This window comes from Ostrinia furnacalis, unplaced genomic scaffold, assembly GCF_004193835.3.
Source record: "Ostrinia furnacalis isolate ACB-3 unplaced genomic scaffold, ASM419383v2 OfSCF7420, whole genome shotgun sequence".
Lineage (NCBI taxonomy): Eukaryota > Metazoa > Arthropoda > Insecta > Lepidoptera > Crambidae > Ostrinia > Ostrinia furnacalis.
The window spans coordinates 68541-140629 of record NW_021137659.1 but is presented as its reverse complement, the minus strand read 5'-3'; the positions used below and the strand labels follow the sequence as shown (position 1 = coordinate 140629).

Sequence of the window (72089 nt, the reverse complement as noted above, 5' to 3'; positions counted from 1 at the left end):
CTTTTTATCATCTGAGCAGCGTTTATCATAGGAATTGACATCAGCAAGTCTATAAATGTATTTTTCGATTTGACCATCCGAAAACAAAGCCATTTTTACTCCAAAACCAATCATTTACTTTAGCAACACGAAAAAATAAAGTATACGTAAAAGGCAACAGGGGTGATGAGTCACCCCAGCAGTGTCAAAATATCAAAAACAGGAACCTAACGCTATATGTTGACGAATGCGATTGATAGCTTTCCCTCCAATTAGAGAACAGACCAAACGACAGAAAGACACAACATCAGCAACTACACGTATCAAGACTTTTTTGAACTGGTGGGGTGACCAGTCACCCCTGTTGCCTTCCGAAGGTTAAACGTTCGTCCGCTCGCTTCACGTCCTAACTTACGCCCGCCACACGTCAGCCAGCGAAAGTAGCGGACAGTGGGCCGCGTGTGGAAATCCCTGTTCATTATGTGTTGCTATTAATATCAATTTTGCCGCGACTTATTGTCCTAAGTTGGACATTTGTCCACTCGCTTCATGTCCTAACTTACGCCCGCCACACGTCAGCCAGCGAAAGTAGCGGACAGTGGGCCGCGTGAGGAAATCCCTGCTCATTATGGATAGCTATTAATATTTATCACTCGATTTAAGAATCCGTGCCAATGTGGCATTTTAGATTGAGGTATTTACCGCTTTGATGAGTTTGATCTGCATTATAAAGTAGATCGAAAATCGATTCGATTATGGTAATTAATATTGAATGGAGATTAAGTTTTAAGTTATTAATATTTTATGCTGATTAAAATCTGTCTGTCGAAGAATTCTGTGCTTTCATCGTCACTAGGTCATTAACGCCCGTATTCACAAAGGATGCTTGCTTAAGTGAAGCAGAAAATCGAACGCACAGCGTAGAATAGAGCTCTGTGACTGGTTCGTGCGTCACCCTGTGGCAACAAGATAAGGCAGGTATTTGACCGCAATCGCACCTGGTGTTAAGTCAGATGCAGCAGTCTAGGATGGTACATGACACAATAAATAGGTCCTTTAATAAAATAATTAACAGTATTTAAACGCTAATGGCCAAAATTATTACATAAATTGGGCCATAAAATTATTATCCGAAGATTCATTTTCATAAATATCCTACACAATCATGCTGAATAACGAATAACCCACTTAAGAGATGAAAAACAGGGCTAAGTAGGTAGGTACCTACTCTTTTAACTCGTTCCGTAGTCATGGTGACCGCCTGTATGATGTTTTCTAGTCATGGTGAATGGCATAAGCATAGATATGAACTTCGAACGTTTGCAAGACAACCGCGGACGCCGCGGTACATAAATTAACCCTTTTAATGGGAAAAAATAATTCTACATTCGTATGTGTATTTTTCCTTTGATGGAGATTTTTGCACGCGTGCGTATTAAATCAACTCGGAAAGGGATCAACACCGCCTTTCGCTCGCTATCAATTGCGAGGCGAGGCGTTTACGTTACGGTGCGGATAAGTGTGCTTTGCAGATGGTGTTTAAAAACTCATAAAACTCATTTATTTCTGTAAATAGGCTTAAAAAAGCACTTTTACACGTCCCAATATTAACCCTACCACTGCTTCAGGACAATAAATGGGCCAGTGCTGAGAAGAAGCAGCGCAAGAAACTCAGTCACTATTGTCAGCCTCTTTTTCAAAGGTTTACATGCTTTAAAATGTACAAAGCTATAAATATTTATGCGGGCTAGGCAGTAACGCATCCCAAACATTTTTATCTTTTAAATAATCATCGACTTTATAGTAGCCCTTTTTCATTAAGGTACTTTTAATATGTGCTTTGAATTTATGAATGGGTAGTTCTACAACAGTTTGTGGTAATTTATTAAAAAAATTAATACATTTTCCTATAAATGAATTATCAATCTTATGCAATCTGAAATTTGGAACGGCAAGTTTATTTTTGTCTCTTGTATTAACCCGCCGAGCGTAAGGTTGCAAAAAGTAACAAAAAGCGCTAGGTGGGTGTAGCACACCCAGATCGTGATTGTGTGGTTATTATACACTATTATTTTAAATATCTATTTTCTTTGATATTAAACTGATATATAGTTATATTTTGAACTTATTTAAGAAACAAATTACAGTAAATAATTTAGCAATGTTATTTATTTAAGAAATTAAGAAAATTAACAATTAGGACTTACAATTATTAGTATTCGCACATTTTTATGATTTTTTGTCAAAAATGTGAAAACAAAAACAATAAAGACTATTTTTTCTTTAAATAGACTCAACATAAGAACAAAATAACACTAAAAATGGATAATAAAACTAAAAAAAAAATACTTAATTAGTTTTGAGGTTTTGTGCAGTTTTTACAGACGAATTTTTGGTACTGTGAACCATTTTGTTCCATGTTTTCCCAACAAATAACTACCATTGCCTTCGCCATTATTCTCTATCAATCTTTCGTGCTGCCTCGTCATACATCTCCTACTCCTGTGTCACTTTCAAATTTTCTTTCGTTGACATTATCAATATTTTGGTCACTACCAGACTTGTCGGAAGAACTGACTTCAGTTTGTTTGAACAGACCTGATAATCTATTTGATTATCTTCGTAAGACATTCTAGATATTTAGCCTGAAGAAAAACCAAAAAAATCCATAAAATAATAAAAATAAAATAAAATGTGTTTGATCAAATTCGTTACAAGTAGCGTAACGCGGGTGTCACGCACCCGCGGACAGCTTCAACCTCGTCCTCAGCATACCCCGGGCAGCGGTCGCCGAAAACAGTGGCAAGGGACGCTTCCGTATGTCCCTCCGCGCAGCTACTCAAGCGCACGAAGCATAACAACAATTCGTTATTAAAATATTAATCGATTTTTCAAGGTCTGGGTGTACCACACCCAACCTTACGCTCGCCGGGAGTTATGCAAATCGCTCTTTTTCGTGAATTGCACTATATTTTTGCGAACATATAAAAGGTTTTCATAAATGAACTGTGAAGCTACTGTCAGTATGTTAATTTCCTTAAAAAAATATTTCACACAAAGAAAGAATAGGTACTGCTGACCGCTTTGGGTTGATACGGTTACGATCCCTTTCCGGGTTGATAAATTAGGGATGATCTTTTTTAGTCCTCATGCGGACTGCCCGCATTACATTATTTCATACATACATGTCAGTTCACTGTAACACATTTTTTATTAAAATCATCGCACTTGCGTGGAAACTTAAAAAGAGCTTCTATACTTTTTCCTTTCCCCAACTACAATTTATCAATTTCGATAAAAATATAGCAGAATCAAATGTTTTCCAAGATTTTGGATCAAAGCTTTTCAAAATACAAAATTATTTCCTTAAATAACATTTAGAAAATATTGAACAGTTCCTGGAAGTATATAACGAGAAAGGGGAAAAATGTAGAGATTTATTTTTTGTTATTTTCTTGATATTAATGAATGTTTATTTCTTTTTCAGGTAAGTAAAGAGAAACATCGATTAATGCAGACCAAATTACATAAACTACATGAATGTAAGTCTTCTTTCCACACAGAGTGTATATCATAGTTGCGACAAACAAAGGTGCTACAAAATAATGTAGTGGCGACAGTATGTTATGCCGACAATCAATGGCGCGACTGCACATTAGCTCGACGAACGTTAGCGCGACAGTACGATGCATGGGGCGACAAACGAAAGCACGACAGGACTTAGGAGCGACAAACCCTAGCGCGACATTGATTGTCGGCATAACGTACTGTCGCCACTACGTTTGTAGCACCTTTGTTTGTCGCAACTATGATATACACTCTGAACAACTATAGACTTAAGTATTTCATGCTATAAGCTAAAGTATGTTAACGAAAGTACTTAAGCTTCCTACGCCAAACTAGGATGCGCGCCGTGATATAATTTTATCGATGATTTTAGACGACAAACGTATGGGCTTATCGCGTGAGCTCTATAAAATGGCACGATGCTTATCGTAGTGCGCATCCTGGGCTTACAGGTTTGTTTTATTATTTAAACTTAAAAGAGTTGGCTGACCTCACTCTGACAACGACTATGCAGTACTGAAACTTAACGTTGCTAGGTTTTAGTTTGTACAGAGTACAGTTAGCGTCAAATAAGCCAAACATGCCACGATAGCCGAACGGTGAAGGGGTCGGACTGGCCCACTCGTGACCCGGGGAACGCGGGTTTGGTCCCCGCCGCCGCTCGACTATTGTGGTGAGCTCACTCGTGATACAAGCATATTTAGCTTAGTTCGAGGAGCTAACAAGACTATTAGTTTAAAGAAAAAAATTGTTCGTGACACCCAAAGTGGCCAAAAAGTTGACAACACAACCTTATTCCAAGTAACAAAGACGTGTTTCAAACTTATCGGCTACTTTGAGTGTCACGATATTGACACTGACTATACAGAGTACACAGTTCGAACCAAAACCATTAGCCTACCCGTCAAATTAAGCCTTAGACAAAGTACGGCCTCACATTCAAATGTTAATCAACCCAAAGCTACGACAGTATCTATAGCATTTCCTAACAATGGGCCAAGTATGCAGACATGTATTGTTGTGAAATCTCAGATTGTGTCGGCTGTACAGATAGTTGTGGCAATAGACGCCACATTAAATTTATCGTAATATGTGAATTCGTGAAACCACAAGGTGGACCGACGACCTCGTAAAGGTAGCAGAAAGGCGCTGGATGCAGGCCGCTACCAACCAGTCAAGGAAATCATTGGGCATCCCCCAATGATTAGCTCATGTTTCTCTTATGTTCAGCAGTAGACGTCCTGTGGCTGAAATGATGAACTGATTGATGCATCAAATATTAATTATAAAATGTTTTAAAAGTAATATTTACGCTCTTCATTAAAAAAAACATTTAAAGGAAAGTTTCTCCATATAATTCAAGCAAGTGATTAGTTTTATTTTTCAAAATCAAATTTTAATGATCATAGGCTTGAGTCTATTTAAGTTTCAATCTAGATTTAAGCCTCTTTCCTTATTATATTATGGTCAAGATTTAAACCTAACACATCAAGTTCAAGTGTCTCCAACCCGTCTGGCCAGCGAGGGGAGTGTAAGCCAAATCCTCTTGCCTCTGGTGGTCTAAATGACCTGATGGGGGATATCAAGTTTCTATTGTACCAAAATTGATCTAAAGCTATTTTGGAATGTTCCAAATATTTTCAGTGAATCTTATCAGAAGTTGTGGTGGCTCCTATTGGTCTGAAGTGGTCTATACAATCCAATAAATCAAACGGAGCCCCAATATCACCCATTGTCCTGCTTCAAAAGCGGTAAATGGTGGTCCTTGTATTGCAAATCCTTTGTAACACAAAATATTGCTATCATTTAATACACTAAGCTTTGATATTATTGTCATCGTTACTTGTAAATGGATGTTTATTTAACTCAATTTATCGATAGTCTCTATTGTCTAATAAAGCCCTAAATACAGATTTTGGTAACGCAATTCATCAATCTTATTAACAAGCTATGACAATAGCCATTGAAATTGGTTTGCTCAGGTATTTCAATTATAACATTTCTAATAAATATAGCTTTATGCGTTAAGTATCTAAATCAATTTGCAGATATTCTTGCTTCTTAGTCAGAGTAATTTTTAAGATTTTCTTGATTGACAAAATAATCAAGAAATTAAAAAAATCTAGTTCTAGGAGCCAGGGAAGTCCCCTTACGAAATCGAGCATCATTTTCAAAGTAATTTGGGCCATTTTACTTCTTTATGGAGAAAACTAGAAGTTTCTCAGTGACCAAGAAGACATGACGTGTGCAATTGCCATGTCACTGACTTGGTTAGCATTCGACTTCACAACTTTTTACGGATACGTAGTAGTGTACTTATTTATACTAATCTACCTTATCAATAAATATCAATTTGATTGAATACATAATTTGAGGTGGTCAAATTTTAATATACACTAAATCCAATTCACATGTAGGTACAATCAAGCAAAAATTTACACCTATCAAAAGCATCATGTGTTCGCATGAAACACCAAAAATACCCTTAACATTATACGTAATATTTCAAGCGACAAACTCGAGCTGACACAAAGAGGTATCCCAGATTGAAGTAGGGTCAGCATCTGACAACAAGACGCGAGTGGCGTGACATACCAATCGGCCGTACAGCTAAACTTATGTACCTTATTTAGCTGTGATAAGATCGATTTTGCAACAAATTGATGATCTGATGTGTAATTGTACCGTCAGCATTGATAAGGGGATGGAAACGGGCACGCTAAAGGGGCTCGAGAAATGATCCGTGCAGAAATGACGTCATTGTAACCAGGAACCATTGTACTATGGATCCTTTGAAAACCAAATGCTCTTCCTTTGGTAAACTAGGGGTGGATCGTACTTCTGCAGTGGAGACTAAATTAGATGATGATGATGATAGAGATATTAACTGCATCGATCCCTCAAAGAGCTCTCTCACCATTAGATGCCGCACTGGTATACATTTCATCATCATCATCATCATTTCAGCCATAGGACGTCCACTACTGAACATAGGCCTCCCCTAATGCTTTCCACGTTGATCGATTGATAGCGGCCTACGTCCAGCGCTTCCCTGCTACCTTTACGATGTCGTCGGTCCACCTTGTAGGTGAATACATTTATCTATTCTATAATATTCACAATCAATAGGAACGAAATGAGAATTTCATTCGCCTGAATCTAAATATCCAAATACACTTTATTACAAATGCTAAAAGAGCAAAATTAACATCTGCAATTCTTCGAAGAACCTCTCGGATTGGTAATCAAGTTTGAAGAAAGAATTTTCCTTTAAATGCTCACCTTATTTTCTGTCTCAATTTTATTCCAATTTCAAAGGAATTTTCTGTTTTACCCAAAACATCAATAAATACAAAACATTACACGTATCCCGATATAGTCACGTGCAAAAATATTTGTACATTTGCTTCGGAATTTAAACCTTTTTACATCGGAATAATTTATGTATCGTAAACATTTTTGTGCTCGTGACTGTTTGAAATGAAGACGGTACAAGATGTGTCAATTGTAAAGTTGGGGTGCTAGAGTCAGCGTGTAGTGACGTCACAGTTTAAATTCACTATGGGGTATAATATGCCCCAGATGTTGTAAAAGAAGGTTGCAGGCTATGGATGCGTGAGGAGCAAAAACAGTTGTTTGGAAAATTTTGATAGAGGCCCAAGTCCAGCAGTAGACGTACACGAAAGGAAAAGTCTAACAATATCGCAATTTTAAAACATATTAAACACGCCACGCTAAACTCAATGTAGTACAGTCGACAGAGCATTAACTTACCACAAAATGTCAAATATAAATTCTCAAAATACCTCATCATCGTCATCATCATCATTTCAGCCATAGGATGTCCAATGTTTTCCATAATGATCGATTGGTAGCCAAATCAAAAGATCAAAATACCTAAATTGAGTAAAATTGACATTTTGTGGAAGCACAGTGGAAGGTTCACTGTGTACTGTGTACAATCCGCGTCAATAGCTCGTGTAACCTAAAGTGACCAAAAATTTGATAAAACAATAGGTATTATTCCAATTTCCAATCGTAATAACGACGTGTTCTGAACTTTTTATCTACTTTATGCTATTACTAGTACAGCAGCTTAACTTTGACACTTTCCGCTACTTACACAGATGCAACTTAATTCCCTATAAGTAGATAAACGTGTTTCGCAACACATGGGCCGAATAAAAAGTTTCTACCGATCAACTTTGTCACATAAATTACTTTGTCAAAGTAGGTCGAATGTGCGTAGTGTAATAAGTATGTTCCTTTACGTTGGTATGGATATACCCTTTATAGTTTATCCATATTATGTTGTTTTACAAGTTGTGCACGCAATTTTATTATGCGGGTATATTTACGGTAAGTCAAGACTCAATTTTATGGGATTCTGACCATTGATGGACCAAGTTAAATTATAATAACTAAGACTAATGCCCATATTCAACCTTCAGCTTGGTGATTTCTCCATCAGGTGAGATGCTTCATAGCTGAGATATAAAAACAATTTGGTTAAAACATTATTCAATCAGTACAACAAACAAAAAGTTTTAAGAAAATCGATTTCATAAATTAATGTTCCTGTTTTATTGTTCACTGCAATGATTCTCATAATATTTTGTAATATTGAGAAGAGAGCAAAATGAAAACCATATTTTTCTGCGTTTGTTTGAAAGTGACGTCTTTATTCTTTTTTCTTATTTACTTTTAAATTCTGTCCTTGACATGGTAAGAGCACGATGGCTTCTTTTTTCTGGCCACATTGTTGTTATTTCACGTTAAAATCTTTTTTCATCTAATAAAAAAAAGACAGGTCAATATAAAAACCACTCCATCAAAATGTTTGTCTCGTCCATCGATTGGCCAAGTCAATATTTCGGGGCAGACGTTGTCCTTGACTTGCTTTTATTTTTAGGTTATTTTCCCGCCATTTCTTATCATTTGTCACAAATGTTTACTATTTTACGAGATGACACGTTTCGGCCCATGTGAGCAATATCTTCCGGGTTCCATGTGTTATTATTTGATTCGATATTTGTGACCGAAAATTCAACAGAATGAGTAGACATTTCTTGAATCGACTTAAAAAAAGAGGAGGTTCTCAATTCGGTTGGTATATATTTTTTGTTGTTAATACGTTTTGCTAAGTAAATTTTCAAGAAGTTAAAATAAATTGTTACTTAGATATTTTATTTTCATTTCATTTTTAAACGACTTAAAAAGGATGTTATCAATTTGATCCGTATATCCGGGCAGTGTGTCAAAATTGCACAGTTTTCTTGTGATTTCTCTTACCAGTGTAAGTAGTTTAGGTTTTTCCTATTTACACACCAGACTTACAAACGCAAAATTATTTTTTGTCGTTTTAGGGACTATTTATCAAATATGCTAATTCCATCAGAAAAGTCATAATCCCGCTCCCTAAAAGCGACCTCTTTTCCTTAGGGAATACTTATCTTGCTTATCCATTTATTTACTTATTTTTTTCATTCAATTAGAACGAGTATTTCCAGATTATCGAAGGTACTATAAGTAGAAACATAATTGTCCAATCAAACCTGTCTGCTGACCAGGTCAAACATCACTCACCCTTAAGGTGCATACAGACTAAGACTGAGTTACGAACGAACCGTTTATGCTTGCGAAAAAACTGTAAAATTTTTACAAGATTTTTAACACAATAGGTTAAAAAAGTACATTACAGCTACAGAATTATTTAACGTAGAGTACAATTTTTCATGGTTTTTATAGAAAGGAAAACTTTTTAGGACTGTAATAAAGTCTGCTGATGCATATTATTATGTGCATTCGAATCAAAAAAGCCCAACGAATAAACACAATATTAAATATCAATTTCTTTTAGTGAAAATTCTTGAGTCTCTATTCGGTGGTATCTGAAGAGTTATGTAGAGGCTGAGCATGCTCAAGCTTATGACCTTAATTCACAAACCGGCTGAATCGATTGGCACCTTAACACAAGTAACTCTCCATAAACGGAATACGGGACCAGTTTACGGAACCAGAAAAAAGGGCCAAGATGGATTCTTGGCCGTTATCCCTCACCAGAACTTTCTTTCTCATTCGGTTTAGTATTCACGCTATTGGACGTAACGAAGTGTTACTGCATCCTAATCCCCACGTCATTTTTCACAAGCTCTGGCAAATAAAGGGTCGTTCATCTGCAGTAGAGACTGTTTTTTGCAGGAATTAGTAGTTTAATAAGGCTGGGTACACCATCTTACTTTAACTTTGACAAACGTCAAAAATCTGTCAAACTCCATACAAAAAGCAGCGGTTATTGTTATGGTTAAAATAAGGTGGCGCTACTCAGCCTTACATTTGAATTTCAAACATGCAAGAATTCACACGACAGTCCAGTTTCATATTCAGAGAACCTGTTTCCTGCATTACTGGATCCCGCAAAACTTCATTGCGGTGGGAACAGGCCCGTAATTATGTTCGTTCGTTTCAGCCAAATGAATCTTTGAATGCAGTTCTCTTTCTTTTCAAAAACAAAGGAATGTTTTCTTTGAGTAAAATTTTCTACCTACAATATTAAGAGTACTTTCCCTCCAGTTGATATTACAAAATTCCATCCTGTATAACAAACACTGCTTGATCGAATCCTTAAACGACTTGCTTAATTCATATTGTTGACAACAGCCCATCATCAATCATCAAAGCCCTCAGTCTCGGGTTCTAATCCCGCTACAATCACAACCCATCATCAAGATAAAACCGGCTCAAGATAATAGTGTATTAAAAGCGTTTAGATACAAATTAGACGAAGATACAAATGCACAAGAGTCCCAACTCCCAAGTTCCGTCCTAACGGTAAGGACTTTGTCAAACTTTGTTCGCAATTTCCCCCATTATACACTCGGTCATTTGGACAAGATACAAAATTGCAGGACGTGACAACTAAAATTATCGTTCTAAATGAATTTTGATACTTAGGCTGAGTTGCACCACCTCACTTTGACCGTAACTATCACGATAACCGGTGTTTTTGTATGGAGTTCGACAGATATTTGACGTTTGTCAAAGTTAAAGTAAGATGGTGCAACCCTGCCTTAGCGTAAAATCTTTCGCTTATCAGCTGTATTGCCGAAATTATACCTACTTAATTGTTTTCATCATCATTTCAAGCACAAGACGGCGTCAAGACGACAAGGCATATGTCTCTCCCAATGATTTCAAGATTGACTTGATTGAATTGAGTTGATAGCGACCTGCATCTAGCGCCTTCTTTCGTTTCAGCCAAATGACTTCCACTGCTGGGCAAAGGCCTCCCCCAAGGCTTTCCATAACGACCGGTCCTGTGCTGCCCGCATCCAGGTTAATCCCCTGTTCTTCACCAGATCGTCGGTCCATTTAGTAGCTAGTACTGTCACTTAAATTAGTGCAATGACCAGTTATTATTTGGTACTATTCCCGTTCAAGAATCACGCATTGAAAACTCATTGTTCCATTCTTTCTTATGAATATCAAAACTAATAGTCGGTGAGATCGAAAGAAGAATCGATTAAGTGCTTGTATAAACTTTTATCACTAATCAAATTAAATCTGAACCTTAAACCTATTATCATAGAGTTTAAAATGCCAAGGTAAGTTGATTTACCACTTCCAGCTCTATACAACAACGTCGAAACTTCAAGGAAATGCTTTTAACTGAAGAACTATTAGCGCATTAAGCGCAATAAAACCTAACACCCGAGTCATTCCACAGGATTTAGACGTTTTATTTTATCGCCCACTTCTACTTTAAAAATGCTATTATACGTTCACTCTGAAAGCTTTATAAATATTTTTAAATTTATTACCCCAAACGGCTTTTAAATTTGCAACTTTTTACCTACAATATTGTTTTATGAGGAGCAAAACTTGCACTGAAAAGTACTGTTTTAACCTGAATGTGCCATAATACTTATAAATAACTAGGTATGTATGTATGTACTTCAAGGCAACAATAATTCAGTTGTATTATCCTCAGCGAAACTACCTATTTCTATTGCAAAATCACACCTAACCTATTATTACTTCGACATAAAATGCCACAATTATTTCTCATTGATGTGCCATTGTCTTAAAAAGTAACAAATTCCCAAAATTAATAACAAAAAGCTGTCTGCTTTCACAATTTATTAGATTCATCAAAATCGTTTGCCTCCTATCACATAAAAAAATCGAGAACCCAAAGAATATTCGTTAAAAGGTCTTATCAGAACGAATAATTTAATAAATCCAATAAAGGTTCTTTGTAATAAAATAATTAATATCTTATTTTATTCTTACAATTATTAAATACGGCCACAATTAATTTCTATTATTAAACTCCATTTATAATCAAAGCTTCGTTACCACAAAGAATTTTAATTAGTGTATTTAAGCTGAAATCCGTGTCCATCATTTCTAAGTATTATTACGATCATTAATAAAACAAGAAAATGAGAGATTATTAATTAATGTTAAAATAATAGACAACACCTTAGAATTAGATATTACAATAGTAGAGAATTATTACGTGGAAATAATTAATTTTTAATTAATAACACCTGCGAACGTTCTTCGTAGAAGCTCATTTACAAATTATTATACTTTGTAAGGCAAAATTCATTTTATGAATACATTTTAGAAATTGCTTGTGAAATTTTACGAAGTACATACCTCCTTCTTTAATGTTTTACTAGCTAACACGGTGAACTCCATACCACAAATACAAACTCTATAGCTTATGGTCATCATGAATAATGTAGGAATATTATTTTGAAAGAATTTTTCAAATCGGTCCATTAGTTTCGGAGTCTATTGAATACAAACACACAAGCAAAATCTTACCTCTTTATAATATTAGTGTAGAATAGTGTACATAATCTTACTTATTACATTTTAACACAGACAGATAATATATTGCAGCTTTAAATATAAAACAAAGTCACTTTCCTGTCTGTCTGCCCCTATGTATGCTTAGATCTTTAAAACTACGCAATGGATTTTGATGTGGTTTTTTTAATAGATAGAGTGATTCAAGAGGAAGGTTTTTAAGTAATACATTGTACCTGTGCGAAGCAGGGGTGGGTCGCTAGTATTACATACAACTGTAATCACAGAAATACAAGTACATTCAGATGATGTTATCACCAACAGAAGTTAAATTAACTTTGTTATTTCGCTTACTTGTGTCAATTTAAAATAAACTTCATTCAACTTTGTCTCGCACAACCCTTGCCGCTACATCATTCATAACTTTTAAACTAACCCAAACCTATAAGGGCGCTTTCCCATGAATACAATTTTTGCAGGAACTCTTTTAGTTCGTTCGTTCGTTCGTTCGTTTCAGCCAAATGACGTCCACTGCTGGACAAAGGCCTCCTCCAAGGTTTTCCACAATGCACGGTCCTGCGCTGCACTCTTTTAGTAGTCATCATCATTTCAGCTATAGGATGTCCTGTCCACTGCTGAACATAGGCCTCCCCCAATGATTTCCATAATGGCCGATTGGTAGCGACCTACTAATACAAGTATTGTTTAATAGAAGTGCACTAGCAGCTTCCTCAATATTTTTTTTTGCAATTACTCGTACCTTCAAAAACCGTACCTGCAAAAAACCGAATATTGCCTTGCAAACACACTAGTTCAGTTTTTCAGGATACAGTAGTTCAAAATGCCGTATGAAAAGGCCCTTATTTAGTTTTATTTGACACCCAAAACTCGGACAAGTGGGCGACATAGTGCTCTAATGAAATGCGTTCCGCGCCTAAAGGGACATCAGTCAGTCGTAAAGGCCATTCCATCGAACAAAAAGGCCCTGCTGTGTATCTCATTTAGACAACAAAGCCTTTGAAAGCACTTTAATTAACTCGCGTACAGTGTAAAGTATTGGGCCCAAAACTGTGCCCTGTGAGAGTCCGAATTTCATCAAAAGATCTGTGCTTATAACTTCTCTGTAGCCAAATGAAATACATTACCTACTCAGTCTGAATAATGTATCTTTTATTTTAATATTAAAATTAAATTTTCATTTTATTAAAGGCCTCTCCAAAATATGTAAATGAAGGAATTTCAATAGCGTCATCTAAAACAAAGCAATTTGCAGAAATGCCATTAAAATCCTCAAACAATGATTCTGAGCATACACGAGTAACCGTATGTAGGTATTATCTTGCCTTGCCTCTTCCGGCACGCATACATCAACACAATTATAGCCTTGTATTATTTGTGTAATATCGTTTCATTTACACCCTTAATGAAAACGTAGATAATCATAGCAATGCAAACAACAATCAACCTTAAAATAATGAGGATAGAAGCGAGTTGATGTTTGTCTGAAAATCAGTTAAATAAGCTTGTGGGGTGAAATTTGGTCCATGTGGTTATAGAGATGACTTGACAATAAGACGAGTGGAAATTTAATGCTTGGCACAAGTCGAAACTAACAGGAAACTTTACAGTACTTCAGTGACCTAGATAATGACATTGAAAGGAGGGCTATAATACTAGGTTATCAATTCCGAATTTTTCACGACGACTTGACGTTTCAGTGTCATTGAACTACTTTAAAGACAGAATCGCTAAAATCAAGTGACAGTCGGCGGGGCACATAGCTCGTAGAGCTGATGGCCGCTGGGGCAGGAAAGTTCTTGAGTGTCGACCACGAGCCGGAAGACGTAGCGTGGGCAGGCCTCCCACTAGACCGTGTACCGACGATCTGGTGAAGGTCGCGGGAGGTGCCTGGATGCGAGCGACGCAGAACCGGTCTTTGTGGAAATCCTTGAGGGAAGCCTTTGACCAGCAGTGGACGTCTTTCGGCTGAAACGAACGAATGAACGAACTTTAAAGACAACTCAAGAATATTATTAATTAATATGGACTGACAGGGCTATGTAAGTAGTGATTTAGTTACATTTTAGGTTAAATCAATTAAAACCTTTTTGATAGCTTTTTAAAGATATACTGGAGTATCTCAAAAATATCAATAGAATATACTACGGTCGGTTTTTCAATTTGTGTTATTTATGGTCTCTAGCGTCTAAAAAGTTGTAGCTAACATCATATAATAAACCTAAAAAGTCATATTATACAACGAATTTATTTCAATTCCAAAGTGAAAACGTAAAAACTTTACAAAAACTCTTAGCTAAACTTCTTTCAAGCCAACTCCAACTAAGATACACCAAAACTTTGGAAGAAAACATCTACATCGTTGTTAGAGTAAGAAGGAAAGTTGTTTAATAGAATACTTTTGAAATGTTAAATCTGATGCTAAACATGATTTCGTAATTACACAACTTGGCTTATAATGTATGTAAGATTGAGATTAATATTTTGAATGATGCGAGTTATACATTCAATGAGTCGTTTTTAGTTCTACAAAATAATGATAACTTTTGCTAATAAGTCGATTAAGTTGTTTACAAATGAGATCCAGTTGCTAGAGCGTTGAGCCCTTTCACCCTGATGGTTTTGGGTCTGGTTCCTATTAGTAATTGAAATGAAACCTAAATAAAATTATGTTTAGGTTATATTTCAATTACTAATAAATCCTTACCGGTGAATTAACTTTTATTGTATCAATAAAAGTTAATTGTGAAAAATAATGTAGTAATAGTAAAATGTGGCGGCTCATAATTAATGACGAACTTTAGAGTCGTGATTAACTCATGATGCCTTAATCACGCACTAAAGATGTCCTCTTACTTCCTAAACAACCTTACAAACTAACATGCCAATTTGGCAGATTGCGACCTCTTGACAATTTGCGAATTTGACAATTTGCGCATAAAGGACATCAGAAACGTCTCCAAAATTCACCCTCTTCACGCTAACATTGTTTTAATGCCGTGCAGCAACTAACAAGCACTAAACGTTAGCAAGTGGTTATACCAGAAGATACAGCCGAAGTTACGATTGGGCTTGGAACCGGGCCAGCTTCCACAAACAGCCGTAGATTTAACAATAGTGTTGCCAAATTGTGTGCAGTCTTAACGAGCTTGCTTTAAATTATGGCAACAGTTTTTGGTTCATTTATTTACACGTCACTTGGCGAGTGATGGATGCTTGGGATCTTGTTGCGGGATAAAAATTATGTGACGCGGTCATTGGGTAAACGAGAAACTTTTTTTTTATGCAAGACAAGGCAGGTATTTGACCGCAATAACACCTGGTGTTAAGTGAGATGCAGTCTAGGATGGTACATAATAATATCTGCCCTGTAAGTGCCTATTCACTCTCGCCTTGAAAAGGCCCGGATTATAGTGTTCAGGAATTACAGCAGCAGGCAGCGAGTTCCAGTCCCTAGCTGTTCATATTATAAAAGAGTCGTCGAAACGCTTAGTGCGAGCTGGTGGAATGTCGACAATGTAGGGATTGTACGCTAACCTGCGTCTGGTTCCCCGGTGATGGAAGGGGGCTGGTGGAATTAGGTCGTATAATTCCTTCGCACATTCTCCGAAGTGTAGCCTGTAGAAAACCGTTAGAGAAGCAACTTTACGGCGGTGTCAAGTTCCTGGAGCGACTCTTCAACAAGGGTCGGGCTGTCGATTAGTCTCCTGGCACGCCTTTCCACCGAATCCAAAGCAGCCAAATGTTTCTTGGCTAAAGTTGACCAATGTGTTAAAAAATGTGGCAAAATAAAGTAGCAGTTGGCCGACCATAATGTGTCGGAGAACTAGCAAATGGCGGAGAATGAAGCCCACCATCAGGATGCACTGATGTAGTATATGACCTATAGAATAAAAGTAACAACTGGATGAAAAACGTAGAAAACATGTGGCAGTTTATAGTAATATGAGATTTAGAATGACCAGCTAACAAAAATCTTTAGAGATCTAGAGAAAATTGTAATAACAAATCAAAACAGTGATATAACACATTTTTACTTCAATTTACTCAATATCATTAAAAACACCTTTATTTGTATTCTAATGACCTAGAAATTAACAAAGCCTCTAGGGGACTAGGTAAGGGATTCTGGTGATGACGTGAAATAATTAATGACAATGATTTCTTACTATGGAATGACTTTCAATTCACGTCGAATTTCCTTATCATCATCGAGAAATTAATCTTACATTCAATTATGAAGGGAACTTGTTTTTCAGAAAATGATGCCTCTTTTAAAGTAACTCTCATCTCCCGGAAGCTCGCGTTTGGGTTAACTAAGTTTGTCACTAATTACTTGGGTTGACGGTAAAGCGGTAATAACCTGATGTAACCAGTTTACTAAGGTTTTGGAACTGGCCTCTTTGACAATTAGAAGTTCATTAAGTGCCATTTTGATGGTTGGACTCAGTGATACTCGTACACAGTATGGAGAAAACTTTGAAATATCATACAATGTGATATGATTAACACCCGTATTTACAAACGATACTTGCTTAAGTGAAGCAGCAAATCGAACGCACAGCGTTGATTAGAACTCTGTGATTGGTTCGTGTGTGACCTCAGATCATAGTTCTATGATCTGAGCTATTTTATTTCTTGAAAGTAGCAGCTAGGGGCGCTGCACAATATGTCATACATTTAATGTCTTCTTTTTACGCAGTCGCTAGCGAGCACACCTAACGTAAACTGATGGTAAGCACACAGGTAATCGACTGCTCGAATCGATAAAAAAATCAGTCGCACATCCACCCACATGTCTATTTCTTGTTCTTCTCGAATTGCATTATTATAATAATTCTTCTACAACATCATAAAGGTAGCAGGAAGGCGCTGGGCGCAGGCCGCTACCAATCGGGCAACATGGAAAGCATTGGGTCAGCCGTGGACGTTCGTCGTCGTACTCGAACAACGACGTATCTGCAAAATGTTATCTTGCACAAACACGTCTCTGTACTGCGTTAGAATAATCACATGCATCGGTGTTTGATTCTGTAGCTTCGATATATTTATGAATTTTGAAAAATAAAAATAATTTTATTTATAGGAGCTACTTTCAGAGTAGTTTCATACCCAAAAACAGAGCTTGACGGACACAGACATGCGACGTTGTTCGATGACGCCGACGTTTGGCTGAGATGATGATGATCATAATGAGTAAAATTTCTTATCATACTTTCAGCTTATGTCAAGATTTGCTGGAACTTGGCTAAAAAAGAAATACATATATCTTAACAAATTCAGCTTCGTGAAACACTTGCGTACCAACTTCGTTCCCAAATATTACCAATATGTCGTACGTTATAAAAATGGCAATATCTTATTTATTGTCTTCGTTTCATTTCCGTTTACTCCATCTTGTTTCCGCGCTTATTATATTTATATTGTTATTTATTTCTCAGCATTCGGTTACGCTCGTGTGGGTTTCAGTATGTAACATAGCAAGATGTAGGTTTTGATTGTTTCAATTTATATGAGGATGCGCAAATTAATTTGTTACTTCCATATTTAGATGTTGATTTCATAGAAAAGGTTATTGTTGAGTTCCAGAATCAAATTATGTAAGAAGCACATTGTGATAAATATTACGTGTAAGCATACGGTCATTTTGGACATCCTTGGGAGGCCTTTGTCCAGCTGTGGACATCATTTTGCTGAAACGAACAAACATGTAAATTAAAGCCTAAATTCTGAATAATATTTACAAAATACACCACACCCAGCGCAGCCGTTTGGTGCCCAAAAGGCACGTAAAATCATGTAAATTATCTCACACTTTTTAGGGCATGACTTTTAGTCGTGTTGTTTAGTCCATTACCTTCATAATGCCTTTTTCTGCGTGTGCTCTGTCCCTTATGATAAACACGTACGTATCTACATTAATGCGTTTATGAACCGTCAGATACGGCGTTTTTTATGGTAACGTCCTAAAAGCGCTGAGTGGACTGTAATAATAATAAAATATAGCTAATGACCAGTAAAAGACCGGATGTGGCTTTGTTTTGGGTGGGCACTTTTATGTTTGTTAGGGCTCTTTTCTACGGGGATATACCGTTTTTTGCAGGATACCATTTAGTATAATATGTGTTATGTGTTTTAACACTAAACGTTCACACGTACCATATTCCGTTTGTAGTGAAACCCATCCATTCGAATTTGGAATTCGGTTTTGTAATAACTGGACCAGTAAAAATAGGATCCAGTTTAATTACAAGTTTTTTTTAACATAAGATAGATACATACCTATTTATTTGCATCACCATAATTAACATGGGTAGATAAGGCTTAAAGTTAAACAGATCATTATACGGGCACTGCAATTAGAAGAGAGGAGGATCTACTAATTAATCACAATTTAAACTATTAAATATCAAGTTATGCAATATTGGTCAAGTCCAAAAGAATCCCACTCGTAGCTTCTTGCATTTTTTTGCAAGCACCCGTACCATCACTAACCGTGCCTGCAAAAAACGGAACTGTCGTGTGAACACAAGTAATTTTACTGAACTAGTTTTTACTGTATCCCGCAAAACTGGATTGCCATGAGAAAGAGCCCTGAATCTTTTTGGGCGGTTTTATGTTTGTTACGTTTTATTCACTTAATCACAATAAATGGTTCCAACGTTCACTGCAATTACTAGAATACTCGTAAAGCTTTTAAGCTTGTGCTTATGACGGCACAGTCTGTAGTAAGCTAAACATTGTGGTAACTAATGTTATACAGGCTATTTCACCCTGTATACTTTCAGAAATATAAAGGTGCACAACAAAAGAGTAACTTAAAATTAATTACATATACGGTATGAGTATACCTTTACAGTTAAAAAGTTACACCCGGAAAGAACACTGGATTAAAATTACCATACTAAATAAAAATTTCAACAACTTTGCAAGTAGAGATCATCGGCAATAATAATGTTCTTTAAATGTTGTTTCCTGACAGTCATAAAAATAAAATTGAGTACTTTTTTAGATTCTATGGTTATTTTCATGCAATCATTTTTGACATACAGCACCTGCTTTAAGTTCCTCAAGAAGATTTCTAGTCTTACAGCAAAACTATTATTGTACCCACCGTTTACTCTGAAAAGTTTTTTATCTGTAAAATAATGTTATATTATTTTCATTAGTAAAGTAACGTGTTAAACGTCATCGATGTGGTGACTAAACATGTAAGCGCTTTGGGTTTTCTGTAAGCTTATTATGTTGCTCATTAAATAAATAAATAATAACTTTTTAAAAAAATAAAACCGACTTCAAATGCGTGAACACAAAAAAAAACTAAAATTGAAAATATTGCGTATAAAAAAGTTCATCCCCAATTTTCCACCCTGGGGGGTGAAATATTTTCTTCAAATTCGCATGAAACCACCCTTTTGATAATACCTATTCAACAAAAAAATAAACGTTCAAATTGATTTATAATCGGCGGAGATATTGCGTATAAAAAAGTTCATCCCCAATTTTCCACCCTTGGGGGTTGTTTTTTCTATTATTAAATTTAAATGGGACCACCCTCAAGGTATTACCTATAGCAAGGTATATGCAGAAAAAAGATTTGTTCAAATCGGTTCATAATTGGCGGAGTTATCGCGTAACAAACATAGAAGAAAAAAACATACGGGTCGAATTGAGAACCTCCTCCTTTTTTTGAAGTCGGTTGAAAATAATGAATGGATCTACTACAATAGATGTAAAATATGACGTGCGCTATCACAGTCTTCTGAATTGAAAAACGTAAGAAATATTGTCATCAAAATACATCGAGAAGTCTCTATAATGACGTACAAATGAAAACATCAAAATCTCATAACCTACCCAACGTATCATAATATCACACGTAGTGAATACCACCGCAGTGCGATCGGCGCATTAAAGTACATCCATGTGAAATCGTTGCGCGTTTATTGGCTTGATTTTGGCTATGGCTGATGTGAATATAGGGTTGATAACTTATCGATAATTTACTTAAAATTAAAATAATTTACAATGTGACGTTCGAATTAGAGATCGCGTTCGCACTACTCCTTAAAATTTCCAAATGAAAACTAGTTGGACGAGTTCAAGTTGACAATAAATAAATAGCCTAGCGATGTTAAAATCAGACCGCCAATTGAAATTTTGAGGTGAAAAAAAAGAAAAAAAAATAAGCATAATACTTGGCTGACAGGAAAACAACATCTTTTAATGTACAACAAATATGATTCTTCATCTCAACAACACACAACTTAAAGCATACAATGCATTTCTTCGTAATATTTTCAGAATTTCACCTGTTGAAACTGAAGCAATGAAAAACTGGTAGGTTAAGATTGTGACGTCGTTCCATCATGTAAATTACCAATATCTCTAATAGGCCAGTAGGTAGAATTAAACACAAAAATTAATTAAATCGGAAATAATTCCTACTAAAGATTTTAGTGCTTTAATGGCTTCATTAGTTGCCCATAAAGACTCTCCTAGGTTTTCGACTTCGACGGAGTTGTGCTTAAGTGGTGGGGCCCCCCGAAAGGGGCGCTTTTTCGGTTATAAAATCTTTTGTAGGAATTATTTCCGATTTAAAATCTAATTCTACTGGCCTATAACAGATATTGCTGGCAACAGTATTTTCACTCGGATAAAATAGCTACTATGTTTTTTTAAAACTTGAAAATCCTGTGCGGCCAGGGTCAGCCGCCAAAAAAGGACTTTTAGAAATTCTTTTACATGTTCCAAGTCAAAGCACCAACCGAATTTTTCATCGAGTCGCTACATTCCGACGGCACTATGACGTAGCTACCCATTTACTGTAGCGTGCACCGTACATACGGTTTTATTCGGCTGTTTCGGATTTAGGGTGTTCGTTCGTGTTATGAAAGTTAAAACTGTTTTGTATTTTGTTTTACTTTGTATTAAATCGTAGACAGTCTGAAAATATTATGTACTTCCTTGTACAATTTTGGCGCAATCTGTGATAAATACCTTCTGAAACTGAGAATTTTATTATCTTGAATGATTCTAAGCCTTGAATGACTGATCATTAAAATAGCTCTAATATAGGTCACGTTATCACACATGACTCCAATTATAGTATCGTAACATACCAATCGACTATTCTCCGACTAATAACTTTCCCCTACCGCGGGAAAAACTCCTATTGTACAACCCTGAGAAACTCCGGTAGTTGCTAGAAAAACAAACCAATTACTTCCAAGAAAACCTATTCATCACAGCTTTCTTTTGTTACAGATGTCCCAGCCAGCGATTCTAAGAACACCCTATCAAAACTAACAAATAAAACGGTGATGAAGTTTGCATCACAAATATGGATCCCACTCAGAAAATTCACGAAAAACACCACAGAAGATCAGAATGGAGGTTCCAATGGACACATCTTATAGCTCTATTGTATATAACATCTCTAACTACACATGTAAACTGTCAAAGTCAAGAAAGCATAACCAAAACAGTTAAAATAGACAAAGTAGAAACTAATAACTGCCATAGCTGTCACAGTAGTAGTAAAGGTAGTGTAAATGTAGAAAATGTAGTTAATAAAACTAATGTAAGTGAAGATGAAGAAACGAACGATGCAGTGGACGATGTTATAGAGATCCTTGGAACGATAACGAAAAGGTATATTCTTGTTAATGTGAGTGAAACGCAACTTGAAGAAGAAGTCGAAAATATACTAAATAAAGCGCTAAGCAAAGATAGATACGAAATCGCTGATGGTGTTGAGATTAAATCTATTCAAGGCAGTGAAGATAGTAAAAAGGAAACAAATACTGATGAAGGAAGAGCGCTTTTCAGCAAATTCAGCTACGAATACAGATTGCTTCAGAAGTTTAAGAACTTTGTAGATACTCATGTTCTTTCTATAAATTTGCCTAAAGCTGCGAAGATGATGGGATTCAGATGTAAGTATAATATTAATTACTATTATTTTTAAGAAAGGATTAAAATTATAGTTAATCTCCCAAACTGTAGATCAAATAACCAATTTATCGTAAACTATATAATATCATACCATAAATTCATAAATTAACTAAAATTATGTGTGTCAAAAATAGGGTAAAGAATAAATCACTACCACACATAATTATTAAACCTATTTACAAAATCATCCAAAGTATCAGCGAAAAATCAAAATCTTGAGACCAAATTATGAAAGGCGTTACCTTTAATTTTTAGCTAAACAGTTTTATATTAAAGATCACGCAATATATTTTCAATTTATAACCGAGACAGGTTAAAGCTACGGTTTTCCTTATACAAACCTTATCTTGTTCGGAACAGACAAGGAGTTACCAATAAAATCCCTCGGTGACAGAACAAATCTACTTGACACGACTGTACAAGTGTAGGCACAATATTTGCAACGGGTTGGTTTCAATTTGTATTATACTTGCGAAGACGAATCTCTTTTTTCTATAGGGTTTCAGTTGGATAGGGAAGATTTATTTACAAAATATTAAAATAAACAGATATTTTTTCAACAAACGCAAAACTAAGGCTGGTTTTAGAGTCACGCTGACGCTCACTGACCGTCAGCGCTGACAGCCGAAATTTATGAAGCGTCGGCGCCGAGCGATCAGCTTCACTCAGGAACGTTCCCTTCAATTACATACATATTCATCTGTCAGCGCCGACGATCAGCGAGCGGTCAGCGCGATTCTAAAACCCGCCTAATTGTTTACACAAAAATAAAAACGTGTCCGCGAGGCAAAGAGGCGAGGATGCTGGCTGCATTTCCTCGCTGGATAGCAATACTAAAATTTGTTTAGGGAAAGAGCCAGCATCCCAACTATCCTAAATTTTTATTAATTCAGAAATGGTCCGAAACAGTAACATTATACAATTTAGCAACAGAAACTCTTGTTCAATTTCATCAAAATATTATGAATGTAACCAAAGCGTGTAAACGTAACTTTTTCAAAAACATTTGAAGATAAACAAAGTGGAAAAATAGTCTGGAAAAAATGTAAATTCTCTATTTTTCTTTTTCTTTTCAACTGTTTGGTAGAATAACGAACGTTGCATTAATTATTAAGCAATTAGCAGACATTAAAACAAAACAAACATGTATGTAGTTTCAATGGTAGAGTTTTAAGAAAGGACAATGTTCGTTCTCCATACATTGTTCGCCTAAAGAACCAACAATTTTGACATATTACTACCCGAAAGCGAAATAATACGATTCTGTGTGTAAGAACAATGATTCCTGATGGACACTTGCCATAAAATTAATGATTAAGAATATTAAATCACAGCGATTTTATAATATGTCGTTTATGACAACATGGCGTCTAATGTATTGTGTGAATGTATGAACACCGATTCGCGAAAAATGTTTTGTATTGTCGTCACGCCGAGTCGCAGCCAAATAGTATAAAATAATAGAACAAGTTTTAGAAATACAACTCGGCATTCCACTTTTACAATATGCCCACATATTGCACGTAAATAAACAACATGAATCGTAGGTTGTTTCCACCCTTGTCATCTGACACATGAAATAAACTCCTATTGTATTATAGATATCGAAGCCGAATCGTATATAATAATAGAATGGGTTTTGGAGATCACTCGGGGTTCCACTTTTATAAAATACCTACATATTACATAAAAATACCACGAATCATGAGTTTTCTTTTCACCATTTACATCTGACACGAGATAACAAACTCCTATCTCCATGACTACCATCGTAGTCTATGCCAAAGACTACAATATTTTAAGCAAGAAGTTTCAAACCTTAGCGGCTACGGTAACCCCTGGGCCACATACATCATGATAACATTCGGTCGACACCGGAACGAAGTCTTGCGATTATGCAAAAAAGCATCGTATTCTAGTGCGGCTATATCACGTTCAACCGGGGTTTTAATTCGACTAAAGTCCTGACTAAAGACTGGAAGAAAATACGCCGCATTGTATGAGCACTTCGTGTTCGTTAAAGCGGCTTCAGATCTAGAGCCCACATAGTTTTCTTTCCAATAATATCCGCAAGTAGCGCTGCATGATCTTTACAACAAAAACGGCAATAGTTATTAAGGTGCCAAAATTATATGATTACTTTGGCACGGTATTATACACGTTCGAAGATTTGTCATTTTCATTCATTTCTTCATCATCATCATCATTTCAGCCACAGGACGTCCACTACTGAACATAGGCCTCCCCCAATGACTTCCACATCGCACGGTTGGTAGCGGCCTGCATCCAGCGCCTTCCCGCTACCTTTATCAGGTCGTCGGTCCACCTTGTGGTGGGTTGACATTGCAGAATATGACTTTTGATAGGTTCATCATAGAATTCGGCGGGGATATCCTCACGGAGGAAGTTCGTAAAAGGGCGGAACAAGATCTTATAATAATGCAAGGCCGAAGCTGTTACGCGCGTGCTCCTACGTGTAATCCGGCGAGTATGCAATAAATAGTAATGTCTGGTAAATAGTGGTAATACGTATCGTTCGTTCGTTCGTTTCAGCCGAAAAGACGTCCACTGCTGGACAAAGGCCTCCCCCAAGGATTTCCACGAAGACCGATCCTGCACCGCTCGCATACAGGCACCTCCCGCGACCTTCACCAGATCGTCGGTCCACCTAGTGGGAGGCCTGCCCACGCTACGTCTTTCGGCTCGTGGTCGCCACTCAAGAACTTTCCTGCCCCAGCGGCCATCAGCTCTACGAGCTATGTGCCCCGCCCCGTCTATGTCTGTATGCGCTACGATTACAGGGTATCATTTTGCATAGTCGCAAGACTTCACTCCGCTGCTGTCAAATCAATGTCGCATAATGTTATCGCAATGTGTGTGGCCCTTGGCCAAATCACAGAAGCCTATGCGAAGAAAGAGCACTTGAATGACAATAAAAATCAGGGTTACCATTTTATAAGATTTCCTCACTATTGAGGGTAACAAAGTAACATTAATAATCTAGCCATTAATTACATTTATTACCTATACGAGAAAGTAAAGCAACATGCGGTTTTATTTTAATTTGTAAAATATTAAACCCCTCATATTTGTAACAGTTTGTTCCAAGTTTAGTTTTACTGTTTTGTTAACAGTATTGCTGTTTCAGCTGTCACTGTGAAGCTTTGGGAAAATAAATAAATAGAAAAAATATTAACATAAATATTTATTTAAGTTTTTATGTTCATTATCATAATATGCCAATTTAAGTTACACTGTGTGACAGTCTTTGACACTAAACAAACTCTTCAGCTTAATAATACCTACCTACAGGGCGTTTTTATAGTTACTCTTGCTGATGAAACAAGAAGGGTTGATTCTACTACTGAAATACAACTACTTTTCTTACAGGACCAATATCAAATTCTCAAAAAAATTCACATCCTCGTGATGGTGATAATTTCTATGGAGAGGTTTTTTTTATATTCGGTCTCTTGGGATAAGTTATTCCATTTGAGCAGTAGAATTAATCCTTTTTATTCGATCACATATAAAAACAACACAAGTGTTTAGGAAAACTTCTTCTTTGGTATGGTATCACTACGGAGTTATAATGTCGGCAACTCTGTATCACTGACTTGTAACTTTCAAACAGCATGAATAATAAGGGCACCACATTGGTTTTCTTTCTGAAAAAAGGCTTTCAGTTTTAGTACTAACCCTTTAGCACTATTTCATTGAAATAAAAATACAATAAACGCACAGAAGACTGAAATTGAGTCAACTGACGTGACATTTATAATTTGTTGACATTATGACAGTTTGACAAGACTAGGGATTGAAAAAGTTTTAATTGAAAAAGTAAAATGACAATTTATTAAAACGATTCACATGGATATAATCGATTAAAAATATTTATAAAATGTTCTGATACTTGCCTGTAGCGATTATCCAATCCTGGTTTCTACTGAAAAACTACCTCGTGGCAAGATTTTAATAAAATAATAAAATCTTTATCTTCTCTTTCACAATCTATAAAAGTTCATTTGGTCTATTATTATACATGTGCTATGAATGAGGGTTTTCGCGATTGAAAAATCCGCGAGATGGCAATACGTAGACGCGAGGTCCAAATGCTGCATGATTGGTGGATATCTGTCAATGTCATGTCAAAAATAACCAATCATGCAGCATTTGGACCTCACGTCTACGTATTGCCATCTGGCGGATTTTTCAATCGCGAAAACCCTCATTGGCATAGATTATGAGAGACTGGCAACTATACTAGGTTGATATCAGGTGATCCGTCTGCTCATTTGCCTCCTGTCACATAAAAAAAAAATATATATGTTTCTCACACTTCAACTGGCATTGGATTCAACATCGGATTCTGACACTTTTACAGTTATGATACCATGAATATCAGTTTATGGTCCTAATTATTTTTATTTTATTTACGACCTTCGACCAGTTGGACACTTTAGATATCTTCTTGTAATAGTGTCAAACTGTCAATATCTTTTTAGCTTTTAACGCAAATCTAGTCTTCAAAGCAGTTTAATCGATTTATTTTATTTTCAAAATCGATATTTTATTGTCTATGATGGCCGCAGGAACATCACTATACATGGACTCCCAGCAATAAAGTACGGTAATGCCTCGTACAGATTTTATCGGCAAAAATTATGGAACTTGATAGGTTTTAGACCATGCCACGCACCAAAACGTCCGGAAGTTGTAATAGTATTATAGAATAAACGTTAAAAGACTTATTTATTTAATTTTTCAATGCTTAAGTGTCCATTAGAATGAAAGGGTGCTTAATGTATTAAAAAAAATAGAAAATAATTATGATGGGTTAATGTTTTTGGGCGGTTTTTTAGGCGGTTTCTGACAATGTCCTTTAGAATAATAAGATAAGATACTATAAAAGCGAAAGGTCAAAGGTCACTCATCACGAAATCTTAGAAACTACAAGTGCGTAGGAGTCTCAAATTTTGCATGGGGGTTCCTTTTAGAACGTAGGTGCTCACTAAGAACGGATTTTACGAAACTCCACCCTCAAATGGGTAAAACGGGATCCACGCAGAACTTGACGGAATTTCCCAAAAGATATTTGAGATATTCCGTCCAGTTCTTTGTGTTGGAACAAAATGAATTACTATCGCGTCCAAACACCGTACATCATTGGACCTTAATTGAAACAGACCCCGAGATTTTTCCTGTAATTAATTAACCAATAATTCCAGCCAAGTGCCAGCAGGTCTACTCCGAAACTCCGTTCACGTACTTTCAGATCTATCTGTCACTGTCGCTCTTGCTTGCATCTCGCTGCGTGCGTGAGAGGGATGGCAACATTCGAAACTTCGGATAACGTTTTTCAGAGTAACCCCGCAGCTATTTTCGGCAGTTTGATTATGTTTCGATGATTTAAATGGGTCGGAAATTCGAAATACAATCCGATGTAAAGAGCAAGCACGTGTATCCAAAACAAAGAGCTTTAGAATTGTAAGAGTTAACCTTTGAACTTGGATTAATTCACAAAGATACATAAACGTTCAAATGTAGAGACAGACCTTTGAAATTCAACCAATTAATAAAAATTAATCCTGTGAAGTTCAAAACTTCACAGCGCCAAATCGATGAAAGTTGCAAAAGTTTCCCTTATAACACGCTACTAAAAAAGCTAAATAGCGCTATATAGGTACTATTAGTTTCAACTAAATGACGTCCACTGTTGGACAAAGGCCTCCTCCAAGGATTTCCACAAAGCCCGGTCCTGCGCTGTCCGCGTCAAGGTACTTCCCGCGACCTTCACCAGATCGTCGGTTCACCTAGAATGGGAGGTCTGTTCACATTACGTCTTCCAGTTTATATGCTACTAGATTATTTCGGTTTTTTATATAACCTATGACACTCAGCAATAATGTGACTTTCTATTGGTGAAAGAATTTTTAAAATCGATTCAGTAGATCCCGAGATTACCCCTTACAATAACAAATATACAAACACACTTTTACCTGTTTATAATATTCGTATAGATTACCACGTGATAAATCCCCAGGTCACCTCTATTATTTTATAGATATTAAAGGCTACAAATGAAAATTAAATGAAATTGTTTGTAATGTTAATGACGCAAAAAATAATATTATAATAAACCTCGTGCGTTGTTCAAATATTAAATTCGAGAACAATGTTACGAAAGTATTATTTTTTCATTAAAATTGTTCGGAAGGATGGAGGATTTTTCAAATAGAATATTTGATGTTATGTTAAAATTGTTACACGAATTTGTTGTCGGTGACATCCAACAATCGCTGCAAAAATATTTTTTTATTTTTTTTAAGGTGAGCACAGACTGGAAGCATTCATGTGTTTAATATTCTGGCACGTACCATTGTATCAGTGTCAAAAATATCATAAAAACCAATGACACATTGCTTTTACGCGTCCATTTTGTTCAAGTTATTTGAAAATATTTTAGGTAACTAGTGTACAGATGTGACTCTATTTAAATTCCGAACTTATTCTAAAAAAAACATAACGCTTCTTCTAACGCAGTCGGGTAAACAGTTAGTAACTATCTAATAAAAGTTAGTTTAGTAGGTTACAAAAGCAAATCACACTGGCTCATAATAATTATGATCTATAACATCACGTCGCAAATCAATGATAATTTTACATAAACGGGACTAACGGCACTATTCCCACCACTCTTTCCCACCACTGCAACTCCTGTACAGTCAGGATCTACAGTTTGTCCTCCAATGAAACCCAACTAGTAAATCTTAGGGGATAGCTAACTGTCTTGGAACGCCCTGTCTCGCTGATGTTACATTACACGTGAATGCTTATGGTGTGAACCCACCTTAATAATTCTAAAAATAATGGAATTCAGGATAAAGTGTAGTATTCGAATCGAGCCGCGGAAAACAAATTGGATAGATTATCCCAACTATCCCAACTAATATTATAAATGCGAAAGTAACTCTGTCTGTCTGTCTGTCTGTCTGTCTGTCTGTCTGTCTGTCTGTTACGCTTTCCCGCTTAAACCTCGCAACCGATTTTGATGAAATTTGGCATAGAGATAGTTTGAGTCCCGGGAAAGAACATAGGATAGTTTTTATCCCGGTTTTTGAAACAGGGACGCGCGCGATAAAGTTTTTCTGTGACAGACAAAATTCCACGCGGGCGAAGCCGCGGGCGGAAAGCTAGTGGTAACATAAATTAATAAATCTTGTTTCACCGAACTCCAAAGTACGCAAAACTATTTGTAAATTCACCGTATTTACAAACGATGCTTGTTTAAGTGATACAACAAATCGAACGCACTGACGCACAGCGTTAAATAGAGCTCTATTATTGGTTCGTGTGTCACCCTGTGCGTCCACGCGCACTGTGAGACCTCATAGTAATGTTTGTACGTTTGAATACGGGCGTTACTTAATTTAATTCTTTATTGCCTATTGTTATAATAATAGTTTTCATTCTAAAAATATTCTTCTCATTCCAGCTTTCGGCCTAAACAAATTCTTCGTGCCTCTCCTGATCGGGGGCCAAGTTCTGCTGAAGTCTATTTTGTTCGCCATGTTCCTGCCAAGCATTCTGGGGAGTTTCGGAAAGATATTGGGAAAAGGTGAGTCCTGTTTTTGAAAACAATAATATTAAATGTTTGTGATTTTGTTCAATAAAAATGCGTGCGTAATAGCCATCAAACCCCAAGCGGTCGCATAATGACTCGTTCGTTCGTTTCAGCCAAATGACGTCCACTGCTGGACAAAGGCCTCCCCCAAGGTTTTCCACAATGAACGGTCCTGCGCTGCCCGCATCCAGGCTCTTCCCGCGACCTTTACCAGATCGTCGGTCCACCTAGTAGGAGGCCTGCCCACGCTACGTTTTCCAGCCCGTGGTCGCCACTCGAGAACTTTCCTGCCCCAACGGCCATCGTCTCTACGAGCTATGTGCCCCGCCCACTGCCACTTGATTTTAGCAATTCTGCGAGCTATGTCGGTTACCTTGGTTCTCCTACGGATCTCCTCATTTCTTTTTGAACGACGGGTTTTAAAGAACTTAGACCCAGTCGTTTGGACAATTTCCACGAACCTGTCATTGTATTTGTCCACATTTTCGCAGTCTCCTAGGCATTCGAAACGATTTTGCAACTCGAGCTGAAAGCTTTCGGGGTTTTGGAGTTGGATGGGCGCTGGGCGGAGCGTAGACTTCATCAGTCGACATCTCTCGAGCTTGGGTCTGATATTCAATGTGCCTCTTACCATTCGGTGATCGCTTCCTGTTTTGACCGAATTGATCACAGAGACATCATTGAATATATGCTTCTTCGTCGACAAGATGAAGTCTATCTCATTTTTTGTAGCGCCATTGGGATGCAGCCATGTCCACTTTCGCTGTTTTGGCTTTCTGAAGAAGGAGTTCATCATAAAGAGGCCCTCCCTCTCCATAAAGCCAGCCAGCAGTTGGCCACGTGCGTTCCTCTCTCCGTACCCAAATTGCCCCACTTTCGGCTCATTATCGCTTCGTTTACCTAGCTTCGCGTTGAAGTCCCCCATCACAACGGTAAAATGGGACCGGGAGCCATGTATGGCTCTGGAAATATCCTCATACATGGTCTCCACTTCGTCGTCGGGGTGTTCCGTGGTCGGTGCGTATACCTGTATGACCTTCAGCGAATACCGTTTGGTGATTCTGAGTATCAGGTACACTACCCTCGCCGAAACACTCTCGATCTGGACCACGTTGTTGACAAGGGACTTGTGGACGATAAACCCGACACCACCCTGGGACTGCTGGTCGCCCTCCCGGAAATAGAGCAGGTTTCCGGATTTAAGAATTATGGTGTCCTCCCCCTCTCTTCGGACTTCACATAATCCCACGATATCCCACCGTAACCTGCTCAACTCTTCCTCGAGTTCCATTAGCTTCACGTCTGTACGCAGTGTGCGAGCGTTATAGGTTGCCAGGGCCAGAGGTCGTCGGTGTTGGTAGCCTGGCATCCCCCGGGGATTCTTCGCACCCCTTGCCCCACCGTTACCGTGACCGCTACCGTGGTCCGGGATAGTGGGGCCGCCGGGGACTAGGGGCCGTTTTTTTGTTTGTGCTACCATTTGGAGGGTTTTGCCCTAATCGCCACGCTTGGCAGGCGGGTTGGCGATCGCAGTTTTTTACTTGGTTTCGCACGCAGACGCTGCTGCCCGTCCGGTGCTACAGGAGTTTGTCGCCTCTTACGACACGCCTCCTGTTGGCGGTGGGGAAAAGTATTCTTTTACGGCCGTCCCCACACGGCACGCATAATGACTACGTAACAATTGATTTCTATTGTGTCTCGATTCGCGAGGCTTTAAGGGATAGTAGTAGCTTGTGAATAAACTTTTATTTTTTAAAGTTTGAGACAAATCATATGATTCCAAGAACCTTTGTTTGTAAGCTGATAATTTTCATCAAACTTGAGTAAGTTTTATTTTAGAAGCATTTACAAAGATTCTAAAGAATTTGAATTCAGGAGCGTATTTTATTTTATCGAAAATTTTCATTACACTTGTTGTAGATCGTTTTAAAAGCATTTACGAAGATTCTCAATACAAGTTGAATTTCTGAGCGCGTATTTTGTAATTAGTCCAGTCAATAAAGCATTATAGATGGAAATCCATAGAACACAATTTTTGACTTCGGGACTTTATTTAGACTAGTTAGGAGGTGAACATAGCAAAAGTCCCCGCCCTTAGCCCTTGAGCCGGCGGGGAGAGGGGAGTTTAAAAGTACCACTTTTCGGTTTTTCGCTTAATCCTCGAAAACTATGCGTCCTAGTGACATGACTACTATGAATCAAAAAAAGCTTATTCAATTTGCTACAGGTGAGATAGTCAAGTTTTTCTATATCTTGTATAGTTTTCGCAGCATCTGCTCTAGAAGGTCTGTAATATTGGAAATTTTATTTTTGTCTTACATGTTTCCATTAGGAGAAAATCGACTAAATCAACATTGAGCTAATATTCTAGACATGCGGGAGCATGTTAAGCCTAGTTCCAGGGAGGGGACTGCACCGTGCGTATATTTAGATGAACCAATTGAAGCCACTTTTGACTCCTCAGCACTCAAAAAGTACTGTGCATTAACACTTCAAATTTGGCTCATGTGTTGAGACTTGCAAGATAAACATCAGCTTCAAATTTCATAAATATACCTCAAACGGTTCTCTAGGTATTGACGTCTAAAAATCTACATGGCTGACCTATAAGACCAAATTCTAATCACTTCCAGATAAACAAACAAACAAACAAACAAACAAACAAACAAAGTTTTCCTCTTTATAATATTAGTGTAGATAAGTGTAAGTAATTGTAAGTCATAGACAAAAGTCGTAAAATCTCAGTCTAGTTAGATCTTTGACCCCACTTTGACTTCTAAGGCTGAGTTGCACCACCTAACTTTGACCGTAACTATAACGCTAACCGGTGCTTGTTGTATGGAGTTTGACAGATTTTTGACGTTTGTCAAAGTTAAAGTAATATGGTGCAACCCAGCCTTAGTAAGAAAAGGCTGGGTTGCACCATATTATAAGTAGATGTCTATGAAGTATGGATTTTATGGAGTGTTTTATGTCACTCGACCAGTTTAGTTTCCTGCTGCTTAATTTAGTGTCGTAGATAAGATCTTATTATTAGATATAACTTTCTATACTTACCTAGGCGTCATTTTATTATGAATCTTTTATACGATTCTATAAATAAAGTAATAGGCCAGTAGAATTAAACACAAAAATTGATTAACCCTCAATTTGCATGGTAGGTCCCAGGGACTCCATGTGAAACTGTTTTGGTCCATAAAATTTTTCAATACGCGTATACAGTGTTGTGCGCTTGAGTAGCTTCCTTTGGTGTCGTGGCCAACTCGAGGGCGAGAGGTTGTGTGCGTGCTCATCACAGAAAGGTGAGTAATTGACACTTGCGGAGTCCCGTGGACTCCACCATACACTTTGTGTAGCAAAAAATTGTATTATGATATTATGTTTTTTTTTATCCTACAGTTATATTAATGGTTTAAGTGGATCAAAAAGCATTGAACAGTCACAATACATAATTTATCAATACGGTAGATGAAAATGAGGCCTCAGATATAAGGAAATCTAGAAGAAAATGCAGACGATGAAGGAAAAGAAGAGGACTTTACATCTTATTACATCTTATGTCCCGAAAGTTTTTTTTTTGGTGATATTGTATTTAGATGATGTGTTTTGATGAATAAAAACAAAGACTGCTTATTTTGAAATTAATTTGACAAAAAATATACTTATATTATTCGAAAAAGTTTTGCAGGCAATGTGCTGCTCGTACTAATTACTAAGTCATTGCACGTTTTTTCGTGTAATTTTTCTAACAGTTTAGATATTATTTATTAAGAAGACTGTTATGTCCACATAATTTGGAAAAATAAATTTTTTTGGATAATTTTTTTTCTAAGTTTATGAGGTACTAAATGGCTATGTCGATTTTTATGTGATTTTTACGACTAAATGAAAAAAAAAATTTTCAAATGATTGTTAATTAATGTTTCTATTTCTGTTGTTTCTAATTAATAGTATATTAACCATATCATGTTACCAAATAAAAAATATATTACTTTTATAAGTTTGAGTCTATTTTTTCTTCATTTGAAATATGGAGTCCCAGGGTCTCCACCTTACACTTAGCGTAAGTTTTAGTCACCATGCAAACTGAGGGTTAAATCGGAAATAATTCCTACAAAAGATTTTTTTGCTTTAATGGCTTCATTGGTTGCCCATTAAGACTCTCCTAAGTTTTCGACTTCGACGGAGTTGTGCTTAAGTGGTGGGGGCCCCCGAAAGGGGCGTTTTTTCGGTTTTCCGGTTATACCGCGTAAAGGACTTACCCTATCGAAAAGTGGTCTTCATGACGGTTAAAGGGCACCTAATCCTGCATTGAATAAGACCAAATTCATATGTTTTGGACAAACCGTTCTGGCGCTAAAGTTCGACAAAGTTGAAAATATACGTATAATTAATGACCGCCATTGGACGTGGAGAGGCCACGTCCAATGGCTTGTTACCCACATGCTTCCAAGCCTTGTAAAGGGTCGCCTTAACCAGTGTAACCCTAACAAGCCATTAAAACAATAAAATCTTTTGTAGGAATTATTTCCGATTTAAAAGCTAATTCTACTGGACTATAAAGCTGAATAGGTTTAAGTAAAATCATCAGTAGTACTATCGCGCATGAGAAAATCAATTTCGTTATTTTCAGCTTCACGTATCATAAAATTCAATTTTTCGCAGTCTTAGATATTTTAACATTCGTTTTGCGATTGTAATCGCTTTCCCTAAATTGCATTTATTCAACAGAAAAAGGCAATAAAATATCTTTTGCACAATACGTATTACGTCAGTGGGATTAGCTTGATTTGCCTTTTTCCGAAAAACCAGTATCTATGACGTGTTCGTTCGTTCGTTCGTTTCAGCCGAAAGACGTCCACTGCTGGACAAAGGCCTCCACCAAGGATTTCCACAAAGACCGGTCCTGCGCCGCTCGCTTCCAGGCACCTCCCGCGACCTTCACCATATTGTCGGTCCACCTAGTGGGAGGCCTGCCCACGCTACGTCTTCCGGCTCGTGGTCGCCACTCAAGAACTTTCCTGACCCAGCGTACGATCTATCTATGTGTACAATAACTATATTTATTCCAGTGAAAAATAATAAGTCAACTTATCTTCCTAGTATCTCTCGTTTCTGTTCTAGTACCTAAAAAAATATACCTCTTATACAGGGTGTTAGGTAAATGGGTTTATAAGCCGACACTAGCCCATTATGTGCATATAAATGGTATGGTGAAGTCAGAAAATTAATATCATCATTTTAATTATTTTAATTTTCATACCAAATCAGATTTTATAAATTTTATTTTTTATGAAAATTTAAAAAATTAAAATGATGTTATCACTGACTTCACCTTATAGTCCAGTCAATGAATGCCTTAACGACGGTGTAGAGGGAAATGCCTGGAACACAAAATGGTACCTTCAAACCCCCCTCTCCCCACCGACTCAAGGGCTAAGGGCGGGGACTTTTGCTATGGTGTTCACCTCCTAACTACTTAGTCTAGATCAAATAAATAAAGTCCCGAAGTCAGAAATTATGTTCCACGGATTTCCCTCTTTAATGCTTTATTGACTGGACTAATACCATTTATGTGCATATATGTTAACATGGGCTAGTGTCGACTTATAAACCTAACTAACACCCTGTATATTCTTTGCCGTCTCCTCTGTGTATTCCTTCACGTTTATTACTATCTGTCCAGGCATCTCCCAGCTCTCAGCTTCCTCCAGCCAAGCCAGCTACCCACCAGCTCCTGCAGACGACCAGACAGGGTACAACAACGACAACAAAGACTTCATGGGGTACGAGACCAGTCCGACTGGGGCGTACGCGTACCCTAACGACGGGTTCTATGGAAATGTAGACCAGGATGCGAACGACCTCTCTAACGTTGATATGTCAAGGTAAGTCGATATGTTTGATAGAATTAGCGTGTGATTCCGTTAGAGGAGAATAAGACCACTCCCAATCTTCTTGTAGGTATCTTATGCATACCCTCATCTCAATTAAGCATACTAGAGTCACGGTTAGTAGGTGTTTGAGGCAATATTATTAGTCATTATGGTCGACATTATACTTGGAACTCCTATATTCTTCTGACACACACCTACTCTTTCTGTGGTATCTTAAGACGCGTCTAAGGGACAAATAATACAAGCTGACTTCATGGGGTACAACAAAGACTTCATGGGGTACGAGACCAGTCCGACTGGGGCCTACGCGTACCCCAACGACGGGTTCTATGGAAACATGGACCAGGATGCGAACGACCTCTCTAATGTTGATATGTCACGGTAAGTCGATATGTTTGATAGAATTAGCGTGTGATTCCGTTAGAGGAGAATAAGACCACTCCTATAATCAATCTCCTACAATCTTTTTGTGGATATATTATGTATACCCTCATCTCAATTAAGCATACTAGAGTCACGGTTAGTAGGTGTTTGAGGCAATATTATTAGTCATATGGTCGACATTAGGTATATTTGGAACTCCTCCTATAATTATTCAAATTTATGTATGCGAGTCATTTCTACTAGTATCTTAATATGTAAGTCTAGATATTAGCACGTCACTACCTTGTTTAATATACCACGCAATCTTGTATACCCATTCTTATAAGATACACCATACAAGAATGCATGGTAAATTCAGTGAACTGCTCCTGAATCGAATGTACCTACTACTACTATTTCTATTTATTTATATTAACCGGCAGACAGTGGTGACTGAGTTTGTTGCGGCGCTTCTTCTCAGCACTTGCCAAATGTTGGTCTCGAAGCGCTGGTAGGGTAAAAAGATTATGAGACATGTAGAGGCTCCTTACCTTAAGAGCAAAATGACGATTTGTAAGAACTATTAAACAAATAAAGAAATTTTGACTCTGACTTTGACAATTCTTCTGACTAAATTCATTGCGGGTTCCAAAACAAAATATCCCCCTTGACTAATCAACCTTCACTGATTGAGTTTTATTGGAGGCCAAACTGTAGATCTTGGCCAAAAAGAGTTGCGTGGCGGGAAATTGTAGTGCGATAAGTCCCGTAGTCATATGGTTTCCGGCAGATAATAGGGACGTAGATGTCGCAAAAGGAGAATCAGACCTCCCCATCCCGTCTGGCCAGAACGTGAAGAGTGTACGTCAAATCATCCATTTGTCTAAATCATCCACCTTCCCATTGTTATTGCAAACATTGTGAAAAATTCCATTGGTTAGGCAATTAGCCATCACCTTCTTCTTAATTATAGAATTAAGAAGAAGGTAACATAAATTTCTTTTTGTTTCCGTTAATTTCTTATAACTCCAATTATTCCAACGCGTAAATCATAACTCAAATAATTTCCCTGAGAAAGCACCATTCTTCGATAAAACAATAATTTATCAAATAAAACCTCGGAATAATCCTGTAACAGAGCAAATTGCGTATTTTCAATGAAATGCCGCTGTCAATGAAGCCACAGTAGAGGTATATTCAGTAAATGCTCTTCTTTCATCATCATCATCATCATTCCAGCCATAGGACGTCCACTGCTGAACGTAGGCCTCCCCCAATGCTTTCCATGTTGATCGATTAGTAGCGGCCTGCGTCCAGCGCTTCTCTGCTACCTTTATCTGCTCTTCTTTACCTTCATACATCCATTGATAATTTTCACTGAGAAAAATGGACGTGACAATCTATTCTTTCGTGTTCATCACTCTGCAACTCCTGTATACTTAGTCAAGATCTACAGTTTGGCCGCCAATGAAACCCAACCAGTGAAGATCGAGTAGGCATTGTAGTCCCGAATGATAGCTGACTATCTTGTCTTACAAACTGCAACAAAATATACAGGATAAGTTTGAAGTATAATATCGAAAGCCCAGGTTTAAAATGTGGATAATGAAATACTCCAGTAATTTCATAAATAATTCAACTTGAGCTAAATGGTTTTATAAAAAAAATTAAAAAAACTTTAGCGGTTTTGGCCAACTCTTCTTCACACCGGTTTTGAAGCAAGAAATTTACTTTTTGCAATCATGCTATGAAGAAGTTCTTTTTAGAAGACCTACTGAACCACATACATTGCGTTGGCATCTTCAAATCTTTGTACTGACAATCGTCGTAATCTGCCCAATTTATTTTTCAATAAGCCCCTAATTTCCAGAAGAATTTCATTTTTCATTTCCCCTGTTTTGTTCAATATTTGACGGGTTTGCGCTTTTTCTCATTCAAAGATTGCTCCAGTTTTTTTGTACGCGATAGACTAATAAAGCATTAGCGTGATTTGGGAATTTTCGATAAACGTGACGTTCGATGATCGTTTCATCCACGAAGACGGGCCCACCAATTTTTGATCGATGGAAGCGCGAGATGCGGTAATTTTGATCCGAGCGTTATTTGTAGTGTGATTGTGCACTCATGGATAATTTAGCGTGTACCGATAACACTAAAACATTAGCGGAAGAATGGTGGGGCGCGTCTTCGTGGATGAAACGATCTATAGTTATGGCTACATACTGCGTGTATGAGTATAGCGCCTATGAAATGATCAAATACTTCAATGTAGAGATAAACTACACTGGTCATCACAAAAATCGGCCCACCTACGTTTTACAGGAAAACTCGTTTCTACTGACACAATCATGGTGCCCTAACAATATTGGTGTTATTTGAAAGCCCAATAAATATCCTTAAAGAAAAACACATTTAATTTCCTAATAAACGATTAAGATTATACAATAAATGTGACTTGAAAAACTTGAAAAAAGACCTCACTTTGGGCTCACCTCTGGGATCAATTAGACCAATTTTTATGGTTATAAAACCAAATAATGATCTCACGTGTCCTCTTTAACAGATGGATAGCGACTAATCCCAACTTAACAGTTTTATAGCCATAAAAGTTGGCTCAAGCGTAACTACCTATTTTTTGAAGAAGTGACTCTGGATTCTTCTACAGACACATTTTTGGGGTAAAAACCTTTCCTTTAATGAAATGAAGTTTAGAACTAGGCTTTTAAATGGTAATATAGTATATGTAGTAATATTGGTGGGAAGTGGGGATGCATACGTTTGAAAGTGCTTGTCGCGGGAGGGTCGATTTTTATGATGACCAGTGTAGATAGGCTGGATATAGACATGTCGCACTGACGCCTTTATCTATGAAACTGCCTTTCTCTTTACGAAAAAAGCTTTTTTAGTTTTTCTAAAAATCTCCCTCACTGCTATCTTTCCAGGTATGATTGTAATAGAAGTGGATTAACAAATTATAGTCCAGGGGCCCATAGCGATAGAATTTGATCTCCTAACGAAACAAAATCATTTTGCTAAACCGTTAGGCCATTTTGGCTTCTCAGACAAATATTTCATCTTTTGTTATAGTTTTTAATACCCAAATTTTTCAGGTAATCTCGCCAAGTGCTAGGCTATTTAAAGCCTCTAAAACAGGCGTTTCTCATTTTTTACTTTTGTTTCAAGGGTACAACTTTACTCATATTTCAGGTACGGCGCGGGGGGACAGAAAGTGTCGTACCTACCCACCAAGAACGGCTATTATAAGGGCCAGATGGCGACTGCTAACAATTACAAAGTGAGTATAATGTGCAAAAGTTCTTTCATTGAAAGTAAATCGCATAAAAAATCTACTTGACCTACTAATTACTTTGAACTTTACGTCCAAAAATAGCAAATGTCCCCAAAGTCTATACAAAATAAGGGCTTATGCACACTACGTTTTTTAAACCCACCGACTTTTTTCCTACAAACTTCCATAGATTGGGTCCAACTTTCGTGTGTATCGCCAGGCCTGGCTCACTCCGCGCGGTACATCCGATAATTACCTACAGCGAAGCGCCCCGCCGGCGGGTATTATATCAGTCGAGTGTCACGCGCGCGCCCGTCAGGACGCTGGCGTGCGTTGTAGTATGATTATAATTCTATGATCGAAGTATTATTTAAAAATGGACATAAAGAGAAAGAAATATTGTGCGGCGTTCGGGTGTTTAAATTCGAAAAGAAATCTACCGGATTTATCTTTTTTTTTCGCTTCCCAAAGATGCTGAAAGGTATGTTGGCCATGTAGGTAATCAATAATTCTTAGGATAGTATAGGAACCTAACCTACTATGACTACTGCTCAGAATGCGTTCGTTCGTTTCAGCCAAATGACGTCCACTGCTGGACAAAGGCCTCTCCCAAGGTTTTCCATAATGAATGCATACTACCTACCTACATACCTAATTATTTTTTCACTAGACGGCAACCCTAACAGAGTAAGAAGAGTTCAGAGGCACGCGATAGAAAGAGACAAACCTTGTAGGTGAATAAAATTGTAGGTACGTAGTGCTGTGCGAGCTGAATTCCACTGTATCGCGTCGTAGCAAGACTCGCATTTATTTAAATCGTCTTGCGGAGTAATCCTTCTGTACCTGTACTATTACTTATTCTGTGGTATCGCGTCTGTATTGCTACAAAAGCGCGTCGATGGCGCTATAAAAAATGTTGTGTGCATTGGCCTTAGATGTAATACCTTTCTTATACACCAATTATAAAATCCATAAACGAAATAGTTACCTATCTCTTACCTATGGGATGACCGGCACCCGAGTGTACTATAATGATAGAGTAGGTGCGTACACGGAACAGTTTCTTAAATAATTCCATACTTTTACAGGTTTTCCAGAAAATTCCAGCCTCTTCTATGATCCTAAGCAACTACGATCCGTTCTACTCTCCCTTGCTGTCACGACTCGACGGGATCTTCGCCAGGCTCGGTAAGCAATACCAACCTAATTTCAATAGCATAAGGCTTATTTTTATTGGACCTGCCAGAAAAAATACGACCCGTTTCATCCCTTTGGGGGGTAAATTTTGGAAAATATTCCTTAGATGCTTACGTCATAAATAACTAACAGAAGTATATTTTAAAATTCAATGCCGTTATTGATACAGCACTACATCCTCTCTTACGCCCGTATTCACAAACGATGCTTGCTTAAGTGAAGCAGCAAATCGAATGCACAGCATTGAATAGAGCTCTGTGATTGGTTCGTGTGTCACCCTGTGCATCCACGCGTACTATGAGACCTCATAGTAATGTTTGTGAATACGGGTGTTAGTCTCTCTCAAGCCTAACTAATGAAAAGACGCATTATCATTTTGTTCCTTTAGCCCAAAGGTTAACTAGATGAAAATGTCTGATGGCATTAAGTTCGCCTTATGTACCATTTGTATTGCATTAAAGATTAAAAATCACAAAACGATCTAAACGAATACTCATGTCACAGGACGATTATCGCACAAAGAAACAAGATTCCGATACAATAAAAGGAATAGTTATTACTCGCTTTATGAAAGTACGTGCCCTTTCCATTGCGATCGAGAACAAAGGATTTAAAGAAACTTTGTACGAAACAGGGTTCCGGTGTTTGGATTCTTTCAGGTCTGAAGACTGTTTTCTCTTTTTAGGATTCACTAATTTTATTTTCACTGTTTTTTTACTGTGACGTCATTTATTACTTAGCTATTTTTGTTTTTTTTGAAAATACGCTACATGTGATGCGTACCTAGAAGTATCACTCTGAGTCCACACGAGTTGAGGGTAAAACTAATTATAGAGTGTATCTGTATAGTGCTCTCTGCCGTCACGGCTTAAGGACGTAGCACATTTATCAACCCGGAAAGGGATCGTAACCGTATCAACTCGAGGCGGTCAGTATGTTATACTTTGTATGAAACTACTTACTGCAACGCACGCTTATCCGCACCGTAACTTAAATGCCTCCTCTCGCAATCGACAGCGCGCGACGGCGATGACAGCTCGCGAAAAGCGATACGTTGTTGATCCCTTTCCGAGTTGATAAGTCTGCTATTATTTTTATACTGAGCGGATTTGGTGCTTGTACTCTATTGTATAGTCTTAAAGTGTTATTCATTTGTAATGCTTTAAATACTTGCACCAAATAAATACATACTTTTCTTTCTTTAAATGTGTCATGGAGTCCAGAAATTCATGCCAGTCTTCTGTAAAAGGCTAGAGACCTAGAGTTGAAAATATACTCAACATCAAATAAACCGCACCTTCCGCGACGCGAACTTTAACGATTTTTTTCTGACACAATCATGGTGCCCCAACAATATTGGTGTTATTTGAAAGCCCAATAAATATCCTTAAAAAAAAACACATTTAATTTCTTAATAAATGATTAACATATACCATAAACGTGACTTGAAAAAATACCTCACTTTGGGCCCACCTATGGGATCAATTAGACCAATTTTTATGGTTATAAAACCAAATAATGATCTCACGTGTCCTCTTTAACAGATGAATAGCGATTAATCCCAACTTAACAGTTTTATAGCCATAAAAGTTGGCTCTAGCGTAACTACCTATTTTTTGAAGAAGTGACTCTGGATCCTTCTAAAGACACATTTTTGGGGTAAAAACCTTTCCTTTAATGAAATGAAGGTTAGAACTAGGCTTTCAAATGGTACCAATATTGGTGGGAAGTGGGGAAGCATACGTTTGAAAATGCTTGTCGCGGGAGGTGCGATTTATTTGATGTCGAGTGTATAAAGGAACCCCAAAAAATTGTCATTTCACACAAAAAGCAATAACGCGATTCGCCTACAGATATTTGATACAACAGCTGTTATTGGCAATATCCAAAGAAACCTTTGAATGTAACGCGTACCCTCAGAATTCTGTATAAAAATTACCGGTAATTCCAGAAATAGGGCGTATCCTGCCTCGCAGCCAGAATCACATTAACATTTCATATGTCTCACTTCTGACATTAAACATTAGCTTCGTTTTAACTTGTACGTCACTCAACGAGTGTTGAGGCCATCAACATGAGCAAAGATTTGTATCTTTACACGCGCTGTCGGCGCAGATGTCTTACGTAGAAGGTCTGACAACTGCTTTTTGTCTCGCTAACATAACAGTATGCTTACCATGAGTTTACGTTATGCTCGCTAGCGACTGCGTAAAAAAATTACGTTAAATGTATGATAGATTGTACACTGTACAATGTACAGCGCCCCTAGCGGCTACTTTCAAGAACTAGAATTTTCATAGATTTTTTTGACAAATTCGCTAGCGAGCACACCTAACGTAAACTCGTGGTAAGACCTCAGATAATAAACAAGAGAGTGTATTCTATAAGCTGGGTCTCCAGCGCGTGCTTGGCCCTACACAATCAACAAAACCATTGTTTCACTACGTACAAGTTTTCAACTGGGCATGGAAAGCAAAAAAATTGTTGATGCAAACAAAAAGCTGTAGTGAAACAATGTTTTATAGACAAAAAATTTGGTTGAATGTTCACATGATTTTGTTGATTGTGTAAGGAAAACACGTGCTGGAGACCCGGCTACATTTGAACTTGAATGTGTAGTCTGTTTTCTGTATTCAAATATTAAGTACCTACATCAGCCTGAGTAAGTGTTAGCTTCAACTTTCGTTGCGCAACCTATATTACTGTTGTGATAAAAAGATTGACGAGCCCTTGAATAATGTATCTTAATAGGGCAAAAGCTGTCTATAAATAATTCAAATACAAAACTATAAAGGTTGCTAGGTTTCTGGGAAGTGTTTAAATAGACAAACATTTTTGGTATTTCGATAAAAAATCATAAACGATTTTTATCTGAAATGCTTACTATCCATTCAATATTTATTAAATTAATTTTACTTAAGTCGGCTTCTATATTACCTACATATTTACATTGAAAGCTGCAGTTTAAAAATGAAATTTTTAAAATAACCAATAACATAACGAAAGCAACACTTGTTACTGAAATAACATTGTTTTTTTATTTATTTTTTAGATGATCTAATTTCTTTCATTCTTCATTCTGGATCATTAAACTCTTAATACAATACAAATTAGGTGTTATGTTGCTTGCAGTAAGGGCACTCGTTCCAGCTCGTACTCTTGAATTGAAAACTATGTAAGGATTTTCCCTATTAACTTGATGCAAGAACAAACTTGGCACAAATGAACACTGGAACCATGACCTAAATGGTTGGCCTTTATTGTTGAATCATGTAAATGGTAATTTAGAACTAGATAGGTAAAGGGCTAGGTACAAAAACTGCATCACAGGGTAGCTAGCTGATGCTTCTGCAATGTTAGTAGAAAAAAATCTCTATAAAATGGTTATGTTCGTGACATTGTCCACGTTTTTTAAAAGAACAAGAAAATATTCTAAACAAAACCATTTTATTTAGCGCCTATAAGTGCCCCAAAAATCTTTGACCCTCAAGTTTATTTGACTCTCATAAAACAATACTTTTGTGACAAAGGTAGCATGATATTCTTCTCCTAGATCCCATTTAGGTTAGGTTTTAATCACCATTACGTCGTTGTATTTTTTCTCATCCTCAACGAGTTTCCGGACTAACATTGAATATATCTTAGTCTGTGCCTTTTGTCATTTTATTTTGGTACTAGCTTTCCGCCCGCGGCTTCGCCCGCGTGGAATTTTGTCTGTCACAGAAAAACTTTATCGCGCGCGTCCCTGTTTCAAAAACCGGGATAAAAACTATCCTATGTTCTTTCCCGGGACTCAAACTATCTCTATGCCAAATTTCATCAAAATCGGTTGCGAGGTTTAAGCGGGAAAGCGTAACAGACAGACAGACAGACAGAGTTACTTTCGCATTTATAATATTAGTTGGGATGACCAGGCTATCTTGGGATATCTGATCCTAACTAATATTGATGATACCTTTTCTTTTTCAGGTCTGACCCCCTCAGATAACTCAGCAGACGGCGGCACCCAGATAGGGGGCCAGAACTTGAGCGATGTGAAGCTGGAGGCCTGTCGGGAACAGCTCATCTGCCTCATGTACGCCAGCCCGGCCAAATACGCACCGTATAGCAACCTCGTCTCTGCCCAGTTGAGCAGGTATGTATGATTGATAACGTGGTACTGAAACGTGACCTCTCACTATGGGCTCAAAAGAACATAATATGGAAGCTCAAAGTTGCACAGCGTGCTATGGAGACGACTCTGCTTGGTGTTTTTTTACGAGATCGAATCAGAAATGAGAAGATCCGTAAATTAACTTAAATCCCTGACAAAGCCCGATGAATAATTAGCAAGCTCAAGTGGCAATAGGCAGGGCACATAGCACGCAGAACTAACGGCTGATGGGACAGCAAGGTTTTGGAATTGAGTCTACGTACGCCTTTACGTGACCTGAAAACCGAAGCCTGGGATTGAATCTGATGATGGGGCCTCTAGGTTCTGGAATTGAGTCTACGTACGCCGGTACGTGACTGAAAACCGAAGCCTGGGATGACCACCCACAAGGTGGACAGATGACCTAATAGGTACATGCGCTGAATGCAGGGCGCTACCAAGCGTCAATCTGAAAATCATTGCGGCAGGCCTAGTCACAGTTGATTAATTAAATCACTCCTAAAAGGGCTCTGGTCTTAAACAAATCATTACGAATTTATTGAGCGAAACATACCTACTTGAATGTTATTATTTAACCAGCGCTATTTTCATTTTCTCACAAGCCGAGTTCCCACAGAAGAGCTTCAACGTATTTCCTTGACAATTAGAAATTCCTTCTTGTGTCAAGAACCAATTTGCATACATTGCAGAAACAGACGCGAACGGATTTTACATATTTCACCCGCATCCGAATATTTATACGGAGTGTTAAAAGCATTTGAATGTATTTTTGGAACTCAATTTTCTGCCAATCGAACAATGGATGGGAATATTTTTGTAAAATTCTGTTGTAACGTATTTATTTATTTATTTGATCACCAACTAGGTTACATTGAGGCTTCACATGTATTGTTTGAATATTTAACTAGGTATATTATTTCCCCTTGTATTTTGTTTATTCTTAACGCAATTTATATTTACCAATGTCGACGATGTTCGAATTTATAGACACAAGAAAGATTGCGTCATGAACCATGGGTATATTATAAATCTTTTGTTTTTCATTACTTCCGCGAGAGTCTAGATAAGTCTTTCGTTTAGCAATAACTGCCTTTCATTCTATTCTTTAACATTAAAGAAAAACAGCAGTGACAGCATGTAAATCTGAATTGAGGAAAGTACCAAAAATCTTCAAGGCAAATACTTTATTCCGACGACTAAAAGGGAACAGTCCAATAAAAAATAAATCATAGAAACTGGGAATGTTCTCTAATTGAAGGATTCCTTCTTTCAACTTCACAATCGTTCCAATAAATCTGCATAGCTCCAGACAAATCTACTTACTCGTACGTTCACGTCACTCGATGTACGCTGGGGAATTCCGGGATACAACATTTTTTGGATCCAAACAGTTTTATTAGGTTAATCAGGATTCCCAATGTCAGCCGTCTTCTTTGACGTATTGAAAGCGAAATCCCCTGAATTCCTTAGAATCGAAAATTTTCCTGTGCGTTACTTTGTATAAGTACGTTAAAAATCAAGACGGTATGAAGTATGAAGATGCTTCTGATTTGAGCCCATGATTCTTCTCCCTGTTTCCATAGATTGTTCTTGTCCACCAAGCTCCACAGTGCGTGCAAAAATTGATTCTCCTTTGGTCCACTGTACATTTGTGAGGTGTGTAGAAGGTCCCACATAACCTGATTGACCTTCACTGATTGAGTTCTTATTGGCGGCCAAACTGTAGATGCTGGCTACACAGGAGTTGCAGCGGTGAGAGCGATAGATGGGAATAATCCCGTTTATAAGCTGTTGCAGCTCATTAACTTCACTATGCAAGGAATAACAAAGAATTTGTCTAGTGTTTAAGTACCCTAACCTTGCAAAAAGAAATGCTGTGTATACCTGTAATTGAGATCATATTATTATACTCATCATGTGTTAACCATGTTAAAATGTATGTACTATACAGACTTTGTTGGTGTACCTAATAAATAAATAAATTCTTGTTCCAGAGAACTGAACGAACTCCGTCGTCCAGTGTCAGACAACCCTGAGATACTTCGGTTCTTCAGATACATGCGCGCTGCTCGACGCGGGCAAGAAGGCGCGGATTGCACGCGCGCGCATCCTGCATGCTCGGCGAACACCGCACCAGCTCATACCATGATCGCGGCCTACCATGACATCAACAAGCTCGTGACTGCGAGGAAGCTGAAGAACTAACTGGTACGGCTAGTTTTGCTAAGTCAACCTGAGGCACTTGTCATCATCATCATCATTTCAGCTATGGCTCCACTGCTGAACATAGGCCTCCCCCAATGCTTTCCATGTTGATCGATTGGTAGCGGCCTGCGTCCAGCGCTTCCCTGCTTCCTTTACGATGTCGTCGGTCCACCTTGTAGGTGGACGTCCCACGCTGCGTTTTCCGGTACGCGGCCTCCATTCCAGAACGTTGCTGCGCCATCGGCCGTCAGTTCTGCGTACTATGTGCACTTGTCCCAATTCCATAAAGCGACCTATCGACTATATTGATCGCGGCTTACCACGACATCAACAAGCTAGTGACGGTTAAGAAGCTAAAAAATTAGACAGATAGGATTACAGAACATTAGCTAAGTTAACTAATTCAGTCTTAGACACTTGTTCTTCACCCGATGAGAAAGACTACAGTCGACGTTGACGACTATTTTCTCGAACGTCAATTTCCAATATTTTTGTCGCGAGTATCGCTCAGCGAGTCTTTTTCAAATTCAAATTCAAATAGTTTATTCAGTACATTGGCCCTTTCAAGGGCACTTAAACACGTTCCAAATACTTATAGCTTGCCCTACCACCACTTCGGAACAACATATGGGCTGGTGCTGAGGAAGAAATTGCGGAAGAAACTCAGTCACCTTTGTCTTGTTTGTTTTAAAATGGACAGCTCTTTTCGCTTTGAAAAGTTAGTGAAAAGAGAGCTTTGCAGGTCTTTTTTCTACATTTGCATGGAACCCAAAAAAACAAAGTAATCTGCACTGGCATTATTTATGAATCTGGCATATGGCATCTGCCAGTGCATTTTTGTACCATTTAAACCTCGTTAACATTATTTTATTCAACTAAAACGACCTCGTTCTGGCAATAAAGGTCCAAAACTGAACCGTAAATCAAAATAACTGTAAAAACAGTCTCATAGTTTTTTACTCACACACTACAAAGTGCTAGTTGGTGATTTCAGTAACTTTTCCACTGCTTGTGTTGAAACAAATATTTATTTATTTAGTTTTTTTCTCCCCTTTTGATCCTCTCTAATTTAATAGGAGGCAACAAAATAAAATAGTAGATTTTTTTTATTAAATAAAGATATTGGTTGAGTGGACCGACGATCTGGTGAGGGTCGCAGGAGGTGCCTCGATGCGAGCGGCGCAAGACCGGTCTTTGTGGAAATCCTTGGGGGAGGCCTTTGTCCAGCAGTGGACGTCTTCGGCTGAAACGAACGAACGATTGGTTAATTTATTTTTCATCTGTTTCAGGCGGCGTATCAACTCAAGATGGAATAAACAAGCGTCTTCCATCGTGTATTTATTTCGAGGACAGAATAAACAAAATGTAAATTTTATAGTCCTAATGGCTTCTATTGTATTCAAGGCTAGGACTGAAGGAACCCATGTTGAGCCATAACCATAAATTCTTTGTTTGTTTCTCAATAGAAAATATTTTATTAAGTCTCATCTAGGAGATATAACATCTTGGTTGTGACTTTGAAACGAAACTGGGCGTTTTCCTTTTTTAAAATTGAGACCAACGAACTTTATTTTAATGTGTATTTTACAATGTATTTTCGAATTCCAGTTCGCATAAGAAACGACTTTTAACTCTAATCCTTCGTACAAGTCCTTACGTCACATACGACTTGGTCTCCACTCATTATACAGGGTATCCCAAAAAGTAGAGTCAAGCCGAAGCCCAGAGGTAGAACATCAATAGGGCTACCCGAATCACCGCGACTTTTCATAGTTTTCGAGTTATGATTTTTTTTACAACATACGGCGTTTTTTGGGACGCCCTGTATATAATTCACACGACGTGTTTATACGAGCTCAATGCTGTTGAAGGATACCCTATAAAACTTAGGCCATGGCACACATCCTGAACTTGGCCTAGGGTGACCATGATATTAAAAACACTTGAACACAAGCCACTCCAATTAGAGGCTTTTTTAAAAAATGCTAATTATAAATTGACCTAACAAAATATTACTACAATGCTAGTCGTAGTTTTTCCCATGTCCTTTTTTATATCCAGCTAGACTGGAATAATAAATTATTTTTTCTTTAGATTTCGAAACGAAAAAATTTCGAATAAAATATATTTTAATATTGTTTTATTATTATACATTATTATTAAAAATGTTTGTAACTTTTATTTAACGATGTTATTCTTTACTTATTCTTGAAATATTGTTTTTAATAATAACTATCTTTACTTTTAATTTACTTTAAAAAGGCTACAAAGCTTAATCAGTACATGTTTAATTGTAATTTATTTATTAAGAGTGTTTGTAATTTATTGTGTGATTGTGTGTGTGATTGAGGTAATTTATTATTCTACTTCTTATCACTTAACTTACTTAATTTATTTAATTTATTTTTACTTTTTAATTAATTTCCCCTGTTCAAAAACTCTTTATTAATATGTTGTAAGAGTTTTTAAAAGGTTTTGGTATTGACCAAATTTGAATAAAAATAGGGAATTTGGGATTAATGCTAAACATTATTTAAAAATGTATTTATAAAGAGCTATTGTCTCTACCTGCAGTTTATTTTATGTGTAACTGTCAAATTAATATAGTAATTTATTCTGTAGTCATGTAGTAATTGTAAGTAGTATGAAAATAAAATTCTCGAAGATTTTTCCTGTATTTTATTATGTAAAATTATTAAGTACACAATTTAACTACTTAGGTACTAATATAAATGGCGAACGAGGTACTTCAGAACTAGTGAGTTCATTATACATTAATCCATAGAACTAATCATCATAAAATAATTTTAATATTACTTTACTTATATCTATTTTTTAACGAATAAACAAAAATCACTGAGTCTTACTGAGTGAATATCTTACTCTATTCGCAAAATGAAATTCTAAAGATTCCATTCTGTTTTTAGAGGAAAACTATCTCCCATTATTTTTATCGAGTAATTAAAAAATATTGTGTTAAAATATACGAGTACAATCTGCAACTGTGAACTTTAAGTTCGACTTAAGATCTAATTTCTAATATTACTCAACCAACCAACGCTTACGGCCGATGGGGCAGCAAGGTTCTGGAGTGGAGGCCGCGTACCGGAAAACGCAGCGTGGGACGTCCACCCACAAGGGGGGCCGACGACATCATAAAGGTAGCAGGGAAGCGCTGGACGCAGGCCGCTACCAACCGGGCAACATGGAAAGCATTGGGGGAGGCCTATGTTCAGCAGTGGACGTCCTATGGCTGAGATGAATAATTATGATGATTATGAACTAACTAACTAACGCTTTAAAGGTCCAATCTTCAAAATATTATTAGAATAAAAATAAATATCATTGGACATTAATTTACACTGCGCCGCTAGCCCCAAACTAAGCAAAGCTTGTACTATGGCATGGGTACTAGACAACGGATATAAACATACTTAAATACTTTTTTTTTGTAAATACATACATATTATATCTACATAGAAAACACCCAGACCCGTCCCAAAAATTAAAATTCATCATTCCAATTTCTGCCCGGCCGGGAATCGAACCCGGGACCTCTCGGCATAGTAGTCTGTTCTGAACCACTACACCAAACGGCCGACTAGATTGTACATTTATGAAGCAAAATAGCACATATTACGACTGATTAAGGTGTCTCTATTTAACTTGATGTGCATTCTTCCGTACTGAACAAAGCTCGTCGCCTCACCAATCAACCTGTTGGTAAACAACCCTAGATTGCGGTCGCTTCCTTGTCCTGAACTGTTGCATATTCACGGTGTACTGCGACGGATCAGTCTTGATATTTTCATTAGCAAAATTAAAACTGTTATATCCTTAGAAACTATAAATATACTTGGCCAATTACATATCCATTACTCGTACTTCATCATTCGATCGTTTAATATTATTATAAGTAAATGCGAAAGTAGCTCTGTCGATGTCTTACCTTTTCACAATAAAACCATTGAACCGATTTAGATGAAACTTGTAATAGAAGTAAATTAAAGCAAGAAACAGTTTTTATCCACATTTTGAAAGGAAAACACGTGAGCGATTAAATCTTAGTGACAGACTAAAATTTAGGCGGGCAAAGCCGCGGAAACCAGTAGTGAAAGACATTCTTTGGACTCTTTGGATTCAGACAGAACTGGCGCCAGCCTGCCAAGTGTCTTAATGTAAGGACATTACTTAAACTGACTCCATGAAGAATAAGACACAGATGCTAAGATGACATAACAACAAATAAAAACAACCATTTATCAAGATAAAATTAGTAAAACATCATCCCAAACAAATTTTGCAACATTTAGAAGTTATTTCACGATACATTTTAGAAATCTTCGCAATTAGGCTAGGTCCTGAATTAAAATTAGGCATTCCCAAAGTTATCTTTAATAGGTAGTGAAATTTACAAACGGCCCGACTAAATTTGCTTTTAACACTGACAATTAAGGCTCTTATAAATCACACTAAACACTAAAAACATAATTATGTACCTACATTTTGTAATTAGTAATATTTTGAGACGAGCAGCAAATATCTCATCTGAAATAAATGTAAACAGCGACATCTTATCTTCTGAATGGAAAAAACCTATTTCCATTTCTCGTTAGGTAAGATTTCATACATAAAAATATATACAAACCAGTAGTATCATGACTACACGTCGTTTTCTACATGTTAGCCATCCATAATCTCGTCTATAGGTACCTACGTCATAGAAATAAATTGAAACCAGTCCAAAACCCGTAACCGCCATTCGCTGCTGCTGCGAGAAATTGGCTACGAAATTGTGACTTTTAATGACAGTAAAATTAAATTAAAATTTGACGAAGTGACTATTAACATTAGCTAACTGAGACATAACACTATTGTTTATAAAATTAGGAGGTTATTCAACGATCAAGCGCAATCAGTTGCAGTATATTTACTGCAGACATCCGGCTTAAGACTATCCCCTCTGTTGCTGGAAAAACGTTACGGAACAAAGCGACACAAGCACCTTTGAGTTCTTCACAGTAAAGTTTATTTTCCTATTCTTCGTGGCGCTTAATCATAGTAGGTGTTATGCAATATTTGGATGTTTTTCGGTCAGTGTTGCAAATATTATGCGGGACACGTCATCTCGGTCATCTGGTGAAAGGTTAATGAACCTAATCCGGTTTTAGTGGGCCGAATGTTGTTTTGTTTCATACAGTACAGTGAAAAGTTGTATTGTATCCTCATTTCTCATATTTTTCGTTGAACGCTATGACTAATGCACTTTTCATATCGTTTATAACGCAAAGTTATAAAGTAACTTTCTGACAAGAAACAAAAAACTCACAATACAATACTGTAGCTATTGAACTCGTTAAGCTATCTGAACCAAGTTTAGTTTTAACTGAATTAAACAATATCAAGTTTTAAACTAGTTAAGCCCATGATATAGTATTAAAATTAGTCGCATTTAGTGTCAGTGATAAAATCGGCACTAAATCTGAATATTCTTATCTGCTATCATCAACATCAGAATCTTTCGTCTCCACTGCAGGACCCTGACCCCCTTTAACTTACCAGGGGCATATGGAGGATTTAGCCTATACTCCTCACGCTGGCCAGACGGTTTGAAGAGACCTGATATTCGCATATTAATTTGTCTGAGGCTGATTGAGGCTGACAATAGTGACTGAGTTTCTTGCGCTTCTTCTTCTCAGCATTGGCCCATTTATTGACAGCCATGGAAAAGATTCCCATTAGACATTAATATCAAATATTAAGTACCTCTGAATGATCCGCTTGCTTTACCCGAGTTAATGTACTTAGAAAGTAAAGCCTTCTTCGTTTTGCGATTTGTTCAACAACTTCCAAGAAACACTTATCTGAAGAAAGATTTTAAAAAGAGGAAAATATCAAACCTAGACGAGATTCTCCGAAACCGTCCTTCTTAAGAGTAGCAATAATTTAAGCGGATAGACAAATTATAAATCTCATTAGCAAGAATTCGTCCTAAAGCTTTGAAATTAGATCAATGGTTTTAATGAATATACTACGAAGTTAGACAAAATTAATGCGAAAGCGAACTGTGTCTGTATGTCTGTTACTTTCACGCCTAAACCACAAGAATCGATTTCAATGAAAGGTACTTATAGCGATAGTTTGAGTCCCGGTAAAGGACATAAGATTTTTATCCCGGTTTGTCAAACAGGGACGCGCGAGAAAAAGTTTTTCTGTGACAGACAAAATTTCACGCTAGTGAGTCAAAACAGACATTTCAAAGGAATCCGAAGCGCATTCAAAGACGATTTATTTTGCCATACCTACCTTAGAATTTTCCTTACCTTACCTTAGATTCATTCGAGGTATTCCTCGAAGTGCACCCATTTTCAAAGGGGCGCTTCTAAGAAACGAGGTTATAAGAAGAAAGGAAAACCAGTTTTGCTTTGTGGTATCTGGTGTCATCAGTTGCTTCTTCTCAGCACTGGCCCGTTTATTGCCCCGAAGTAGGTATTGTTAAGGTTATATTGGGATAATTGGGATGTTTTAAAGCGCTTTTTCGAAGCCAATTTGCAGAAAATAACTTTTATCAATATATTTTGTGGGTTATGCGTGGATGATAATCACCTAACCAGCCTCGCTAGACAAGTGGCCGAATGTGACAGTTATAACATATAATAACAAAATGCTTTAGCGTTTTTTTATGAAATTACTTTGCTTCATGAATGGATTCGATTTTCGAATCCTCTAAGTAAAGTACCACTTGTCTAGACCTACAGTTAAGAAAATTGTACTTTCTGTAGTAAAATAAAAAAAACACTAACTATGTTACTCCCAAAAAAATAACGGTTTTCTTTATAAATTACCTTTTCTACCTCCAATCTCGAATCGAGTTCAGTAATGAAATGATCAAGTATCATTAATTGAATTTTCCATGAAACTTAAGTCACTTAGCTCTTAAAACAAAGTAAGAGCAATCATTGATTTTAAAATTAAAACCAATCTAGAAATTTTTCCACAAGAACTAGAAAACTTTTGAAGCATAAGCGGGGCACATAGCTCGTAGAGACGATGGCCGTTGGGGCAGGAAAGTTCTCGAGTGGCGACCACGGGCTGGAAGACGTAGCGTGGGCAGGCCTCCTACTAGGTGGACCGACGATCTGGTAAAGGTCGCGGGAAGAGCCTGGATGCGGGCAGCGCAGGACCGTTCATTGTGGAAAACCTTGGGGGAGGCCTTTGTCCAGCAGTGGACGTCATTTGGCTGAAAAGAAGAAGAAAAGAAAGAAAGAAGATGGGACTTAAATATAACTTTTCCCACAATTACCAGAGCGATTAGCCAATTAGATAGGTATTGGTTCCGCGGGGAAAGTCCAAACGTAACAAAATATACCCTGAAACTACAATTGCAACATCACAAAGTGGATAAGCCAGAAATTGTACACATTTTAAAAACAATTATCCAACCAAGTGTGTATTATTAAGTAACAACGTTTTTTAGCTACTGAATTACTAATGCGATACAAACAGTCATCGTCAAATAGTTTGTGACATCCAAAGGATCCAAAAAGTTGATATCACACTTATTCCAATTATAACAAAGACGTGTTGCGAACTTTTAGGCTGCTTTGGGTGTCACGAACTATTTAACGCTCACTGTACCTTCTGTTATCTAAGAGCACTTCTCAGCACCAGTTGAAGTTGACCCTTAGTCAGTCTTTCCCAAAGTGGGCGATAACGCCCCCTTGTGGGCGCTGCAGGCTTAAAGGGGGGGCGGTAAGAGACCCAGAAAAAAAATCGGGACGTTGTGTAGAGGCTTGGGAGGCGTCATTTACTAGGAGGTCTCTTAGACATAGGGTTTGCTCCCGGGAAATCCCGGTACTCATTTTTCCCGGGAATTCCCGATAATACAATCCTTTATCTAGTTCCGGTACTGACGATGCAATTCCCGGGACTTTCGGTACTTTCGGGACTTCAATAATTTATTTTTAATAACAATTTTTTGACTAGATGCCATCATCTTTTTACGTACACACTATCAACAAATGAAAAAATATTAATAATGTTCCTAATTCATTACTATCCTTTTAAGACTGATTGTTTTATCTGATTGTACTTAGATACTACTTATTATTTCTTTCAACAGCGTGTTTTTTTATAAACCTAATTTAGTTAATTTATGTTTTGTCCCTAAGAGTAGGCGCACACCGTTCATTTTTCGTCGGCCGATAGTTTAGTCGGGCAGTTGATCAGTATGGGCATGTATGGGAGTGCGCACACTACGCCGATTCGATTTGGCCGATTCTTCATACAAATTCAAATCGGGCACAACTATCGGCCAACTAAAAATCAACGGTGTGCGCCTACTCTAACTCTTGTCGCTGCCAGTATTTGACATTGATAGAAAGTGAGAAAACATATTTTAACTAAAATAGGTTGATTAAACGATTGTTGCTTTTTATGAATATTATTATGGCGGTTATGATTTTTAATAGGCATTTACTAACATAACTAGTTTTGTCGTGTTGTGTAACTGTTTGGACTGATTTATTATTAAGGTAACAAATCAATTGAACTGAACAGAAAAAGTTTAATATTTTTGTTAACCTATTTACATTTTTATTAAAATTACGTACAAATTAGGTAATTTGTTTTAATAAATAATAACCATTCACTTGGGTACCGAAATTCCCGAATTTCCCGGTTTTCCCGGTACTGGCTTAGACCTGGTACCGGGAATTCAGTAACACTCCTTAGTACCGGGACTTGCAACCCCTACTTAGACACCGACTGAGCACTCGACTCTCGACTACATGGGGGCGCTAAAAAGAATTTATTCTCAAAGTGGGCAGTAGACAAAATAAGTTTGGGAACCGCTGCCCTAAGTGGTAGTAGGGCAAGGTATAAGGGACGTGTATAGGTGCCCTTTAAGGAAGCGTATGTTCAGCAGTAGACATTGTATGACAGAAAATAATGATGATGTTAATGATGGCAAGCGTGTGTTTAGTAGACATCCTATGGCTGAAAATAATGTTGATGATGATGATGATAAATGCCCTAAAAGAGGCCTAAATAGGTACTTATAAAGAATTTGAGTTATTACTACACACGATAGAAAAAGACAACATAATGCATTCAATGGTTGTGAAAACCACTATCAAGTATCAAATCAACTCTTGCCAAAATTCTTAGAAAAAAATCACTATCAAATCGGGTATTTCCAAGGTTTAATCAAATTGCTATAACTCGATCATTTCGACACAAGACCCTCGGGAATACCTCAAGATCTCCCTGAACTGGATTATGCAAGCAACACCAGGATCTAAACTTATGTGCAATGGCGCTACGGTAGTGTGGAGTCGGCTTTTGTGAATGCGTTAACGTCTGAGTATGGCGGGTGAGTATTGCAGATTGAATTTTTGGTGTTTTAATGTATTTTAAGTATTTATGGAAAATAATTAAGTATTTTATATCAGTTTGGGATTTGATAACACTTATAGGACAAGACTATAAAATAGTAAGTACAAGTGTATTTCTGTATTGCAATATTGTCATACATGTTCTGGTAAATAAAAATATCCTTATCTTTACAAGTTTATAATTTCACTTTTATAGACTTTTATTACTATTTTTTAATAAAAACATTAAATTTTGATCGATCTTAGCCATTTTTTGGATCTCGATGAGGATAATGATTTCTTTCACTTCAATACTCAATACTTTATTGCAGTTCACAGGGTAGGTAGGTATAAATTAAGAAATAATTCTACCTTGATTTATATTATTTTCTAGAGTTTTCCATCATTAGGTATCTTAAAAATTACAAATCGACTCCTATGATTCTAAAAATCATTAAATTTTATAAAATAGTCCACTTCCATACTTTGCAACTTCGAAAACGTCAGCTGGGGTATCCCAAATTGCGTTAAACTCATTCAGTCTCATACCCTATTGCATTAACTACTTAAAACTTACCTTATTACCTGCAACTGAAAGCTTATTTTCCCCTAATACCTTCTCTCCAAAAGCCGGTAACCGTTCAGCTTATACACACATCAAGACATCATTCTAAAATGTGTCTTAGGTTTAAGTTCTAAGATTGATTTTAGCTTGTATTTTTTCTTAAGGCTTAGTTGGATCGCTGCAAATCTACCACCAATGGTTTTGCAAGTTTCAATCCTAAGAAGTTTGGATCTAAAGTCGAAAATGCTTTGGCATTTTTTCGCAAAGTAAACCCAATACAATACGGATCCAAGCAGTTTATGCAATTCTTATATTGTTATTATATAAGCTTGTTTTCTGTCTGTGTGTCCATTCTAGTTTAAAGTGTTCAGTGCATTGAACGTGAACTGGGTTTTTATTGTTTATTAATTCATTAATTGGGTAAGTGTTAATTAATTGAATAACTTAAAATACAATTGAGTGTTTGTCATTCATTATTAATAAAAGTGTCAAAATTTAAACTAAAAGAAAGTGAATTGCATTCGATATGTCATGTCAAATGTGCAAGTTTGACAGGTCATTAATAATTCAAACATATCATTAATAATAAACTGTGTAAATACGTTTAAAGCTTAAGGTTCGGTGAGTTTAAATCCAATTCTTATATGAATATTCTTGATTAAAAGAAGTTCATTAAAGCGACAAATATTCCCACTTCTCATTCCCAAAGCTGCATCTACTGTGTAGCCAGGATTTACTGCTTGACCGAATTCTAAGGTTGGGTTGCACCATCTTACTTTAACTTTGACAAACGTCAAAAATCTGTCAAACTCCGTACAAAAAACAACGGTTATCGTTATAGTTAGGGTAAAATGTAGGTGGTGCAACTCAGCCTAAGTCTATGAAGATAGTTCTGACTTTTTACCTAACAGCAGTCATCAACTTTGATGTGTGTATGGTTTTTTTTTACAATTGTGTTTAAATCCAAGTTTGTATGAAAAAGTACTGATGTTTTGAGATCTGAGGTTTGCTACTAGTACTACACAATGTAGCAATTTCCTAAGATTAATTATTATTTTAAACCTGAAATATTTTGGTTCATATCTTGATTGTGAATAAAGATCTTGAAATGTAGATTGACCCCTCCACTGCACGTAATCCCATAAAAATGACAGGTCTTGCTTCATTGGAAAAGTTTGTTAAAATCGACGCGTACGCGCAGTAACATCCCAAGTTAAATCAACAAAAAACCGTCCAATTCCAAAGAATCTCATTTTAAACTGCTCTCATAACTCCGAGCAATTTTCAACAAAATTGCTAAAAACAAAACGGATTGGATGTACGTGGTTCTACTGACTAACACGGAGAAAGTGGCCGGTGTCCTTACGGGGGCAGCCGTTTTTTGGGTCACGGACCGTGGATCTGAGTCATCGTGGACGTGACATAACGAGTGAGCTCACTTGTGGAGCAATGAGCGAACACATGACGTGTGAACTCACTCGTGGAGTGAAAGACAAGTGCAATGCTGAATAAATTTGAAGCAGCAATTGGTTACAGTCATTTTGTTTGCGAAAAATTGGGAATTAGTCATTCATTTTGTTATTTTTGACAACAGTTCGTTCGTGTTGGTGTAACTTTTATAAGATTTCTCATGTGTATGTTGACACAACTGTGTTTCGACAAATGTTTGAGGAAATTCATTCAGTCATTGCTGACCACGACTGTGACAGTAAATAAATACCTATTTCCAGTTTTTTGTTAGAGAGCAAAAATAAGAGACTCCAAAATAAGAGCATGGTCTTGAAAAGTTTATAGACCTGACGGGCTAGGATGCGCACCGTGATAAAAACTTATAGATTATTTTAAACGACAAATGTATGGGCTTATCACCTAAAATCAGATAAAATAAAATACCTCGATACAAGTTTATCGTGGCGCACATTCTAGGCCTACTATAAATCAATATGTCACAATATTCGACTTGGATCTGACTGCTCTACTTGAGTCAGCTATTGAAGATAGTAAAGAACGACTAAAGACCGAAATCTAATGTCCTATAATAAACAATGATTTAGCAAATAATATTTGGACATAAATATCTGACACACAATATAAGCTCCATACGTATATTTTAAATTGCCACATCCATTCATCTTCTAAGGTCTGTAATACCTACTCCACTAATGTCCTATTGTTCAAACTAGTCACGTATCTGGACGAATACGTAAATATAATATCGTCAGTGGAAAGGNGGTACAGAGTTGAGCTGTCAAATCACTTTGGAATTTTGGTCGATCTTGCGCAACCGCAATTTTATTATTTTCGGGAATGTAATTCCTCGTATTTCAAATCGGGTGATGCGAAATGCATCCATTTCTTGATGAATAAATAAAAATAACACACATGAGGTAAGTTCCCGTCGGAGAATTTATTTATTTTTTCGTGATTGATATTTTTCGTATTCCAGTATGATCGTTTCTTTCAGAAATTCCCTAAATCCTATTCGGATGAGGGTATTGGGTTGCTGAAGACTGCGAGTGAAGTTCGAATTAGCGAGCGGTCTTCGTAAGTATTTATTTCCCATTGCTGGTTTTTTTCATAACCTAATGCCACGTTCCACATGTGATGCTGACACTCGTATTTTTCGTTTCAGATGCGGGATTTTATAATTTAAACATAATGTTTTGATGATATTTCATATATCGATACCTCTGGGCTCAAAGGTCGTAAAGGACAAAGTACGACTTTTCAGGAGAAGCAAAAAACGATTTTTTATTTTTTTATTCGACAATAACTTTTTTGTTTTTGGAGCTATTAAAATATGACCTAAGAAGAAAGTGCTTAGAATTCACAGCATTTTCCGAGGAAGTATTGAAAAACTGGACTAGGGCAGTACTTACTGAGATAATTTTCCTTTACGCCCTCAAAATTACAATAAAAAGACCTTTACGCCCCTCAAATATTCGTCCTAGGCAAGTTACTCAGGACGTAAGTCTATTTTTATTTTACAAAACTACAAAACCAAGGTAATAAAGGACAATTTACATAGTTTTATAGGTTTTCATAGGTCGTAACGGAGCACCCAGGTAAGGTATTATGCAAGGGCAAATTGATAATTTAGCTTAAATATTTAATGTTTTATGGTATTTGATATGTAATATACCATTTCTTCACATATTTTTAATGAATTATGGTATTTTAAATGAAATAAAATTATTTTTCGTGGCTTCATAATTTAATGCACACAATTTATGAAACTATTATTATTAAGCAAGCAGAAGTTTTGATATCTTCGAACTAGAAGATACCATTTCCGATATAAGAACGAATTTAGAAAATAAATATTATCGTCAGTGGAAAGGAAAAAAGACTAAAGCGCCAAAACCGTACTTGTGGGAAATGAGGATCAAAGTTTTTTTTTCACGAAAAAAAATCTTATCTCTTTTGATATTAATGATAAACAGTTCTTTTAAAATGCAATCGTGTTCTTGATTTTTTGCCTATATTATAATAAAAACACCAGGTTTGTAGCTCTTTTAGATCGTAAAATAGGTGTCGCTTTAGAAAAAATGCTATGAAAATTCATGAAATGTTAGTCAGGGTAAAACTGCTAACCTCCATTTATAATCAAATATCCAGCGACCAATAAGTGCAATATTATTTAAACAACGTTTTTGATAAAAGAGAAAAAATACTTAGTGAGATACAGCTTAATAAGTGAGTAGAAGATAAATTACTAAACTACAAAATAGTCGCATGCGCCGGCGAAAAAATGCGTAAGAAGCGATATTATCCATGGAGCCTACATGAAATTTGCTTACTTACGCAGACACTACAGAACGAATATAAGCAAATGTTACTAAACTCTAACTACATTAAACTTTTTAAGCAATAGTAATGCTTAAAGATTGAATAAGTATTATGTTTTATGACAAAAAAATGCTTAATTATCCTAATATCATAAATAATTTATTGTCATTACTTCTAACCGGGTACGGGTTAGTGGTAGGTAATTACTATATTTTGTATTATAGTGAACAAAAGTAGGGACACTTAACAATTTTAATGACCACCACCAACCACACTGGTGGGAACCTTTGGTGGGATGGACATGGTGGGTGGCGACTTACGCGGCGGCCACCATGTACATCCCACCAAAAAAGCCAAACCACACACTCATCGACGGACTCGAGCATAACCGGCGACGATGTAATAAGACCGTCAGAACCACTTTTGACTTCAAAATCAAAGGTCTAAAGGTGGAAAAGGATGACAATCTAAATGCTCAAAATAAGAAACTCTTCGAGGGGCTTACAGGCCAGGAACGCGCCGCTACAATGCTATGGATGGAAGTGTCGCCCATTCCCTACAAACGCTTGTTAGAGGCGAGGGCAGTCCACATAGGTCTGGATATAAGACCGGTAGAAGACCCCACTAGTGAAATGCGCCAAATGCCTCTGTTTTCGACATACAAAAGCCCTATGCAAAGAGGAAGAGGAACTGCGGAGGAACTTACTCAAGTCTAAACTATCCAGCCTGAAAATAAGGCACACCACTATCGTGGAAAAAATGCGAGGGCGAGAACTGACACATCCAACATCCACCATCACATGGCACTCAGTGATAAAGTGATGAATGCCCAGAAAAACAAAAGTAGGACTACTTCCAGCTTTGATTTGTGAAAGCTCAACATCATCTAAGCTGACCTGAGATGCTCCAAGCAAGCCATTGCCGAACTACTGCAAGCAGCCGAGGACAAGGACATAACCATGTCACTCGTGCAAGAATCCTACATGGGATCCAGTGGAAGGGTTAAGCAATTTCCTGGCACAAAAGTCATTCTGTGCACCCTCAATCGGCAGAAACCAGTCAAAGCCGCGATTATAGTCTTCGGTGACCGCTACTCACAGAACGCTACTCACTTCAGACCAGAAAGCCATAACCTATTCTCTCTGTCTGGGTGAAAATGCGGCAACAAGAATACGCACAGAAGACCAGCGAAGCGCAAACCGAGGCAGGAGTGGAGGCAGTGCTTAACGTGCAAAATCCAAAGAAAGTCTCGGGTCCGGATGGTTTCACGCCGATATTTATGTACCAGAGCTATTCGTAGCGAAAGGGAGATATTCATGGAAATTGCAAACAAATGCCTATCTATAGTGTATTTCCCCAAACAATGGAAGACGGCTCACATCAGAAGAGCCAGGGCCTCAAGAAGCCAGGGAAAGACTTATCTTGCCACTAGTTTGGAAACTAGTGGCAAGGCTACCTAAAACCTATAATGTTAAATATAAAGACGTAGATATTCTTAACGTGAGTAAAAGTTTTTTTTTTTTTTTATCCACAACGAGGAAGCTCTTGGCCTGTATCTCACCTGATGGTAAGTGACGAACAGGCCGANTAATCTAAGGTTATGCACAGTTAAGCTATTTCCGATTAAATGCGTCGAACAAAACTTATGGAAGTTGCCGGGCAGTGTCCGCGCTTGAGCTTTATTGGCGGCCAAATGAGCTATCTTACCAAACTCATTTTTCGGTACTGTTTGGTTTTATAAAGTTCCTACCAAATGACGTTTCTACTTTCAATGGTAAACTACAAAATAGGTACAATGAGTGCCATATAATTTTACGAGCTAGTCTTGAAACTGCCAGACACACTCCAATAAAATATTTATTTGATTCTTAAGCTTTGATTATTTACCAATAAAGTTCCAATCATCTATTATTATAATTTATTAGAGTGGTTTATCCAGTTATAGAATCGTTAAATCTTGCGACACGCATTTGTACAATGCCAGCAAACCACACTAGATTTATTGTAAATTCGCGCTTATCACAACAGCCTAGAATGCCACAATGTACCGAGGCCGCAACTGTACCTACCTTATAATTCAGAATGTCATCTCCTGATGTCGGTCAACTAAAAGTTTCGGCACAGGTTTCGGGTTCGTTCGAAACTACCGCTAAACTCAGAAGAGGACCAAATCTCCTTTGTGTCCGAACTTCCGAAGTAATTACCTACTCTCGTCTGATCGTTAGTGTAAAAAGACGGCACCTAACCGATAAAATTATCCGGCTTTGAAAATAATATTAGGGATATCGCCCCGAGCTCTTCCTGAATGTTTGTTTTTTTCATTTTAAAAATATTTTTGCCCTTCATCTTTTAAAGTAGGTACACTTGTAAACTGTTCTTCTTTTCAGTTTCTTTTCCCGTAAACTGAACTGAAAAAGTACGAGTCCTAATTAAAATGAAGGTAATTGAACCGTAATTTGCGGCACGCTTTATTTTACAACATCACAGACGGTACCCAATAAATAGATAAGTAACAGTAAGGTACTGTATTAAATTACCTATTTCATATTATGCATTTCCCATCGAACCTAGAACCATTGAGTCTTAAGCCCACTTTGCTTATCACGTTACCAAACCACGTAGGCGCCATACTGCAGAGGTTTACATTCTTTGCAAACTGCTTGCCACTAAGCAGTTTATCACCCTTGATTGTTAAAGTTTTATTAGCAACTCCGCTGTGAAAGCCCCTTGTGATTTTCCACGAGAACACACAATGTCATATTATTATACCCTTAAAAAACATTCCCGCCCGTCATCTGGAAAACTTTCATTGCAAATGTACCAGCTAAACGTAAGTTACTCACTCAGAAGCTCTCTTTGAACGTTAAATTGCCTCTACTACACACAGTAACTGATATTAAAAAGATATATTCAATTCTATTCCAACCTACAAAGCCGTAAGTAGACAAATATTTCAGTTTATAAAATATAGTTTTATTTTCGCATTTTTCGCAATATGCTGGATACGAGTATACTCGTAATATAATAAAGCAAAGGATAGAAAATCGATTGGTTTAAAGACCTTGACCTTGTGTCAGCAAAACATATTTTCGACCCTATGGTCGGACGACCTAATTATTATGGGGGAAAATCTTTATCAGAGTGAATCCTTTTCAAAGGTAAATACGAGAATTATGATAAAATTATACGATTTTAAACGGTGGCTACGTTTCGAGGAAACAAGATGTTTCACGCGTTAAATATGTAGATTATTTAATAATCTTACCGGGCTTCAATAATTTCAAAATTCCAAGGAAACGTGTGAAATATTTAACAATAAATCTTCCAACTTTTTGGGAACACATAAAGGAAGAGATTAAATTTCCAAATGGTATTTTTTTGTTCAATTGAATTGGAATTGGCTATAAATATTTTACGTCGGAGTTTTGAATGTTATTGCCGTTATTGAGCAGTTCAGCAGCTATGTAAATAAATGAGATGCAATTCTTTAAAAGTAAGCCTTAAATGTCCCATAGCGGATTTAAGTTTCTTCCAAATTGACTTGGAATATTTCACTTTGTGTTGCGGAGGGACACGTCACAGTCTTACATTAATTTTTTCGGAGATTATGGGGGCTACAGTCACTGTAAAACTGTCACTCTAATAATTAAGTCAGACCTATAAAAAACAAGGTGGTCAATCAAGACTGAATAAGACTGGTGCTCAGACCCTAGTCTGTTAAACTATTCTGTCAGTTAGGACGGTTTTGAATTTTAGTAAATAAAAATAGTAGGTATTCATTTGAACATTTCGACAAGGCTTATCGAATAAAATAAGCATCATGAAAAAGGCATGCTAACCTTAATTTGCTTCAGCTTTCACGCACCCTTATCGCTGTTTTCAAGGAACTATAAATTTTAGTCAGCCGTGGTTCAGAACGGACTACTATGCCCAGAGGTCCCGGGTTCGATTCCCGGTCGGGCAAAAATTAAAATAATTTCTGTGACGGGTCTTGGTGTTACCACGTGTTACTATGTAGGTAAGTATGTATTTAAAAAAGTACATATGTAGTATACAGGGTGACTGGAACTGAACCCGCCATAGCTAATACGCGTATAGAGGAGGTCATTTGCTAATTATTGAACCTTACTTTCTATAGTTTAGGAGATATGTCAATTTTTAAACTTTTTTCAGATTTTTCCGAAATTTTATCTAAAAACTGCTTAAATTTTTTTCTCGCATGATTTTAACCGATTTTTTTATTTGATACTAATATCGAATAAACTTTTAGTTAAATAAAATAAATTTCAGATCCAGTTAATGATTGAATAACTAGCCACGAGCCGCCAAAGTTCAACAAAAGTACAAACCACGACAAAAAATTAAAGTTCGAATTCGATTTAAAAAAAAGGTAATGGTGATAATGGATTGCCAATGATCTTCGGAAAAATCTAAAAAAAGTATAAAAATTGACATATCTCCTAAACTATAAAACTTTAGTCATAGAAAGTAGGGTTCAATAATTAGCAAATGACCTCCTCTATACGCGTATTAGCTACGGCGGGTTCAGTTCCAGTCACCCTGTATATATCCGTTAAGCTAGCGCCTCAGATCATAGAAAGAGAAGCTAGCGCCCATAACACAAGCATACTAATTGCTTACTTTAGGTTAGATCACAAAGTAAACAAAGAGTTTACATACATTTCTCTTAGAACTAGGTGTTATTAGTATACTTACAAGTAATACTGAGTGACAGATTATGTTTGTGCGCTTTAACTTCTGTTAAAGTTCACGTTGACAAGCGGTGTTAAATTGCATTTGTGCCACAGGATTGTTCAAAGCGGCCATTAATTATCTCGGGAAATTATTACAGTCCCAAAGTAGCAGTTCCACGAGGTGAAAGTTGTTCCAAAACTTACCATTACCAGACGTTTTCTTGTGAAGTGTAAGATTACAAAGTATACATAATTATTTCAAATTTGGTGCAAGATATACTTAGGCTGAGTTGAACCACCTAACTTTGACCGTAACTATGACGATAACCGGTGCTTTTTGTATGGAGTTTGACAGATTTTTGAGGTTTGTCAAAGTTAAAGTATGATGGTGCAACCCAGCCTTAGTGTTGAAGTTATAAGTAAAATTACTGTATTCGCAATGTAGATAAAATTGCCGAAAGGGTTTTGATAATTTTATTATTTCAGCCTTAAAAGGCTTTTCTTGACTGATAGGTTCATAGTGCATTTAAAAAACTATATTAGTTTTGGACACAAATGCAAAAGTTGACAAAAAACATCTACAAATATCTACTCGCTGGAAGACTTGGCAGAGGTTTGTACGATAAAATAGCTTCTAAGATACGCGGAAAAATCATAAAATTACGATGTATTTACGTATGGTAGGTAAATAAATAGACAGGCCCGTAAAAGCTAAATTTAGGAATGAGCGGTACAATTTGTGCCACCATAATAATGAAAAAAATGTAAGGTAACACACAGCTAGCGAGGACAGCTAGTTTTAAATATTTAGGTACCTACTTTAAAGAGCTGAAAGTAGGTAGTAAAAATATGTAGTAGGTATATTAATATTATCTTCACAAAACAAAACACATTTTTGTACTCAAAATCCATTTTATAAAGTAGGACAGAGGACTTAGTGCCGCATAATGCTGGAGGAAGAATCAAGGCAGTAAACTTTCCTTGAATTAAAAAATTACCAACTTTTTATTTGAGAATTTTACCGACTATCTCAACTCAAGCAGTGCAGTCGCTTTAAAGTTTAAAGATTCAAGCGTGATGTAAAATAGTTTGTAACATTCTGGGAAAAGATAAATAAACAGAATTAAAACTTTAAGAGTAATAATTTAAAAAAAAGTTTTAATGGTACCACCTAAAAGATAAAAAGCGCATGTAATTTATGTTACTTAATACTTTGGTGCTTAAGAATGTATCCTTGTCACATCTCTTTGAAATAATAAGTATTATTTTGCTACTACTCTTCAATTATTTCAAAGCCTAATTTTCTGTATAAAAGGATGCAAAAGATCCTACTACATACGAAGGAAAATCTTATTGATCAGTCTCGCATCCGTTGTCTCAGGCTCGAATCAGTCTATCATAAAAACCTAACGTCCTCATTCGTGCCCAAATTTTGACGACCGCATTCATTACGTCGATTAAGGACATGTAGGACAAAGGCGTCCAGATCCAGACATATATCTTTAATTTTCTGTGGAAATCATACTTACAGAGAAAGCAAAAAAATAGTTGATTTACTTACCAAAAAAACAGCAGCAAAACACGAGCGTATAAAGAGTGATAAATATAGCTCTGATATCAGTTCTGTCGAAGATATATTCGTCATCGTTGAAGCTTTCGTGGGTGCCAGTGACATTGTTGACACTGGATACTTGATTCACGGACTCTGTTCTATTGGCCGCGTCGAACTCGAGGTTTGGTCTAAAATTGGAAGCGATGAACAACTTCATAGCGTACATGTTTTCAACGGGCTAGTCTGGACACGTCGTAGTAATCATCTTCTGTGCTCTCCGATTCTGTAACAAGACAAAATATTTCATAAGTTAATCTGGTTATTTATTTATTGGTTAAAGTAACAAAAACATCAAGACATTTTGAGTTTAACACGATTAAACGAGGCGGAGCCTGCTCGTAGATTTCCCATGTGGTATAGAATTCACAAATAATTATATAGATTGATAGAACTTTCTGTTACTTATCAGAAAATGTCTGATAAAATAGGTTAACAAAAAGTATGTAGGTACACGATATTCTGATGAATGTCTGTGCTCACTCAAAATGACATTCCTAGGCTATGAACAAAAAATAAGCAAACAAAAGGAATTTACTTTGAATGGTTTCCAACACTCGGCTTACTACCTTGTCAGCCCAAACCCTACCTTACACGTATTCGATTTTGAATGTTAAACCCCACGTCCTAGTTGAAATTAGTTGGGGCATAAAAGTTCCCTTTAGCCTTTTCAGCAATTTGTTAAATGCTCGACAAAATAAAGTTTTTCTGTGAGGCAAGATTTAACTAAAATCAATTTACCTAATTTGATAAGTTTTTCAAGAATTAAAACTGTAACGATATCTCCCCATTTTTTGCCCTATTTTGGCTTTGAAGCTTTGAAGAAAAAAGTTTTTAACTTTTCCAGCCAGGGTCACAGTTAATGAACAATCTAAAATTACAGCTCATTTTTTATTTGAATTAATTCCCTAAACTGCGTAATCTGTCTTTTTTCGTTGAGTGGGGGCAGGTTTCAAATGAATCAATGATGTCAATGATTACATACTATATTCGTATCCTACTGTATACATATAACATTTATATGCAGCATAATACCTGTTCTGTAATAGGTATCTAAATACACTTAAGTATCAACAACGTTTCTTAAGTTAGGAGAAGTAAATAAACGTGAATTTGGAAATTAACATCTACGGGATTTGTAAATTCTCAGAATTCCTTGAACGGTGGCCCTTGTACTGTATTCAATGGGATACAGTGTACCTATCTAAATGTTTTTGTTAGAAAATATGGATTTTCACCAAAGGTGCACAATGATTTGTATTCAAGGAAAATATGTTTACGCTAACTTCATTTTCACTGGAATAGACCGGAAATCGAAATTGTGCGTCTTACCACAGAATACATAATAGTAGCAACAGAAATTGCACTCCTTTGTGTAGGATCAGATGCCGACATTTTAACGGTAATAATAATAATGCAAAATATCCAACGCACATGGTGCATTCGAAATCGCACCTTACTTCTACGCTCCCAAGAGCGCAATTTTTTTGTGTTCAGAATTGATCTACCTCACAGCTCATGCGTCAGGGTTGTATAAACAAAGTAAAATAAATAAAACTTAATTTTAATAAGCATTTATTGTATTTACGATTGGTAAACTTTAATCTAGTGGTGTTTGTATAATCGTACCATCTCTAAAGTCCTAATTAATAAACTTCAGTGTTGCGATAATTCGAAATTAGACCAACAGTTTTAAAAGGTGTAGTGTCGGAAAATAGTGACGGTGAAGTAAAGTTAATGTTTTTACTAGCTAAAATAATTTTCTTGCTACAGTTTTTTGTCATAAGTGTTTCAAAATTATTTAAAAAGTGTAGATGTTTTAATTATTTAAATTACTACTATTAACATTATTCCAAAATATTACGATTTTCCATTAAAGAAGAATAACAGTGCTGTTGGAACAATAAATCTTGATTGCGACGATGATCGACCGAGCGTGTGTTCACAGGCGCGTGGCGGCCCTAACTGATTTGCAACTTGAAGTTGTCGCGCGCTGTAGGTTATCTGTAATTATCTCGGCCGGCATAGGCGAGTGACGGAGGCCTGGTCCTACGAGCAGGTACTTTATACGAGTTGTTTTGAAACACCGCAGGCTTATAACATCAGTTGTAACTTCCGCGATAGATCATAATCTGTATAAAATAAAGTGTACTAATTTACAAGTCATATTTATCCCTGGAAGTTGGGTATAACGGTCAGCCATTACACATTGTCCTTTGCATCTAATATAATATATATCAAGTCTCATTAGAGCTGAACTGTGCAGATGCCATCCTCGGCTCACGAAAACTCGTCACTTTGACCCAAGTTTCAGATTCTGCAAGCTATTAAAGTTGCCAGCTGACGAGGAAACGCTTAGTTTTAAGCTGCAGGGCGTCAAGTAGCTTCACGCTTTCTGCTACTGTCCCATTAACGTCACAAGATTAAATTTACGATAGCTATTCTGCTTCCAATCCCGACTACCAAACTACGAAACTTGAATGCCTTTTTATAAGAAATATTAACAAGCAAAACTTTGTAGGATGTCCCAGATCGTAAGGATTTTTGCCATATTTAATATAAAGTAGGAACTGAAGTCTATTTTTGGAAAACCAAACATTTTAGCTTTATTATGTTCCATGTTTTAACCATTTTGATTTGGGCACTACTTATACTGATCTATTATTAGCACAATTATGTAAGTGATTCATTTCACATAAATGTATTATTCTAATCAATTAACGTTAAACCAGTAAATGTTTAATGCCTGTTATGCAAATGTTTGCTCATTTTAAAATGATGAACACACAATGTTGTTTGCTAAGTAAATAATATATGCGACTGTAATACAGTAATATTCAGTATAATGGCTTAAACTCAGACCAGAAACAAGGCAGGTGTTTAAGTTACACCCTAAGGATTATAACTTGCTTAATCTTCCTGAGTAGCTTCTAATTCGGGTGCGTAATAAGTACAAAATTTCCAAAGACAACGACCTTCATGATAAATTATGGTAATGTTATATTAAAGATAATAAAAGACAAAGACCAATTCGGGAAAAGTTTTGGGTCAAGTTACTAACGAATTTTTTCATTCTGGAAACTTTCAGTGTTATTATAAATGAGAAAGAAAGAATCTTCCTCGTCTTTTTATTAACTTTCAGGGAAACATAAAAATATGGTCGTCTTCCAGAACATCATAAGAAAACTAATCTGGAAAAAAATGATTTTAAGTCGGACCTAACAAAATCTCGAACAGCGTCCACCGCGAAATTATCTTAGTGAATTTAATTTGGGTTCCGTATTCATCTTATGACGTCTCATCCCATTTCATTGCTCATCCTAAACCTATTGCATTATTTTAGTTCTTCAACCTATTAAGGTGAATATTCCAAAAACAAGATAGCAAAACAACGTTTACTTCCAATTTTTTCAGAAACTCGACGTCATAGGATGAATACGGAATAACCCATATGACGCTGAAACAGTATTCTAAATTACGCAATTAATTAGTTCGTTTCATAATTCAGAACTAATTGGAACATCGTGTTATAAACATAATATAAATTTTCATTAAGCCATATTTCCCGCAACAACGATCAGCGTAATCACATCGATACGGCTAAAATTAGACTATGAAACGATTAAACGACTATCCATATGCACCAATTACCGGTTATTGCATCCGAATGAAGCACCATGAACTGTCAAGCCTTGATGTATGGCTTCGATAACGATATATGAAACATTTATTAGGAAATTGTAATACCTATAGCATGAACGGAACACGATTATGTCTAGCTCTAAATACACTGGGCCGCAATAAAAAGAGTCGTCAGTATTACTGAGTAAACCTTAGATTGCTCATTCACTAATGAGTATCTAGAACGTTTTGTGTGAAACGATCCTTTAAATTCAATCTAATTAAGTTATAGGGAAAAAAACAAAACAAAAAACAAATTAGGTGTACTAAAGTAGGTACTCATTCTAATTCTAGGTAGGCTCTGATCCCACTGTAAATAAATCGCTTACCATTAAAGTCAAGCAATGTTAATAAAACCTTAAGGAAGTCAACAATATTAAATGGAACAGAGAATCAACTTAGGTTTTTTGTAAAAATAATTGTCTATTTTAGGTGATTTTCTTATTTACATTTACTTTGGTTGTTTTCTCATAATAATTTATGTTTTGTAATAAAGGCTAAATCTACTTGTTGTCAAGGAATCTTCGCACATTATCATTCTAGTGTAATAAAAGTCTTGAGTGACAAAAGGGGATAATACCTAATCATAAAAGGTCCGTTTGTTCCAAAAATATGGGTTTTATGTTGAGCATTTTGTCATTGTACCCATGTAGTTTGTCAGCTCTGTTTTCCTAAACAACTGTAGGTATTTAATTTTTATTTAAAGCACATTTCCGAACATCAAAACTATAAGTACTGAATTTTAATTCGAGCATGTATCATAGGCTCTAGCTAGAACATAGTTTGATTGCTCTTCCGGACAAGTTTTATTTACATAATATATGATAGGATTGAGTTTTCAACTAGCACTGTTTACTAATAAGTCAATATGTTTCAGAAAGTTATATAAAAAAGTGATTTGTTAACTAATTTAATTAATTAAACAGATACGTGTGTTTTTAAGGATAAATTAAACACAATATTCAAGAACATAAGATGACCTTCACGTAACCGGCATTTACATAATACAATGTATTATTATATGAATAATGAAATACATCTTTAATTATTTATCCAAATAGATCATGAGAATGTTAATTGTGTAATAAGCCTGGGAGGAATTGAAACTAAGGTGTGATAATTAAGAAAATCGCGATGGAAACTCCTTGGCCCTTAATTCATATTTCGCGAGGCTTAACTTGATGAACACTTTGTTCTCGAGTAATTATTACATTTTAGCTAACGTGATTTCACCATTAAACTGTATTTTGGATTTATTGGGTACCTCCTGAATTGTTAGAACGAATAATTAGCATTTTCAAAGATTAC

General features: G+C 36.8%; 1 protein-coding gene and 1 pseudogene across 2 annotated transcripts; one reads left to right on the top strand and one right to left on the bottom strand.

The window, feature by feature from the left end:
* The first annotated feature begins 21657 nt into the window (after positions 1–21657).
* Osi24 (Protein) lies at positions 21658–48481 on the top strand. Of its 2 annotated transcripts, XM_028320622.1 has the most exons (9): positions 21658–22322; positions 29837–29959; positions 35652–35751; positions 36142–36243; positions 39433–39520; positions 40603–40702; positions 44681–44846; positions 46859–47072; positions 48359–48481. In XM_028320622.1, exons 1-8 carry the CDS (start codon positions 21728–21730, stop codon positions 47067–47069), a joined length of 1485 nt encoding a protein of 494 aa, XP_028176423.1. In that variant the 5' UTR covers positions 21658–21727; the 3' UTR covers positions 47070–47072; positions 48359–48481. The 2 variants fall into 2 exon arrangements, with proteins under 2 accessions (XP_028176423.1, XP_028176424.1); XM_028320623.1 differs by lacking the exon at positions 36142–36243 and having other exon boundaries at positions 35652–35853.
* On the bottom strand, positions 30528–31500 carry LOC114364454 (uncharacterized; annotated as a pseudogene).
* Positions 48482–72089: the final 23608 nt, after the last annotated feature.

Coding starts and splice junctions, on each gene's coding strand:
- Osi24 (XM_028320622.1), top strand. CDS start 21,728: ATGGATCCCACTCAGAAAATTCACGAAAAACACCACAGAAGATCAGAA. Junction 29,960..35,651: donor CGGAAAGATATTGGGAAAAG/GTGAGTCCTGTT, acceptor CTATCTGTCCAG/GCATCTCCCAGCTCTCAGCT. Junction 39,521..40,602: donor CGACTGCTAACAATTACAAA/GTGAGTATAATG, acceptor ATACTTTTACAG/GTTTTCCAGAAAATTCCAGC.